Raw genomic sequence first — 72,089 nt, forward strand, 5'->3', positions numbered from 1 at the left:
TATTGGTGTACTTTAAAAATTAACGGATATTTTGAAGGTACGTACATATATAGGTATTAAATAAAAGTAAATTGAGTAATTTAAGATGTAATAATAATATTGTTGCGTATCCGAATGGTTAAAATAGAAACATAATAGTATCTTTATATGCTTTTTAGGTATAATGATGGACGACTCTGAAATAAAGGAGCTTATTATTCCAACTGGGAAATATGCCACAATTTAAAGCTGGGACAGAATGATATAATATATAGCTTCAGAACAATATTAAGAAAGGAATTATTAACCAACTGCGGGGCCTTCCAGAAATGGTAGAACTTCATACATGTAAGTACCTTTTTAAAAATGTTTATACTTATGCATCAACCATAATAGGTTTCTTGAATGTATCGTCTTCTATAAAAATATACAATACAACGCTATATCAAACATGGCGGGTGCAACGCTGAGGATTTTTTCTGTTAATTTATTTGAGATAAAGAAATCAGTTAGTCTAAAAGAAATATATGTTTATGGTTAAGAAATGTTATTGCCGAAAACCGTGAATTAGTTAATATGTATTAAATGACTTAGATGTAAACTAATAATACTTTCCCGTAATAAAATGTCTTAATGATTAGGTATGCTGTCTCTTTTAGATTATAAAAATTAAGAAAATTACATATTATTATGTCTGCTTCAATGTTTTACATTGGTTGTATTTTCCCTCTTGTTTTAGCTAAACAATGTTTATTGTGTGACTTAATATTATACAGATAAATAATTAATATTTCATTAACAAAAAGAAAAAAAATAAACAAAGATGTATAGGTTAAATAATGCCATGTTTGAACTAAATATGATTGATTATTATTAGTATTAATAGTTCTTATGTGGGGCCGTGTATTTGTTTTTTTTTGTATTTCCCAAATTTGTCAAAATAAATATCTATATCTTTATAAAAAAATTTGATTAAAGTAAGTTTACTCTTTCTACATAATGATTTTGTTTTAGTGAATTGCTGATATACAAAGTGCTATTAACAAAAGAAGGAAAATTTGAGGAAGTTGGATTTGCCTCTCCATCCCTTTATTGTTGTGTAGAAGTCAGTGGTTTAAGAGTGGAGAAAATATTTGTATGTAATAATAACGTTTTATATCTTGTTTTATTAATAAATAATGATTTTACCTTAACACAATGATTTATTTCGACGTATGTAATATCACTTTATTTTCAAGAAATATTAACTTAACTCTAAATATACGTTTATCTCTACGAAATATATTTCTTAACATTAAATAAATTAATTATTAATAGTAAAATAATAATATTCCTGACTAAGAAATATTATTGCTCAGAAAGAATAGTTTTCTAATGTGTAGAAAATATATTTTTATGACTAATAAAATTAATTAACAAGTGTAATTTCTTTCTGATAAATGGATTTGAAGTTTGCCAGAAAGTGATAGTTCAATCATGTTTAAGATATATTTCTTTGGCTGTAGTAGAATTTATTTGAAATATTTTAGAAAATTATATCTTACATACAAAGATATATTTCTTAGGCAATATGCCAAGTCGATCTTTCTTAAATATTAATAAAGTTTCTTTATGTCAAGAATTTTTTTCTCTCGGTGTGCTCTGTTCTCTTCCATTCACTACAATGTGCTTGTTTTACATAGATATCGACATCGACCGCGACCTCCACCTCCACCTCCACCGCGACCCACTTTGTTCTGTTCTTACCCTTAGGTAACACAGTGGACTGGAGAGAATTTTTCCGGAACACTAAAAAGATCTTGCTGAACTTCTGTAGTCACACCCAATCTAGCACTCTTTCTTTCTGCGTAAATTGACATAAACTCATTAAAACTTGGCTCCCCGTCATCATTTATCTCATGTTAAAGAAGTCGTGCTTCTTCTGTTTCATTTGAGCCAGCCTATGCTTCAAGACGATTTACGTGAACAACTTCTGGTTTACTTTTTGGCAACTTCTTAATTCGGTGTATTACATCATTTATCTTCGTTTTAACTTCATACGGGCCTTCTCACTGTCTTTGTGCTTTAGGAGACAAGCCTCGACGACGTTGTGGATTATAAAGCCAGACAAGATCACCTACTTCAAAGCTTTCATTCTTTCATCGAGAATCATATTGATATTTCACGTTCATTTATTTAACGTTATATAAATGTTAACAGTAGCTAATTAAAATAATTGAATTTTTCACAATAGTCCACTTGATAGTATTAAAGAAATGAAAAATTTGCGTTAAGATATTTTATATTCTTGCATACAAACGGCCCCTCATACGGAAAATAGGCAAGAAAGATTTTTTATTACAAATTGAACGAGGAATTTAAGAATTTTCTTATTTGAAATATTTCAGTTGCGTACCATTTTTTTCTTTAAAAAACTTCAGACCATTACCCTTACGACCATTATATGAAATTCTTAATTCTATGTAAAACATGCGCAATCACTACCTCTTCAAATCCACCAAATTTAATTTACATATCTCAGCCGGTTTGAGCGCCATAAACAAATCGTCAGTTTGGAAGAAAAATTTCAATACATTTATCTAGCAAACTGTCATTATTTTTTCATGTAGCATCACCATATGAAGTTTGTCGCCCTTATTTACTAACACCCTGTATAAAAATTGGAATGTGAATAATCGTGAACCAGTAAAATGAAGCATTTACCATTGTATGTTGCAATAAAAGTTAACCTTGTTTTACATTCGGAAAACTGACGTACAGTGGAACCCCGATAAGTCGGCCCCCGATAACCTGGAAGTCCGCTAACCCGGACCGATTTTCATCAGATAAACATTTTGATTTTCAATATTTTGTATTTTTTAATTTAATTGTGGCTTATTTCCCATCAAAATAGTTAATTATCAGACAAACCTTTCAACAATAAAAATGTATGTAATATAATATTTGAGAGATAATGTGTATGTGTGTAATTTGAACTATACGATATTAAAAATGACTCATAGCACACGCCGCAGAAACAACAGCCACCTGTCTGTAGTACCTATTCCTTTTTATTTCAAACTGTCTTAGCATTGTTTAGGAAAGACTATTTAAAAAATTCTTTTATAAACAATGGTCTTTAGTTTTCACTGTTCTTAAATAACATTACATCGTTGTGACTGTATTGTGTGTCTTGTATTGTTCGCTTCCGTTTGCTTACGTTTGTGTTTGTTGTTTTTTTTTTAGTAATTTTAATGAGTAGGTACTGTGGAGATTTATAAATATATTTCATGTTATTTCAATTCTAACGGAGTTTATCTGTAAGTATACCGTATTTTATTAATTTCTACCATATTCTCCGGCTATCTCGGATTTTCGATAACCCGGATCGGCCGCGGTCCCGATTAATCCGAGTTATCGAGGTTCCACTGTATTTGAAAATTTTGTGATATTTTGAACGTTAAAATCAGGAAATCAGAATGGGGAGAGAAATCAGGATTTTAAAGATTATTATGCTTCAGCTGTGGATGCTAGAAATATTCTAGTCCTCAATAAATATTCTGTGCAAATATCTTCTTCTTCTACGACACTACAGCCCAAATTGAGCCTTGGCCTCCTTCATTTTTTGCCTCCACCCTTGCTTGTTTGTGGCTGCTCTTCTCCATACACGGACTCCTAAAAGGGCTTGTGCGTCGCTGTTTACTGTGTCTTCCCAGCACTTTCTTGGCTTTCCAACCGGTCTATCTCTAGCCTATCCTCTCCCATTCTTATCACATGTCCGGCCCATTGAAATCTTTGTATTCTAATGAAGTCTGACAGGGGTGCTTCCTTATAAAGTTGATAAAGTTCGTTGTTGTATCGACTTCTGAAGATTCCGTTTTCCCTCACAGGTCCTAGTATTCTCCTCAGTACTTTCCTTTCGAATGTGTCGAGTTTGTTTTTGGATGTTTCTTTCAGAACCCAGGCTTCACTGTCATAACATGTTATTGGTCGAATTAAAGTTTTATAGATTCTCATCTTTGTATTTCGTTGGACACTTTTAGACCGAAATATATGGGAGAGGGCAAAATAAGCTCTGTTTGCCTGCGTTATTTTCTTCCGTATTTCTCCAACTTCTGATCCGTCGGCATATTTTATACTCCCAGGTATGTAAACTTTCCAATCGTTTTAATGTCATCTTCATGTATAGTGTTTTGTGGGACTATATTTCTTCTCGTCTGAGTCAATATTTTTGTTTTTTCTCTGTTAATTTCCAGACCCAGAATTTTTGTTTGTGTTTTTAACTCTGCGTATGTTTCCTGTGCTCCTGTTGATGTTCTACATTCTACACACTTATAATTAGAGTCTGGATTTCTAAGCATAATGGTTATGGTAAATAATACAAGCAGGACTATTTTCTTTTTAAATATGAACGAAATATGCAAAAATAAGTCATTTTGATAGCCCTTTTTTATGCTTTTTTTGCTTTTTTTTAAATGATTATGCCTTTTTTGAATGTTTATGCTTATTTGGTGCTTTTTATATACTATTATCATTTTTTGCATTTGCGAACAGCAGAAATTTAATTTTGATCTATGTAGTGCAACTTTGGACTCTGATATCCCTTTAAATAAATTGCAAAATGAAAGTTTTAAATCATTTTTGGAAAAGTACCTATAGTGTAGGAAATAGAGGTTGAACCTTGCAAAATGGACACAAGTCGGGTTTTATTTTTTTTCTGGTAGATCAAGAGGTGCTTATTATAAGACTAACTTTTTCTGAAAAAATTTCGCCCCGGAACCCCCTTTTTCACCCCTTTAAAGGGGGTAATTTGTGGTTTTAGCGAAACGTAGCCCTTCCTGTACCTTTTACAAAAAATTTTTTTTTATAGAAATATGAAGAGGACTATATTTTCTATGATTTATTTCCCGACAGCATATGTCTATCATCCACCGTTTAGCGGGGGTGGCGCCCCAAATTTGACAAGTTTTTAAAAAAGATGTTTTTAAAAAAAATATATTTTTCCCTAACTTCAACGGAAATTAAGAAAAAGTCCTGCGACAATTTTTCACAAATAAGTGACTGATTTTTTGGTATAGGTTTCACTTAAGGGTAATTGCCCTATTTTTAATTACAGGGTGTTACATTTAAAAAAACCCCTTTTTATACCATCTTAACCGTTTATGCTAGAATAAAAAGACTTTCAGCGATTACCCATGTACTGGTGGTATTTACAAATTTATATAATACACCCCCATTTTTTCCCCGGAACCACCCCAAAAAAAAAGAAGAATTAATAAATAAAGTGATTCTCTTGGAATCCTTCACACACAATGCCCTTTATTAATATGCTTCATATATAATTTTGTGCACGTTATTATTACCCATGCATGGACACCAAAAGCGATTTCCTAGTGCAACCCCTGTAGCCAAAAATAAATAAATAAAATGGGGGTTGAAATTTTTTTTTTGTTTTTTGCTTTTTGATCCATATGAACATATGCTTCATCAATTCTGCTATTCAAAAATATATATGGTTATTGCAACATTCCTGCGTAAACCACCCCTATCCTTGAAAATATACTGCAGAAACTACCCCTATCCCTTGGCGAGCATGTTTTTACGATTTTCTCATTACCTATGCATTATTTTTAAACAAAACTTATACAAGGTTAAAGACCACTATTAACTCTAAAAATTAGGTCCTATTCATTTTTCTCGTATAAGCAACCGTTACGGCACAATGGCGCCGTAAACTTCGTGATATGCTTTGGCGGGCTCCAGTTTTTGTTTTTTATTTCGTCACTTGTTTGTTTTATTGATAAAGTACTTATGTAAAATAAAACAACACAGTGTAAGCTACAAATTATGACCTATACACATTTTACATTCTTTGCCCCCCAAAGCCACAGTGGTGGCCCAAAATCAATTTTTGCATATTTTCGCCACCTACACGCATTTTATTTCATTAATGCTACCTTAATAGCACAATATTCACCCTTAAGTGGTCGCTAAGCAGTGGGGGATCCAGGGAGGGGTGATGGGGGCGATCACCCCCCTCTCACACCAAAAGTGATATTATATTTAAAGATTATAAAAATATTCATTTATTTTTATAGAAATTTAGCCAATTGGCACGCCCCTTAACGATGCTGGATCCGCCACTGTCGCTAAAACATAAAAAGGACGCCATCATTATAAAAATAATAATATAAGTATTTCTATAAAAATAAATGAATATTTTTATAATCTTTAAATATAATACCACTTTTGGTTTGAGGGGGGGGGGGGGTGATCGCCACCATCACCCCTCCCTGGATTCGCCACTGCTTAGCGACCACTTAAGGGTGAATATTGTGCTATTAAGGTAGCATTAATGAAATAAAATGCGTGTATGTGGCGAAAATATGCAAAAATTGATTTTGGGCCACCACTGTAGTGTTGGGGGGCAAAGAATGTAAAATGTGTATAGGTCATAATTTGTAGCTTACACTGTGTTGTTTTATTTTACATAAGTACTTTATCAATAAAACAAACAAGTGACGAAATAAAAAACAAAAACTGGAGCCCGCCAAGCATATCACGAAGTTTACGGCGCCACTGTGCCGTAACGGTTGCTTATACGAAAAAAATGAATAGAACCTAATTTTTAGAGTAAATAGTGGTCTTTAACCTTGTATAAGTTTTGTTTAAAAATAATGCATAAGTAATGAGGAAATCGTAAAAACATGCTCGCCAAGGGATAGGGGTAGTTTCTGCAGTATATTTTCAAGGATAGGGGTGGTTTCCGCAGGAATGTTGCAATAACCATATATATTTTTGAAAAGCACTATTGATGAAGCATATGCCCGTATGGATCAAAAAGCAAAAAACAAAAAATAAGTTTCAACCCCCATTTTATTTATTTATTTTTGGCTACAGGGGTTGAACTAGGAAATCGCTTTTGGTGTCCATGCATGGGTAATAATAACGTGCACAAAATGATATATGAAGCATATTAATAAAGGGCATTGTGTGTGAAGGATTTCAAGAAAATCACTTTATTTATTAATTCTTCTTTTTTTTGGGTGGTTCCGAGGAAAAAATGGGGGTAAATTATACAAATTTGTAAATAGCACCAGTACGTGGGTAATTACTGAAAGTCTTTTTACTCTAGCATAAACGGTTCAGATGGTATAAAAAGGGGTTTTTTAAAATGTAACACCCTGTAATTAAAAATAGGCTAATTACCCTTAAGTAAAACCTATACCAAAAAATCAGTCACTTAGTTATGAATAATTGTCGCAGGATTTATTCCTAATTTCCGTTACAGTTAGGGAAAAATATATTTTTTTTAAAAACATCTTTTTTAAAAACTTGTCAACTTTGGGGCGCCACCCCTGCTAAACGGTGGATGATAGACATATGCTGTCGGGAAATAAATCATAGAAAATATAATCTTCTTCATATTTCTATAAAAAAAATTTTTTGTAAAAGGTACAGGAAGGGCTACGTTCCGCAAATACCACAAATTATCCCCTTTAAAGGGGTGAAAAAGGGGGTTCCGGGGCGAAATTTTTTCAGAAAAAGTTAGTCTTATAATAAGCACCCCTTGATCTACCAGAAAAAATATTAAACCGGACTTGTGTCCATTTTGCAAGGTTCAACCTCTGTTTCCTACACTACTACTATCGAAGACATGTGCCGGATGAAAATACTCTGCGAAAAAATGTGTTAATTGCATTTAAAATAAAACCAGAAAAAAAGTAAAAACACTAGTGGGAAACAATTATATCTGGTTTGCTATGGGCGAGGCTAGGTATCTTTGTGGAAGATACGTTGCTAATTACTTCATAGGCGTACTTTACGAAGAAATCTTGACGAAGGGTTATTTAGTCTGCTCAAAAGAACTAGAAGCAATAAATAACAATACAGTTCCAAGATTCGTAAATGACGCTTTAACAAATTTTTATCTTCCCGAGGCTGTGCCCACCAACAAAATAGTATTAATATGCTTTTCGACGCTGCAACATATTATGATCAGAACGGCATCAAATCTTAGTGTTTTATCCAAATCTAATTCACTGTACGTGTCTAGCACACGGCCTGAATCGCGTTGCTGAGACTATACGGCTGCAATTTCCACTTGTTAATGAGTTGATAAAAAAATAGAAAAAAATTCCAATAAAGCTCCTTTGAGGGTGCAACTTTTTAGAGACAGATTCCCTAACATTCCATTACCACTGGAACCAGTGTTAACTCGGTGGAGTAGATGGTTAGGTGCAGCTTTATACTACGCCGAATATATCGAAAATTTTAAAAACTTCGTATTAGAACTTGAAGAGACTGCTAGCAAATCGATAAAATAGCAACTTCTGTTCTGTGAGTGAAACAATAAAATATTTGGGGAAACAGCAAATTACATTAGTTGAGTCGATCCAAAAAATAAACAGTTTAAAAAAAAAGATGGAAGGTATCCCTGGAAACATTGGTCAGATAGTATTAACAAAATTCAAAGATGCATTAACAAAAACCGAAGGATTTCAAAAGATGAAGAAAATATTTTCAGTTTTAAATTGAGAACACGTTGAAGATATAAATATGGATCCGGCACTAGTGGCAAAGTATAAGTATGCACAGATAACCAATGTGGACGTTGAAAGAAGCTTTTAGATATACAAAAATGTTTTGAGTGATAGGTGCCGAAACTTTACGATGGAACATTTAAGTGAGTAATTAGTTATTTCATGCTTTAAACAAAAATGATATATTTTCCTTCATCTAAAGCGTGTCGATAAAAATTAGGTTAATCATTTTTGTTTCAGTTATCTATTTTTTTGTTTATTCTATTTTATTATTAAATTTCTAATAGGTCTTTACTAGTTCTTAAGCTAAGCCTAGATATAATTATATATATTTTCTTAAAAAATTGGTTTGTCAAAATTTATATGCTTATTTTCATGCTTTTTTTTTATAATAAAATGCTTTTTTCGTAAAATTGTTATGCTTTTTAAGCGCTTTTTTTGCGTTTCTTTATGCTTTTAAATCCGAACTCTACTTATAATATTAATATCCTCGGTATAAGCGGCCAGTTGAACCCATTCGGTTGGTCAGTGTGCCAATATAGTAATTTATTTTTCTCCAAATATTTATTACTTGTGGGTAAATGTTTGTTTCTAGAAGAGTTTTCTTGCATTTCTTTATTTTGCACAAATCCTTCAGGTATTTTCAGATTGCGATCGGTACACCACCCAATATAATAGAGCTATACTTATGCACAGGTAGACCGTACATTATAGTAGTAATAAATACAAGAATAAAAAACCGCTAAACGCCGTAAAAATGAGTGGCGCATAAAATATTCCAGCTACAAAAGATCTGATATGAAAGTTACGTGGCGCGAAAATGGATTTTCATTTGAGGCAAAACAAAATTCTAGTTTTATTTTAAAGATTTTTCCATAATATTTGCTTAATTTGAAGTAAACGCGCCACAAAGGAGTAACTTTGATACAGTTTGAATTTTGAAACTCTTTTGTGGCGCGTATACTTCAAATTTAGCAAATATTATGGAAAAATCATTTAAAATAAAACTAGAATTTTGTTTTGCATCAAAATGAAAATACATTTTCGCGCCACGTAATTTTCATATCAGATCTTTTGTAGCTGGAATATTTTAGGCGCCACTCATTTTTACGGCGTTTAGCGGTTTTTTATTCTTGTATCAGGAGTTTTTCAAAGTTATTTATAAATTAAATGTATGAAGTTGAATGCAATGTTCCCCTATTACACGTCAAGCTTTATAAATGGTCACCTTTGTTGCATTATATCCCAAATGATCTAGTTTCCATCGAATGTACACTAGACTTTTTTCTATTCGAAATATATTGAAACAAAAATATTGAGATGGCCGGTAAATGAAGTCGGATTGCCCGTTGCCAGATCAAATTTAGCGTCGTAACCACTACAACTACATAAACCATTTCGGGAATAATCGTTAATTGGATTATACTTTTGTAGCTTAATAACTTCTAAACGGCTTAACCGATTTTGATCAGTAAACATGAGTTTGAAACGCATTGACCAGTAGTATCTGATGGATCTAAGGTCAAGTATGATAACTGAAGCTATTACAGGAATTATTGAGCTTGAGAAACCGTTTTTCCCAGGAAATAGATTTTATCATACTTATGAAGCCTATAACCTAAAAATTCGAACTTTACCGGATATAAGGTATACACCGTTAGATTCTTCTTGAGTCCTTCTACAAACGCTAAGATATTGGCGCAACTCGTAGGTTAAAATGTTGAGTAATTGTCGAAAAACCAAAATTTTCAAAGTTTAGTTTTTCAGTTTTTCGGCTATACTGAGCCGTGTGTATGTCTGATCCTGACGGCTTAAACCACCATTTGAAAGCTTAAGTCAACACTATTGATTTAATGTATTTGCGGTTCTCCTGCCTCTTCTTGATTCGAATATATATACCCCCAAAAAATATGCCGTTTTGTACCTACCAAGTCCTATAGCTGGCTTATGGGTGGTCAAAAGTCACAAACTACACCGGTTCTAAATCGGCCCTGATCCCCTCTTCAAACACAGAGAAAAAATATCAAATCGGTTTAACTTTCAAACACACATACATACATCATATCCACAAACATTTTCCCCTTTTTAAATAAAAATTGAGTCACATTTCTAAGCTCTATAACTTTTGAATGGTATAACCGATTTTTAAAATTAGACATGCGTTGGAAATGTAATGATCAGTTCTATTAGAAGCCGCAAAGGTTGGACTTAATTTTTAAAGTTTTTGGGAGTTTTGGGGACGAGAACGAAAAACAGATTCTAAATAGGAAGGGCCGTAAAATCTACACCCTTGGACCAAAATCGATGGTTGACATATAAATCGGTGAGTCTTTTTCTGAACTTTAAGATAAGAGTTGGCCCAATTTTCAATTCAGTCAGATTTAGAAAATCGAAAATTTCGTGTATATATAGTGTCGCGTGTAGGTGGGTGTGGGTGTGCGCCACTGGCGAGAACTGCCGTTCTCTGGTAATGCTCAAAATTAGACATGCTTTGGAAAGGTAATGATCAGTACTGTTAGAAGCCGCAAAGGTCGGACTTAAATTTTCGAAGTTTTTGGGAGTTTTGGGGACCAGAACGAAAAACAGACCCTAAATAGGAAGGGCCGTAAAATCGATACCTTTGGACTAAAGTGGATGGTTGGCATATGAATGGGTGAGTCTTTTTCTGAACTTGAAGATGGGAGTTGGCACAATTTTCAATTCAGTCAGATTTAGAAAATTGAAAATTTCGTGTATATAATAGTGTCGCGTGTAGGGGGTGTATTTCTGCGCCACTGGCGAGAACTGCCGTTCTCTGGTAATTTTTTCGATATAAAACTAACAGCTTCGATAACCACTAAATCGAAAACTATTAATTTTATCAAAAAAATGTATAGTGAACATTTTTTGCTTATAATTAATGTTTTTACCAGCATTTGCGGTCAAAATATAATAAAAAATTTCCACCCTCGAGATAAGGTGGCAACCACCCCATGGTAAAAGCGTCTTTCTGCATTATATAGATTTTGATCCTTGGACTATCCACTACTTATTGTCAAATCTATCCATTCAAGCAAATCTATCCATTCTGTAAAAATTGTGAAGTGAAAAATTTCAGTTCCTGGACTAATTATACATTTGGAGCTCTATAACTTCTGAACCGCTTACCTGATGTTAATCACTAGACATGAATTTGAAACGTATTGACAAGTAGTATCTGATGCATCCAACATCGAGTATGATAACTGAACGTATTACAGGAATTATTGAGCTTGAAAAACCGTTTTTCCCATAAGAAATAGATTTGATCATATTTATGAAGCCTATAACTTAAAAATTCGAATTTTCTCAGATATGAGGTATACACCGTTAGACGCGTCCTGAGTCCTTCTACAAAGGCTTAGTTATTGGCGCAATTCGTAGGATGAAATTTTGAGTAATTGTCGAAAAACCAAAATTTTCTAAGTTTAATTTTTCAGTTTTTTGGCTATGGTGAGCAGTGTGTATATCTCAGCTTGATCGCTTAGGCGCTATTTGAAAGCTTAACTCAACCCTATTGATTTGGTGTATTTGCGGTTTTCCTGTATTTCCTTGAACCTAAGATATATACGCCCAAAAAATATGCTATTTTGTATCTACCTAGCCCTCTAGCTGGCTTAAGGGTAGTCAGAAGTCAAAAATGAGACCGGTTCTGAATCGGCCCTCACACCCTCTTGAAGCACAGAAAAAAATTCAGATCGATGTAACTTTTCCACACACATACATACATACATACATACATACATACATACATACATACATACATACATACATACATACATACATACATACATACATACATACATACATACATACATACATACATACATACACACATACATACATACATACATACATATCCACAAACATTTTCCATTTTTTAAATAAAAATTTAGTCATATTTCTGAGCTCGTTAACTTTTGAATGGTATAACCGATTTTCAAAATTAAACATGCGTTGGAAAGGCAATTATCTGTGCTATCAGAAACCGCAAAGGTCGGGCTTAAATTTTTAAAATTTTTGGGAGTTTTGGGGACGAGAACGAAAAACAGGCTTTAAATGGGAAGGGCCGTAAAATCCACACCCTTGGACCAAAATTGATGGTTGACATATGAGTGGACGAGTTTTTTCCTAAACTTTAAGATGGGATTTGGCCCAATTTTCGATTCAGTCAGGTTTAGAAAATCGAAAATTTCGTGTATATATAGTGTCGCATGTAGGGGTGAGAACTGCCGTTCTCTGTGGATGATGCATTCTAATGAAAAAACATGTTTAAGAGATTTGATTTGATATTCGTTGTTATAATATTAGGAATAGATACGGGTCAAGGTTAAAATCTTCAAATAATAAACCAAAATCTACTGATTTTGTATACGGGTAATTCCATCATAGTAACACCTACTACTTTTAATATTTTACTAGAAAAAATGAATATGTATATACATTTAAAATTACCAACTTTTTTGTTATAAACTAGATATATAAAGCATTGCAGATATTGTTAAGGCAGATATTCAACAAGTCGCTTCAAACTTGGTACCAGATACAACGTACAAGTCAAAATGAAATCCTTTATTGTTTTATCTTGTGTTTTAGTGGCAGCTATGGTAAGATATATTTATATTATTATTTAAAATTTGTTTTAAACCATCATTCTTTTATTGGTTGTTTTGTTCATAATATTTATTTGAATTTTACTGTTTTCTTGGCTTTGTCAGTGCCATTATCTTAAAAAACTGTTTTCTGCTTTAATTTTTAAGAGTAAAGGCGCAAATATTTTAAGGCTCTCCCTACTTTTTCTGTCTTTACACGGCAAAATACGTGTAGTAAAATTCTAACGGGTATGGATATGTAAACATTACTTGACAATGTCATGATTAACTTTAAAGATATGGCTTTTGAATATTCTTGGATAACTGTTACTTGCTTAAATTATTAATTCAGTTAATTTATATGATAATTGTTCCACTAACTATGTATTCAGTGATTGTAATAATTTATATACTGTACAACAAAAACTAATACTCAATCGAGAAAGGAAGAAAAGTGATAAAGTGATTTTTTAATACATTGTTACTATGGAACGCTTACAATTTTGAACATATTTAACAACAAAATACTTGCATCACAGAATATATCCTGGTGTATTCTCTGCTTGGAAATTTCATAAATAATAAACAATAAATAACTTTTTATTAAGTTCACGTCTTAAATCAATCATTTATCAAATACACTATCGATATTATTTAATCAACAATTCAAAAAATTCCCGATGCCATATCAAATGCCATGTCAAATATTTAAAATTGTCACTGTCTTGTCACCATATTCTATTCGACTTAGTGCGTTGTATGACAAAGATAGCGAATGTTCGATTTGTAAAATATCACCACTGACATGGTGTCCATTTTTTCGAATCCTGAAAAACTAATAAATATTTTTAAAAAATTTAAACGCAAAATGTAAGACTAGATTATTATCGAGGGCCGAAAGTCCCTTGGAATAAATAAAAAGTTTCTTTTGAATGAGATATTTGAAATTTAAAATCACACTACATTTTCTCTTAGTTTTTCACCCCTGTAACTTATTAAAATAAACAGATAAACATATTATATGCTTTTTCTCATGAGGATCTTTCAGTGCGTCACAGTTTTTCGATTTCTTTCTAACGCATTAAATTGTATGTTACAGAAAAAACGTACGTCGGTGATTACATTTCGTCGGTGACATTTATAACATTTATTCTAGTTGTCAATAGATGGCGCTATAATGGGAAATAAAATAATTTGCGAATTATATAATATATCTACGAATATAATATGAACAATTTATAGCACTATTATACAAATCAAAGAAAATACCATTTTATAAATGCAATAAACATAATTGATTTGTTTTTATGCCAAATTGCAAATAAAATGTGACAACTGTCAGATTTAACTAAAATGTCATGTCGCTAAAATGTATAAATATTATCACGGACTTACCTTTTTTTCTATCATTTGTGACGCACTGAAAAATGCTCATGAAAAGAAGCATAGAAGATTTCAGGGCTTTCGGCCCTCGGTAAAAACGTAATTTTCATTCTGCACTTAAATTTATCAAAAATACTTCTAGTTTCTCAGGACTCGAAAAAAAAATTAATCGCATTTAAATAGCATTGGAGCCGAAACTATGTACCGATTCCCTAAATACTAATTTTTATACTTTTTTCTAACGAATATTAAAACGTAATTTAAGTGATTTAATTTTTTTATTAACCGTTCTTGACATTAAAATTGTAAATTGTTTTCTTCAAATGCAATCTTACTTTATTCATTCACTACGATTTTTCATCTAAACATTATTTTGGATTTATATTTAAATTTACATTTTGCATTTACGTTGGTGCCTACATCGTCAATTCTTATTTTTGTATATCCGTAATTGTTGAACCGGTTGTTACTTTTTTGCTTATCAGCATCCATTTGTTTTCTTGAAGTTGAGGCTCAGGACGTAGTCTTCACTGATATTATGAACCCTTTCCATTAACTGTTGTAATTTATCTATGCTACTGGCAAGGATAACTGTGTCACTGGCTTATCTTGTTTATTTTTTTGTTCTCTGTTGTATTTTCCAAACATTCTTTATTTCCCCAGAGCAAATATTTGAACCCAGTATAGATTGGCCACAATCCAAATACCTTTCTCGTCAAATGTCTTTCGTGAAATCTATTAGATGTTTATGATATACATTATCATTGCTTTTCTAAAATGTACCAAAATACAGATCTTTATTAACATCCCTACACCGCTTTATAAGTACCAGTGGAACGAAAACTGCTACTCTACTTTGAAGTACTTTCCAAAAGCCAAACTGCAATCTATAAATTAAAATTGATAGATCCACTTTAATTACATCACCCCTCAGGCGCCTTAATAAACCGAGTAAAGTACTAAATTATTGGAGTTCCTTCACATTGTTAAGTGCTAATGAGTCATTTAAACTTTAAATTAAAAAATATTGAATGGGTTGCATATGTTAGTCCATATTAAATGTAGTAATGAAACACAGACTTACTCACAATCATTTAATTATACTTTGACGACCGGTTTCGATCTCTACATTATACAGATCATCTTCAGGTCGGCGTTACAAGTAGTTAAATGCTACAATAAAGAAAACCAGAGTTAGAACATTATCTGGTTGCACAAGTGTTAACAGAAAGCCAAATTCGAAAATTTTTTTTTTTTTGCAATAAAGGTTTTCAACTGTTGAAATTTCAGAATATTGATACCTACAAATGCACACCTATGAGTTAAAATGCTCATAAGCATATATGAGCAAATGGGTGCATGTAGTTTGTGAGTATGTGTTGAAATTTAAATTATTAACAATTAAAAACAAATTAAACCATTAAGCAAACTTAAATATGCATCCAAACTCAAAATAGTAATAACAAATAGATAGTAATATTGTTCAAACCTACTTACATGCCGTTACAAGGGATGCGTTGCCACTTAGTTGTTATCATATTAATTCGTCCAACTTATGCTGATTGGTTTGCTGGTAGGGCTATACGGCAAACAGACATGTTACGCAGGTCAAAACAAAGTAAATTTTTGAATTTGACAAATTCAAAAATTTACTTTGTTTTGACCTGCGTAACATGTCTGTTTGCCGTATAACCCTACCAGCAAACCAATCAGCATAAGTTGGACGAATTAATATGATAACAACTAAGTGGCAACGCATCCCTTGTAACGGCATGTAAGTAGGTTTGAACAATATTACTATCTATTTGTTATTACTATTTTGAGTTTGGATGCATATTTAAGTTTGCTTAATGGTTTAATTTGTTTTTAATTGTTAATAATTTAAATTTCAACACATACTCACAAACTACATGCACCCATTTGCTCATATATGCTTATGAGCATTTTAACTCATAGGTGTGCATTTGTAGGTATCAATATTCTAAAATTTCAACAGCTTTATTGCAAAAAAAAAAATTTCGAATTTGGCTTTCTCTTAACACTTGTGCAACCAGATAATGTTCTAACTCTGGTTTTCTTTATTGTAGCATTTAACTACTTGTAACGCCGACCTGAAGATGATCTGTATAATGTAGAGATCGAAACCGGTCGTCAAAGTATAATTACATGATTGTGAGTAAGTCTGTGTTTCATTACTACATTTAAATTAACAAATCTCCGTCAGATTCCACAAGAGTAGGTGCAGATGATCATTTAAAAGCGTGTCTTGTGTATAAATGTGCATTCTCAAGCTTGAGATAACTTGCGCCCGTATGTGAAATTTTATAGAATTTATTCTTCACCACCACTTTTCAATTTCCATTTCCCTTAGATTGCACCAGATTTTAATAAACTTTGACCACATTTTGACACAATTTTTGATATTTTATAAGGGTAGACAACGTCTCCCACTTTCCTAATTATTTCTTGATATTGTATTTTTTTTGGCAAAATTTTTAAAAACCCTGGTATTTCTGGCGATTTATAAACAAAAAATACCAAAAATAGTATTATCCACAGGACAAAATGCAGATTTTGGCGCTCTCATGATTACATCCCTCTGCTACACATCGGAACGTAACTTTCATGTATCGCGCTAAAATCTGTTATTTTCAAATTTTATAATTAATAAGTTTAAATAATATTGTCCTTTTTTTTCGTTTCAGGCTAGTCATTTACCAAACCTGCCTGAAAGTGACAGAATTAAACTAGCTAAAGTACATGCCGATTGTCAAGCTGATCCAAAAACCTATGTAGATGAAGACAAATTAAGAAACCTTCAAAACAACATCAATGACCATCAAGTAGGTGTTCATATGTTCTGCATGGGTGTAAAAGCAGGATTATTGAAGAGAAACGGAGACCTTGATATTCCTGCTATTACCAGCAAAGTTTCCTTGGTGGTTAAAGATCAGTCTAAGGTTGATGGACTCGTCCAAAAATGCGCCAAAAAATCAGACAACTCAGGAAAAACCGCCAACTTGTTGTTCGTGTGCTTCGTCCAAAACGATATTCAATATTACCATAATTTGTAAATTAGATAATATACTTAATTGAGACTGTGGGTAATTAAATTATACTAAATAAAAAAATATGTGAACGCTAAATTTTTAAAAAATTATATATTATATAATATATACGAGCCCCTTTCAAATTCATTTGGCCCAAGCTATACTTTAGAAAATCCAATTTTAGAGAACAAAAACAAATAGTCAGAGATCCCGGGCCTATTTTCACCATTTACTACCAACAAGCTAATTTTTCGTAAGTAGCTTCATTTTGACAAGACGCCCAACTTTTTTTCTTACAACAATTTCCGTATGTGGTAGTTAACAAAGATAGCAGAGATAGTCCAGTCGGGTTAGATGAATAACAGGCCTAACCTTGCATGCCGAGCTGCCCCAAATTTTATTTTTCTAATCTTTAGGGAGGGTCAATAGTATAGTGGAGTAACTGAAGGTTTTCACCTCCGAATTCGTTGAACCTTCATCGATTTTCATGAAAAGTGGTGAGTAGTTAGAAGATACTTCAAGAAAAAAAGGTGACATGATGCCAACTTGCGCTTTTACCCTGGGGGTGGATGCCACCCCTTCTCGGAGGTGAATTTTTTTTATTAAAAATAATACCAGAAATCGATAGAGGGGCAACTCCTAAGCAAAATTTGATATATAAAGTTATTAACACAAATCAATACTTTTTGAGTTATTAAATATCAAAATTTTATTTTTTCTTAAAAAAAATGTACGTTTTAAAGCTGTTTTTCACGTATTACTCAAAAACTATAACCTTTTGTAAAAAAACTATTATTACAAAAATTTAAGATAATAAAAAATTTAATACACTCCCCACTTAAAGAACTAAACTAATGTTATTTCAAAGTCAGTTATGGGTAATTGAATGTATATTTTTTTCGACGAGTACTCAAATCTAAGTATTCAAGCTTACATAACGGGAAAACAATGAATTTTATATAATATACTTGTTAAGCACTTGTCAAAGTACTTCAGAATACCTATCAAATGAGCTCTAGTAGAAGTTAATAGCATCAAAATTAAGCAAGTTATGATGAAAATAAGAGAACCCTTTCGATTTTTTTAGGAAAAAGTGAAAAATAAAACAAACGTCATTTCCCCAAAAATTAAAATTTGTAGCAATCCTCAGAAGAATTCCTTTAGGTTAACATAGTTAATGATTTTAACAATTTTGACCGGTTTAGAATGCATATTTAAAAAAAAGATATAATTTAAAAAAATCAGAATTTTTAAAGTTATCGTACTTTTCATTTTCTTTTGATAATAACTGCAAAAATACTCAATATACCTAAAAAATCATATATAACTAAATTTTAGTGTTTTCTGTTCCAAATACTTTATCAATTTTACTATTTCCGTAGAGTAAAAAATAACCGAGATAGAAACGTTTAATATTTCAATTTTGTTGCGAGAACCATGTCACCAGGGCCATTTAACCTTTTATCTTTAAAAAAGTAAGAGGTTTAAAAGACTGATTTTGACGTTTTTTAATAGCTCTTGGAATCAGCTTTTAATTAGTTTCTAGGTGAACCTTATACCTTAAAAATTAACGGAGTTATTTACAAAAAAACAATAACATTTTTTGGAAAAATTTTTAAAAGATACATTTTGAAACATTTTTGACTTGTTCGAGGGCTTATTTGATAGATATTTCTATGACATTGACAAATATTTGATAAGTTTATGTTATAAAATGCACCATTTTCCCGGTATTTAAGCTTGAATACTTAGCTTTGGGTACTCGACGAAATAAATATACATTCAATTACCTATAACTCAGTTTTATTTAACATTGAAAGGTTTTTCTAGTAAGGAGTTTATTTAGTTTTTTATTAGCCTCAATTTTGATAATAATAACTTTTTTGCAAAAACTTATAGTTTTTGAGTTATTTCTGAATAATCGGTTAAAAACATACATTTTTCTCACGAAAAAATAAAATCTTTGACCTCTAATAACTCAAAAAGTTTTGATTTATTTTAATAAATTATTATAACAAAATTTGCTTATAATTTGTTCCTCTATCGAATTGTGGGGTTATTTTTAATAAAATAATTTTCACCCCCGAGGAGGGGTGGCATCCACCCCCAGGGTAAAAGCGCAAGTTCGCACCATGTCACCTTTGTTTCTTGAGATATCCTGTAACCACCCACCAATTTTCATGCAAATCGATGGAGGTTCAACGAAATAGGAGGTAATAGCTCATATCCACCTTCAGTGACTGCACTAGTAGTGTAAATTTAAAATCTGGACTAAATTTCGCGGTTGCGTTAGCCGTCATTTTGATTTTAAACGGGAACCGTTTCTGCTCAATTTATTTTTATTTATCGTATGGCAATTACAACACATTTAGAACAAAATTACAAACACTAGTAATATAGGTATATGACAAACTTTAAATAGTTACAAACAAACATCAAGTGTATTAATATAATCAATTGACTCTGAAGCTGCAAACAGGAAGTCTTCAGGGCTCCCATTGTAGGAACTTGAGGGACACTCTTCAATAATGTGGTCAATGGTTTGGTTCTCTCCACAGTCACATTAAAGAGACGGGTTCTTTCCCCATTTATGTAGCATGTTTGTACATCTGCCATGCCTGGTTCGGATCCTATTTAGAGTGTTCCGTGTTTTACGTGGAAGATCAAAACCTGGTGGCTTGTGGGTAATGCAGGGAATGTTATTTTGCCATGCGTTCCATTCTTGGGGCCATGCGTTCGTGATGTTGAACTCCTCATGTATCATTCTTGCTGTTTTTATTGGTGGTTTTCTAGAGCGGAGACGGGTATTTCGTGCATCCTCGGTATCTTGGTGGATCGGCAGATTTATATTGTTCATGATCTTTTTGTATTCACGTGTAAGTGCGTCAACTCGTCGTAAATGTGGAGGTGGGATGTGACTTAATACTGGAAGCCATTGGGTGGGAGTTGATTTAATTGTACCAGCTATCATCCTCATAGTGCTGTGCAGCTGAGTGTCGAACTTTTTTACGTGTGGGCTGTGTAGCCAAACTGGAGCACAATATTCAGCTTCAAAACAAGGGCTAAGTCAGTAGAGTCAGTAGAGAGTGGAAGCCGATGCTCCCCAGGTGGTACCGCAGAGCTTCTGTATGATGTTTTTAAATTTCTTGTACTCAACTTTTGGGCAGTTTTGTTAGATGTTCTTTAAATGATAGCGTTCTCTCTAGTGTTACGCCCAGGTACTTAGGTGTTTTGTTGTGGGTAAGTGTGGTATTTTCAAACCGTAGATTGAGTTCCTTTCCAGCAAGTTTATTGTTCAGGTGAAAGCAACTAACTTCTGTTTTGGATGCATTTGGTTGAAGTAAACATTTGCGAAAATATTTGCCCAATATATATATATATATATATATATATATATATATATATATATATATATATATAAGTCTGCCGTCAGAACTTCTTCAGACGTTTCTAGTGTTCTGCATCGTGTAGTGAGTGCCCAGTCATCGGCGTATCCAAACTTTCTTGATTGTGTTTCCGGCATATCTGCTAAGTATAAACTAAATAGTAGTGGAGACAGCACTGACCCCTGTGGTAGGCCATTCTTGAGTTTCTTTGGTGGGCTGATATCTGTGCCCATCACTACTTGAAACATTCGGTCGTTGAGCATGCTATCTATTAGGCGTGCTATTGGTTTACAGGGGATTGCACGGATAATTTTGTATATGAGGCCCTCTCTCCATACTGTATCGTAAGCTGCCGAGAGATCAATAAATATCCGCTGAAGTTTTAAGTCTTCTTTGGAAACCCGCTTCGATGTAGATGGTGAGTGACATTACCTGGTCCGTGCAGCTTCGTTCTGGTCAAAAACCTGCTTGTTCGACTGGGATCACCTGAAACAATTCTGTGCTGATTGTAGTATATATAAGCCTCTCTAATAGTTTATACATAGCAGAGAGAAGCGCAATTGGTCTGTAGTTTTTTAGGTTGTCGGCGGGTTTGCCGGTCTTCCGTATGGCTATTATCTTAGAGCGCTTTAGTTCTTGTGGAATATTTCCAGTTTCCATGATGTCTGTGAAGAATCGAGCCAGCCAAACTTTTGTATACTTGCCACAATTTATTAGGAATTCAGGGTGAATATTATCAAATTTTACTTGGGTCATGAAATTAGAATTGGCAGAGATAACCAAACATTCGAAATAAAAAGAATATTAACTCTTGCTTGGGCAGCCTACGGAGCTCTGAGAGACATATTTAGGAGCAATATACCGATCGGTTTAAAAAGACAAGTGTTTGATCAATGTGTGCTGCCGGTAATGATATATGGAGCAGAGACACTGACTCTAACCAAGGCAACAGCGTCGAAAATGCGGGTTGCTCAAAGGCGTATGGAAAGATCCATGCTGGGTGTAACCCTACGGGATAAAATAAGAAATGAAGATCTCAGACAAAGAACCGGTATCGCAGATGTTATAGAACGTATCACCAGGCTTAAATGGAACTGGGCAGGACAGGTCGCCAGGCTGAAAGATTCAAGATGGACACGAAACCTGATGGAATGGAGACCAAGAGAAGATAAACGCAGTAGAGGAAGGCCGCCTACACGATGGACAGATGATATCAGGCAGATTAGTAAAAACTGGAAAAAATCAGCACAAAACCGTGAAGTGTGGAAACAATTGGGGAGACCTATGTCCAGCAGTGGACGTGAATTGGTTGGATGATGATGATGATGATTATCAAATCTTGGTGCTTTTGCTTGCTTAACGTCTTTAAGAGCCTATGATATGTATTCGCTGGTGAAGGGGAAGGAATGCTCCGTTTCTGTGGCTACATGTTTTAAAGTTTTAAGTTAGCCTCTTGGTATGTTTTTTTGGCTGAACTTAGCACGGCACCAACAAATCTGTGGTAGTTTTTGATATTAGGTGTAATCCACCCTAGGCATTTATCCAGATCCGCAGAGAAGTCAATCCAGTTGGCCTTTTTAAAATTCCATCTTGGACGTGGGATAGAACTAATTAAAGGGATTTGCGTCCCTACTTCTATTATTACTGGTCGATGTTGGCTGTGTGGGAAATTAGTTAGCCTACGGCTCCACGGGCGAGAAATTGACGCTAGCAGTAGCCGTAAAACGAACTTAAGGTTCCGCGGAACGGAATGGGAATAGCCGAACTGAACCGACTACGCACAAGTCCTGTAGTCGATACAGTTCGGCTATTCCTATTCCGTTCCGCGGAACCTTAAGTTCGTTTTACGGCTACTGCTAGCGTCAATTTCTCGCCCGTGGAGCCGTAGCCTTAGAACTCTTCGTGAAGCCCCTAGAGGTAAGTCTTTGTTGTCGGTCGAAACAAAGCATAGGTCGGGGTTGTATTCCCGCTTCCATGCCGCGGATCTGAAGGTTGGTCGATCTTTGGCACCAAACAAAAGGTACAGGCGTTCGTATTCTGCCCATTTTATTAAAGCATTCCCATTCGCATCACTATTTTTGTACTTCCACTGTTCATGATGGCTATTGTAATCTCCAACGTATACAGCAGGGTGAGGATGTACTTCAATCGCTTGGGCTGGCCAAGACGTAGCAGGTGGCTTGTAAATGTTGGACACGATAATGCTTGCGATTTTTGTGACCACATTATAAATACAGTCATTAGTGGAAGTAGAGATTAGCGAAGCATTTTCAATATCTTCTTTGACATATGTGGCTGTGCCGTATGTTCGGTGGTAAGTTGCGCCTAATAGTTCATAGCCCGGTATTTTGCCCCTTTTTTGTACTTACTCCTCCGTTTCGCAGTAGGTTTTCTGTATAGCAAATAAGTCAATGTTGTCCTCTTTTAATAGTTTTGATAGAAACTGGCTTTTAGCATAGCTTATGCCTTCTATGTTTATATGGCAAATTCGAACTATATGTCCGATTGGTCTGGTTGTGCGGTCCTCGCAAGGGCCGTTTATTTTGTTTATCATCTTTCGTTGGAAGTGTTGTTTGGTCAGGAGATCCTAAGGATTATCTGACTGCCAGTATGTGCTAGTTTATTTAGCATTACCCAGGGTGCACTTGGAGTATTCTACTACGGTCGCGAACTAGCTCTACACCCCAACATTCGCCCCAACTGCTCAATATCTCCGCCATTTTTAACTTTTCGACAAAAAGTATAAGAACTAAATTTAATCAAAATGTGATTTTATATAATTTCTTTCATTACACTTTTTTTTTTGCGCAATCGATAGTTTCAGAGCTGTGGGAGAAAATAATAACTGTCAATATTTTCCCCCACAACTCTGAAAATACAGACCGCACCAAAAAAATTGTAATAAAAGAAATTATAGAAAATCACATTATCAACAATTTTAGTTCTCATACTTTTTGTTGAGAAGTTGAAAATGGCGGAGATATTGAGCAAACACGCTTCTCGTTTAAAATCAAAATGGCAGCCAACGCAACGGCGGAATTCGATCGAGATTTTAAATTTACACTACTATTGACCCTCCCTAAAGATTAAAAAAATAAAATTTGAGGCAGCTCGGCATGCAAGGTTAGGCATGTTATTCGTCTAACCCGACTGGACTATCACTGCTATCTTTGTTATCTACCACACACGGAAATTGTTGTGAGGAAAAAAGTTGGGCGTCTCGTCAAAATGAAGCTACTTGTTAGTAGTAAATAGTGAAAATAGGCCTGGGATCCCTGACTAAAAGTCCAGTATAAACTTCTTTAAATTATCGTAAATTTTTGGATTTCTATAAGCATAGAAAATATTTTTTAAATTATAATATTATTATTAAACAGAATACGAACAAATTAAAAAATGCATAGGCTATGTGAGGGGTGGCCAAGCACCTTGATAGTCCGAGCCATTTTTCAAAATTTGAAATTTTTCGCGAGCCGCAATTAAACGATTACCTAAAAAGTGTAAAAAATGTATTAAATTTTTCTCTCACTGTTTCTATTTCACGAATTTTAAAGTGAAATAAAATGGTTCACATCGTTGTTTCAAATATGCAAATAATTCTACAAGCAGCTTTTACTAATTTAAGATACTTTGATCCTTCATCATCATTCCATCTTTTTCTGGGACGGAGTATTGATCTTCTATCGTCTCTCAAAAAATAAGGTGTTTAACACTCTGTCTTCCTATGATCTACCACATGATCTGCCCTTATCTTATCTTAGCTTTTATATGTCTGACGAATGTTTTCAGTACCACTCTCCTGTTAATTCTTCTCTTTGAGGACCAAGTATCATTCTGAGAACTTTACTTTCAAATACCAGCAGCTTATTTATTGCCCAGCAGCTTGTTTATTTAATTTGTGACAACACAGTCTCATAGTCAATCTTCAACAACTTGCCACTATAATCGGAGAATACAGTAAGCCAATGAGATTAGAGATTAATACCAAAAAGAAATTCATGATCATCTCCAGAAACTTGGATGCACTTGAAAATTTCACCATAACACTGAATGCCAAGTCCATTGAAAGAGTGAGCAAATTTAAATACCTGGGAACGTGGCTTTTTGAAGACTGGGCATCGGACATGGAAGTACGATTCAGGAAAGTACTGACCTGTTCAGAATTCGATCTTCAACGGAGACTAAGGTTTACTAAGTGCTACGTACAGTCGGTGCTGCTATATGGCGTAGAGGGATGGAGGCTGGACACTCAAAAAGAGGGATATAAACAGATTAGAAGCTTTAGAAATGTGGCTTTATCGCCGTATGCTAAAGATGCCATGTACAGCGAAAGCCACAAATGTAAATGTCCTTAAGAGAATCAACCAAGAACGCCAACTGTACGAAACCATCAAGAAAAGGAAAACGGCGTATCTAGGTCACATCATGCGAAATGAAGAATACCAGTTTCTCCAACTTATAATCGAGGGTAAAATTTAAGGCAAGAGAGGAATGGGACGCAAGAAAGTGTCCTGGCTCCGAAACATAAGGCACTGGACAGGGATTAACGACATACAATCTTTGATATACATTGCAAGAAACCGAGAGTTAATGAAAAATGTGATCGCTAACATCCATTAGTGGATTTGCATCTGAAGAAGAAGATTTATTTCCCACTGATATAGGATCCATGTTTAAGGGAATGGGTACGAACTTTCGGCTTCAATGCTATTTAAATGGGATTCATTTTTTTCGAATCCTGAGAAAACTAATAAGTATTTTTGAAAAATTTAAACGCAGAATGAAAGATTACGTTATTACCGAGGGCCGAAAGTCCCTGAAAACTTCTATAATGTTTATTTTAATAAGTTACAGGGGTCAAAAACTAAGAGAAAATTTTGTGTGATTTTTAATTTCAAATATCTCATTCAACAGAAACTTTTTATTCATTCTAAGGGACTTTCGGCCCTCGGTAATAAAGTAATCTTTCATTCTGCGTTTAAATTTTTCAAAAATACTTATTAGTTTTCTTAGGATTCGAAAAAAATGATTACATTTAAAATACATTGAAAATTTTGACAGGCGTCAAAATGTTCCTTTCCTCTTCACTTCCATATGTAACAATTGGGCGAATAATTAGCTGTACAGTCTTAATTTAAATTGTCTTATATAATGATAGGGAGTATAATGCTCGATTCCATGCAGCTATCCTTGCTGAGATCTCTTTTTGTTATGTGGTTGTCATCTGTGATTATCGCCCCTAGATATTTAAACTCTTTTACTACTTCTAAGTTGTGGTCATTAATAGTTATGTTCTGCCTAACTCTTGGTCTTGGATTTTTTGTTACTAGCATGTATTTCGGCTTCTCTTCATTTACTCGAAGGTCCAGACCACCTGTTTCTTCCTCGAGTTGTGAAAACAACTCTCTCACGTCTCTTGTAGAATGAGCGACTGCACCTATATCATCAGCAAAGGCCAACAATAGTTTTGATCCTCGAGTCGCAAATCCTCCTGTCAGCTCAGATGATATTTTACTTATTACATATTCTAAGACCAAATTGAATAGCAAAGTGATAAGGGGTCTCCTTGTCCAAGTTCTGAATGTTACATTACATTCGTCTTTTACATTTTTTGTCAGTAATTTAAGACATTTTAAAATACAAAAATTAAAAGCAATTCAGGAACATTTATTGAGAGCCACAAATAATCCTTCAAAGGGCCACATGTGGCTCGCGAGGCACAGTTTGGCCACCCCTGGGCTATGTAATATTAAAAAAAAGGTGACATCCTCTTTATTTTGACTACATCCAAAAATTTCAAGGCATAGTTTTTACAAAGTTCTGGCAAAATTTTTGTGTAAATGGGTCACATTATTTCTTGCAATCTTTGCTTTAGTTGCTTGGCGGACCGAGCAGGATGTTTCCTTAATCCTTTTTTTAATTTACGACAAAAATTGTCTATCGGGGACAAATCGTGACGTTAGAATCCCATTCCAAAAGTGGTATATCACGGTTTGAATTCAGTTTAAACTATTTTTTGGGGTGTGGCAACCTGCGCCGTACTGTTGGAAGACAAAACCTTCCACTGATTTTGACTTATTTGAAATGACTTTGTTCCAACATCTTTATAAAAACTCTCTAAGAGCTTCAAATATTTGTCCATATTTAAAATCTCATCGATAAGGTGCAACGTTTCCACACCTCTAGACGACATGCTGCCCCAGACCATGATAGACGCAAGTAATTTGACTTTTCTCTTGACATAGTCGGTAGGATAAACTTAAGATTTTTTCTGCGAATACCGCGATTCCCACTGTCACAAACACACACTCCAAATCTGGACTCATCACGCCATTGTAATGCATTTCATCGCGAATGTGTCCAATCTTAATGTTCTTGTGATCATTTTAACTTATTTTTTTTTCTTTTGTTTTAATGAATAGTGGCATTTTGTTACTCTGAGATAAAAATAATTTAAAAAAAACGATTCCTACTGATTTTTTCAATTATGGAATTTATTTTTAAGTAGTAAATCCTAACTGTTCTAAGCAAAATGTTATTAAATGTTAAAATTTTTTGTTAATAAATTGAAGCGCAATAGTAAATTAAATATATATTTACAAAACCACACATTTTCCTTTGGTTTTTGAGTTATGGAAAATTTTATGCGAACCCGTGACAGGGGACTGTTGTAGCCATCCAGGTGATTGTTTTATGGACAAAAACAATTATTTGTTTAAGTTTAATTTGACAGCGTTTTTAAGACTCTTATTTTATGACACTAAATTCAGTAATAATAGAATAAAAAAAAAAAAACAAAAAAAACATTACTTCTGCCAATTAATTATTATCGCAACTGACATTTTGGGTTAACATAATACTTTAAAATGCTGGTATTTTTGAAACAACTAAAGTAATTAATATTAGCTATACGATGCCTTACAAAAAAATCAGTGTTAATATTGTACTTCAGGAAAAAGCTTTATATTAACTTATTTTTCCAAAAACCGCCCTAATAATACCAAACATTTCATGCATGTTCCTAGAATGTACACACAGGGCATTGAAAACATTCCTGGAATGTCCTCAAAAGCACAAGAACGTCCCCTAAATGTCCCAGGAAAGTCCTCTGTCAGCATTTTAAACATTCCCTGAATGTCTCATTGGAACATTCCATGAATGTCTACGAATGTTCTTTGGACATTCACAGTACATTTTTTAGACATTCCCTGGATATAATCGCTGATATGATATAATACCTCCGATTTGTTTTTTCATGAGTTTTGTAAGAGAGACTAAAAACTTTTTTTACAGTCACCTCATGTTTTTATATGATATTTTTTGACATATTTTGCAGTAAATTTAACTATCTATTTACTACAAAACATGTCAAAATTTACATGTGAAAACAGGAGATGACCCTAAAAATGGTTTTTCGTCTCGTACAAAATTCATGAAAAAGCAAATAGGAGGTATTGTCATATCACCGACGATATACCAAAAATATATGTGGCTATACCAAATTTAATAATACATCCTTGATAAATATAAACATTTTTATTGCACATCTTGTCATATATTTTTTTCCAAAATCATCACTACGATGATGATTCATTGTATTGAATTGTACATTACAATTACAATCTGGTCATAACTGAGCAATGAGCAATTTTAATTTAACCTAAATTACTATGGTTCCTTAAAATGAAGAGCTTACCCCATAGCGTCTCTTATCTAATCTAACCAGATCGTGCAACATTCTAACATATACACTTATACAGGCACACAAGCACTATGCTCTGCTTTTCACTATCAACTATCACTCAAACTAGTTCAAAAGGCTTTGTCCTCTTCAATCTTCTAGTTTGCCCAGTGCCCAGTAGTAACGAGGAGCTGGATTTTCTCAATATTCTCGTATTTATGAAGTTGTTGCTCGTGACTTCCTGCCATCTTCTTGATGATTATATCCAGGTTCTATTCCCCGTGACCCGTCAAAATAGCCCGGTCAAAACAGCCCCGTCAAAAAAGCCCCGTCAAAATAGCCCGAACACAAAATAGCCTCGACAAAATAGCCCGCAAACAAAATAGCCCCGACAAAATAGATCGCACACAAAATAGCCCCGGTCAAAACAGCCCCGGATAAAATAGCCCCGGCTAAAACAGCCTCTTATAAACAATTACATAATTATTTATACAAGGTGTCCAAAAACTTTTTTTTTCATTTAAATTATTTGACAAAAAGGAAGAATGTATTTAATACATTTAATTTAAAATGCATTTTAGTGTTTCCCGAAAACAGAAAAAAATGTTTATATCATAAATAAACATTGATTTTCGTTTAACTTAAATGTTCAACCTTCCAAGAGGCAGGGAAGACAGAACTCGAGTTCTCTGAAAAGACCATTTTTATTTAATGTGGTTAAGATAACCATCTGAATTGAGGATAATTACCATTTCCGAAAAAATGTATTTTTAAGGAATGATTTCATGATGAATTCTGAAGGGAGCTTTTTTGTCGGGGCTATTTTGTCGGGGCTATTTTGTCGGGGCTATTTTGTCGGCAGGCTATTATTCCGCGGCTATTTTGTCTGCAGGCTATTTTGTCGGAGCTATTTTGTGTGCGGGATATTATGTCGGGGCTATTTTGTCGGAGCTTTTTTGACGGGGCTATTTTGACGGGGTACCTCTATTCCCAGGTCCTTATGGAGATCACTGTTTGTTACATACCAAGGAGCATCTACAATATTTCTCAGTATTTTGTTCTGGAGTCTTTGCATAATTTTTATATTACTTGGTCCATACAGGTCTTAATATTTGTTTATAAAGTAAACTTATTATGCATCGACAATGTGGAGTTTCTTCCAACTAGCCAATACACTTTTTATATCTTTCTTTTGGTTATATTTGGTTTTTTTGTAGACCACTTTCAGCTGATTCTAAAAACAAAATTAAAATGAATGGTAATTTTTCTATTCTTTACAATTAAAAATCAAAAGAAATAGGTACTATTTAGAGGTAATAATATGCATAAATAATTCGTTTCATAAAGAATAAAGAAAATTTCTCTCAGTATTTTGTTCTGGAATCTTTGCATAATTTTTATATTACTTGGTCCATACAGGTCTTAATATTTGTTTATAAAGTAAACTTATTATGCATCGACAATATCGAGTTTCTTCCAACTAGGGAATACAATTTTTATATCTTTCTTTTGATTATATTTGATTTTTTTGTGGACCACGTTCAGCTGATTCTAATAAAATTAAAATGATTGGTAATTTTTTTATTCTTTACAATTAAAAATCAAAAGAAATAGGTACTATTTACAGGTAATAATATGCATAAATAATTCGTTTCATAAAGAATAAAGAAAATTGAAAGATTTTAAATACTTATATTATAATTGTTTAAACAAAAGAGATTCAGCCAGAGCAGAGCAAAACTAACAGACAGAACAGCAAAAAAAGCCACTAATTTTCATTTTCCAGAAGTTTTTAGGTTATCATGAAATGTGATGACCACGCGACCCTACACAGATACACGCGCGGCAAATTTGAAAATAAACGCAAATTGAATAGTAAATCGCCTCTCTTAAAATATAGGACATTGGTAGGATATTCATAGAATGACTTGTGGTAACATTCCACCAATAATTTAATCAGACGATCACCGAATGTTTCTTGAACGTCCAGGGCATTCAAACATTAATAGAACTTTGATAGAACGTTCCTGGAATGTTTTGTGTTGTTAGGGCGGTACCTACAGATATAGGAAAATAATAACATAATCTTGTCCATTTTACGCATAAATGTGGATCTGGTACCTTCTGCAATATTTGGTCAAAACTGACATCACAAATTTTTTGTGGAACTAAGCGGGCAACTGTTATTGTTTAGTGCTACTATAGACTGCGTCTGTTGGTGAACCACACGTCTCAGTTGTTAGTGAAAACAGTCCCCAACGTATGTTTAGAAGATTAATGGCTTCTTTATAAAAAAGGATACACTTGTGTATTCGTCAAAACGCAGGGCATTTTGAACACTTACTCCAATTATTATACGCTGTCCGTATTTATACTACAGTATGGAAGCGTGTAGGTACACTGAAGAAAATTGACGTGAGGAGACTGGAGGTATTCGAGATGTGGATGTACCGAAAAAAACCGAATATCTCATTAGGTAGATAGAATAATCAACGTAGAGGTAATAAGACGTATGCAAAAGTAAACAGAAGTACTTCTAACAATTAAGAGAAGAAAACTGAGATGTGGGACATGTGATGACAGGAAATAAATATCTAATATTCCAGGTCTTTATCCAGGAAATAAATATCTAACATTCCAGGTCATTATAAAAGGAAAAATCCAGGGAAAAAGATCCTTAGGAAGGAGACCTAATTCATGGCTGAAGAACCTTAGGGAATGGTTTGCATGTAGAAACATCGAATTATTTAGAGCCGCGGTCTCAAAAGTAAAAATCGCTCTGATGATTGCCAACCTTAGAAGCGGAGACGGTACCTAGGGAATAAGACTCCAATTAAATTTTATTTTATGTTCTTAGTCTTTATTTTAATTTTCTTCTTAGTCTTTACTGATCGGTTATTGCTTCATAATTTTCAAATCAAAATATTCCAAAAACGGTAAGTACAAAGTATCTGGTTTTACCAACAATCTCTTTCGTGTAAAATTGTGTGACGTTTATTAAGCTCATTTGGAATTTTGATTAATTAGTCTACCCTTAAAAAAGTAGGTACCTATTGTTGAAAAATACTTGGCACGGTACGAACTTTGGGACATCTTGGATTTTAAAGCACCCTATGTAACGCACAGTCGGCACAGCTCAATGTGGCTGAATTTGTATGTTTGAGCATCACAGTGTTGCCATGCTGTTTTCTATATATTTCTTTCATAATTTCAATCAATGTTAAATGTACCTACAAGAATAATAGAATAATAACATTTACTTCTTCGTCATTATACTAGGTATAATAACAAATGAGGTGTCAAATTAAAGCTTATAATCCAAGGATAGTACTAAAGGTAAGAAATTAGACCTAGGTTGTCTGTCCGTCTGTCTGTCTGACCGCGAATATAACTCCTCCGTTACTATACCAGGTAGAATGACAAATGAGGTGTCAAATGAAAGCTTATAATCCAAGGATGGTACTGGAGGTGAGAAATTTGACATAGGCTGTCTGTCCGCCTGTCCGTCCAACCACGAATATAACTCATCCGTCACTATAGCAGGTAGAATGACAAATGAGGTGTCAAATGAAAGCTTATAATACAAGGATCGTACTAAAGGTGAGAAATTTGACATAGGCTGTCTGTCCGTCTGTCCGTCCGACCGCGAGTATAACTCATCCGTCACTATACCAGGTAGAATGACAAATGAGGTGTCAACTGAAAGTTTATAATCCAAGGATAGTAGTAAAGGTAAGAAATTAGACCTAGGTTGTCTGTCCGTCTGTCTGTCTGTCCGCGAATATAACTCCTCCGTCACTATACTAGGTCGGACGGACAGACAGCCTATGTCAAACTTCTCATATTTAGTACCATCCTTGGATTATAAGCTTTTATTTGACACCTCATTTGTCATTCTATCTGGTACAGTGACGAAGGAATCATATACGCGGTCGGACAGACAGACGGACAGACAGTCTAGGTGAAATTTCTCACCTTTAGTACCATCCTTGGATAAGCTTTCATTTGACACCTTATTTGTCATTCTACCTGGTATAATGACGGAGGAGTTGAGTTTGCAAACAGACAGACAAGACGTACGGACGTACAGACGGACGTGGACAATTCAATGTTTTCACATTTTTTTAAAAGTGCTGAAAACAACAACATAATAAACTTTATTTAATTGGTGTTTCAAAACTACTTACTTTGAACACATTAGGTACACAATATTACAAGGTTTCTAGCAAGTTAAACGTCACAATGATTTAAAATAATCAAGTAAAAACCTATATATACATAATATATTAGAACATACCTAAAATATACAAAAATGATATATTTCACACACAAATATATCACAAAAAATTGTAACGTGATAGTATGAAAAAATAGAGGATACGGCAACGGTGTTACATGTGACGGTCGGACCGGGTCGGATTCATTGCCAATATCTCAGAGATATGTAAAGAAAATAGATCTGGCTAGTCATATGCTACTCAATGCATCGGGGTGTAACGCCGATATCAAGTACGGTGGTTTAGCTATCTTTGTCTGTCGTGCGAGTGTGAGTGTATCTACCAAGAGGTGGGAGTAACGGAACGGCAGTGACACACAGGCGGCGGCCATCATATGCTAGAGAGAGAAAGTTAAGCGCCGGTAGAGAGAGATGGATAGACCACCGACCAGAACTGCTCCGCGTTACGCTATTTTTCCGAGTTGGCCAAATCTATGAGTACAAGATGAGTACAAAGATAGTACGAGTACTATCTTTGCAATGGGTGCGTTCGGACGACCATAGCGGCTGGCTGTCAGCAGAAATCGGCTGAGTGGTTGTATCCAGCCGTGATAGAGAAAGCTTAGTAAATCTCTCAGCGGCTGACTTCCAGCGGTGACGTCTGACAGCTACTGCTGGCTCAGCTGTCCAGCCGCTGTGGTCGTCCGAACGCACCCATATCTACACAGACATATTAGGGGGCTTTAATATCCAAGATGTCCGAACTTTGTAACTAGCGCCCTCTATGAGAGCTGGATATAAAAACAAATGCATGTGATGTTACGTACGTATCAGCTTCCAAAACATATTCGCATAACATTTCATTACAATGTTGCCCGTAGTTTTCGGCTAACAAAGCACAATTATTTTTCAGTTTTTAACCTGTCCTAGAGACGGTGTTACCTTTTTTTTTAAAACACCCTGTATAAATATGCAAAAACTAATACTTTCCAATAATACAAAGTGAAATCAGTAAATCCTACTGTTTACTAGCATACAGGAACTCAATAATTATCACATTTAATATAAATACGGTCCTTTAATCATCTACCTAAATATTTTCAGTTAGAAAATGCTCAAATTTCTTCGGCCAAACTTTAAATTAGAGTTTAATTACTGAAATGTAACAAAAAGGAAACAAATGATAAAATGAATTCGTAATTGAGACGAGTATTTCGTAGTCTGAAGATAATTAACAGAAAATTTTGTTTGAGAAGTTGTTTCGATTCAAAGTTATCGGCAGTGGCACATCCCATCTTTCAACAAAGTAATTCGAGACTATTGTTTGTAGCAAAGTTAACTTTTTACACTTTACTTATATAAGATTTACGGACCTACCCAGTTCTCCTCAGTAGCTCGTTACAAACAGTCAAAGTAGTAATAGAGAGAAGGATACCGGTAGAATAAATAACAGGTAACTTTAAAGAGATCTCATTTTTTTTAAATTCTTTATACACTCTGGATCTTGTTGTTGCTTAAAATTACACAAGTTTGGTTTGAACTATCGATGTTTTCACGGTTAGATATATTTAAACGGTAATATTTAGACGTTTAGAAGAAAGATAAGATAGTGAGATTATTAAGTCAAATGTTAAAAAAAAATCTAAAAAAGAAATATTGATGTAAATGTAAAATATTTAACTCTTGTTATTGGATTAAGTGAAATGAAAGCATTTTTAACAAAAAAATTTGAAACACATATTTTTAAGAAACCCTTTTCTTTAGTTACGAGTGAGTAAAATTAAACATATTATAAAAAAATCAACTAAAAAGCAAAAATTAAAAAAAACTTAAAAAAATCTAACACATTCGTCAAAGAAAAGCGTGGCGCGTCTTCATCGAATAAACGGTTTTCGCACCACGCTTTTCTTTAACGAATGTGTTAGATTTTTTAAATTTTTTTTATTTTTTGCTTTTTAGTTGATTTTTTTATAATATGTTAATTTTAGTCACTCGTAACTAAAGAAAAGCGTTTCTTAAAAATATTTTTTTCATATTTTTTTACTTTTTACTTTTTAGTCTTACCCTTTTCAAACAATAAAATATATCGTCATGTTTATTAAAATATGTATAAAACATATGATGTACAAACATGAAAAGTAGTCGGGATCGGCAAAAAATTTGAAATTTTGTTATTTATTTATGAAGCATAACGTAAACAATTAACGTAAAAAGCGAAATTATGTATAGTTCATATAATTATCTACAATCTATAAAAGTTTCAATTTTCTTCATGGTAAAAAATAAAAAAATTTAAGTATTTTCCGTTAAAATGGCTTTTTTTATTTAAACAATTAACAAACAAAAAAAAATTATTGACTATTCGTGTATTGTTCCCGCGAATGCATATGTCTGCAAATTTTTAGCCATCTGAATTGAAGAAAAGGCAGTCAGATTAACGTTGAAAAATTTGACCCAACCGATTGAACTAAAAAAAAGCGTTTAATTAATTAATACGACAAAACGAATTCTAATGTTAATTGTAGCACAAAACGTCTCTACCGGTGGTTTTTATAAGACTACAATAAAAACACGAATTTTTTGAATTCGAGTTTTGGTTGAAGTTTTGTTTCGTATCCTATTGAAATTTGACACGGATAAACGCCGATTTATATATAAACAAATATATGAGCGTTCAAAATTTGAAACTTTATTGTTTATTTTTGAATGAAGCATAACGTAAACAATTAACTTAAAAAGTGAAATTATGTATAGTTCATATCGTTAGCTATAATCCGTAAAAGTTTCAAGTTTCTACATTGTAAAAAACAAGAGAATTTAAGCATTTTCCCTTCAAATGGTTTTTTTTATTTAAACAATTAATAAATATAAAAAAAAATAAAGCACTCATGGGAGTGCCGACAGAAGTGAAAACTTCTTAAAGTATATAAATTACGAGCTCAATGCTTTTTCCCCATCCAAAAAGAAGTGCTATAGCTATATTATATACGATTTTTCCCCATCTAAAAAGTGCACAACGTCCCTTAAGAAGTTTTCACTTCAAAAATTTATTTCATCGAAGCAATGACGGTCGTGATGACGGTCGCTAATTCAATACTTCTTCCCCATCCAAAAAGTGCACAACGTCCCTAAAGAAGTTTTCACCTCAATAATATTACTATTATTATACGTACATTATAATAATATACGTACAAAATTTATTTCGCTGAAGAGATGACGGTCGCGATGACGGTCGCGAAATAAATCTTTTTTCCCCAATCCAAAAATAGGTTTTATATTTATTTTAAATTTAAATACGTCTATACAATTTATGTATACATACACATAATATAGATACGTACAAAATTTATTTCGTCGAAGAGATGACGGTCGCGATGACGGTCGCGAAATAAATCCTTTTTCCCCATCTTAAAATAGGTTTTACATTTATTTTAAATTTAAATAATTCTATACAATTTATATATACATACACATTATATATCTAGGTATATATGTACAAAGTGTATTTCGCCGAAGCGATGACGGTCGTGATGATGGTCGCGAAATCAATCTTTTTTCCCCATCCTAAAATAGGTTTAACATTTATTTTAAATTTAAATACCTCTACACAATTTATACATACACATAATATATAGCATAAGCGATGACGGTCGCAATGACGGTCGCGAATTCAATGCCTTTTCCCCTATACAAAAATCGCACAACGTCCCTAAAGAAGTTTTCACTTCAAAAATTATTGACTATTCGTGTATTGTTCCCGCGAATGCATATGTCTGCAAATTTTCATTAAAAAAAAAGTCAGTCAAATTAATGTCTAAAGATTTGATGCAAACTATTGAAGTAAAGAAAAGCGTTTAAAAATTATACATGCAGGAATAATTCAGAAAGTGTTAAGCGGATATGAATAATAGACAGTTTGGATTTCGTAATGGCTTCGGAACAGTAGAAGCTCTATATGGTTTCACAACTCTTGCCCAACAATGTCGAGACCAACAAAAAGATCTTTTCGTCGCATTTCTAGACTATGAGAAAGCTTTCGACAAAGTTAATCATAACATTCTCATGAAATGTCTAAACCGAAAAGGACTCGACACAAAGTATACATATTAACATAGAGAAATCTTTATTGGAACCAACATACTGTTGTAACATTAAATGGAAATAGCACGGATGCGTAACAGATAAGTAGAGAAGTGAGACAGGGCTGTGTGTGTTCAACATTACTCTTTAATATTGTAACGCTATAAACGTCACATCTTTGCTATTTTATGTTTAAATAATTATTTTACTTTATTTTCTTTAGTATTTCATTAATCATTATCTTCTGTATTCGTTTTGGCAAAACTTGTTTGGCGCCAAAAACTTGTTTGGCGCCCGTTCTATAGGCAACTCTCTTTTCATCTAAGTCATACTGAACGTACTTCATATATCCTTACTCTGTAGATGTTTGCCTTAATACGGAACATGCCTGCCATCAACAGTGACACGTTGCACTGTCATGACAGTGACACTTCGTCTCTCAATTCTCAAAATGCTGGTGGAAAATTAATTTCGGTATAAAAGCCAAAGAAGCTTTAAAAATAGCTATTTATTTCCAGACTTTGATATTCTCTTGGGGTGAGTTTTTATTCTAGGCCTGTACTAATTTTTTTATAGTCATTTTTTCCTATTGGGACCGTGCAAGTTCGGCAAAGCGACCTCTATTTCTACGCTCTGTACTTTTATTCGCGCTTTTAATTATATTGGCCAATTATATTAGTCCTGGTTGCTGGATAATTGTCAAGACCATAGTCCAAAAAAATAATAAGAAGAAAAAATAAGATGCAGGTTATGTTTAGCAAACGTAAACAATTGTATGTAATAAATAAAATCAGTTATTAAAATGCAGTACTGCAAGCAAAATACAATTAATTAAATTTACCTTTATATAATAATTGCATATCATATCAATATTGTGGAGCAATATATAATTTTTCTGCGTCAATGACAGAAGGTATGAAATATACGTCAATTTGACAATTTCAATTGACAATATGAATTATTTAAGATAGTTGCAATATTTCTACGCGACTCGCGCACGGTCGTTTCTCGTTTCCCTTTCCAAGTACTTGCACACCGCGAATACCTAACCTTCCATGTCGAAAAGCACATGTTTCATATTTCATTTCATCTATTGATATGCTTTTAGCAATCAAATTTTAACTAGTAGTATCAATCTTAATTCCATTTAATTTATTCTTGTCATCTGCTACTCTTTCTGATGATTATTTCTTAAAAGAATGGAAGACTTGGCACACTTTGGGTTCCTTCTTGATGTTTGATATGTGTCTTATTTTCTAGTTTTTGGGAACAAATCACTTTTCTCCCTTCGGGAGCTTCAAGCCTCATCACCGGTGATGCTAAGGAAAGGCAGGACTTCATGGATGCATCGCAACTAGACTGCACTCTAGTAAACTAGAGCTGCACTGACCTGAGGCCTACCATCGAGCCCAGGTCAAGAGAAGTCAACAGCTGTACCATTCGACATCAAGCAGTTACCATCGAACCAGATACCACAAGCCATGCATAAGTATAATATACAAATTGTTAGTTTTTGGCAAGAATTTTAATATATATGTTAATGCATTTATTAATAAGTCACATTTTTATTATATCTTTATTGAACAATAAACATGATTGGTTAAAATATTGGAGAAAAACGGCATATTTAGGGCACCTACTTATAAATGACAAGTATGAGTTATTACAGCGGATTATGAAGTTGGTAGACGAAAAATATCCTGGCTGAAAAACATTCGCGATTGGACCGGTTTAAATACACAGACGTTTTCAAGAAAAGCAGAAGATAGAGACGAATTTGCAATGGTTATAGCTAGACTTAGGCACATATGCAAACAAAAAGGTATGAAATATGCGCATAAATATGCAGTATTTTACCCAAAAATATGCACGTTTATCTAGAAAATATGCATGTAATTAAAAAAAAAATATTTACAGTATTTTTTTATTTACAAACATATTTACAATATCTCCACATGGTGTATTAATTAACATGTATATATTTTGCAAACTAAGCTAATTAATTAAATATTTAAGTATTTAAGTATTTTAACAAATAAATAATTGATATTATTATTTCGAATTGTGGTAACAATAAATAATTATCAAATGCTGTTCAAAATTTTCTAACAAATACTTATGGCTTCTATCTGATTACATAGAAAAACTTCTTTCGAGATTAACTGATGTAATTGGGGCATTGTTCAAATTTACGATAATAGTTGGTTCTAAATTAAGTGATTCGAAAAATGTCCCAGCTAGTACTTGAACCACTTAAGAAAAAATCTGGTAATAACCACTGTTTTTTTTTCATGGTTACTTTAAACTTTTAAAAAATTTTCTATCCTATATGTATTACTTTTAACGTTTTGAAACACTGATTCAAATTCTTTTATTTAAAATGTACTGTCTAACAATGATAATTATTTGGAGGATTCTAATTGAGTAATAGTTTTCTGAACAAAACTATAGTTTGATTTTATGAATGACACCACGACACTGAACTGTTTATTTTCGGCATTTTCAAAGTATGTACAATAATTATTCACAATTACGAAGACACGTGTTCACGTCTTATTTTACAACAAAAGCGAAATGGTCCGTCAAAATAAAAATTTTTACCTAGAGATATAAACTGGCTAATTTTGGAACCTTTGTAACCAAAACGTGACAAAACTGTGTAAATATAATAAGCCGCTCTTTTATTAGTTACTACATTCAGGTACCCAAAATTTGAATATGTACCAAGAGATTATAAAACAAAATTAAATATTGAGATTTCAAAGCTACTTGTTACAGTGATATAAAAATATATGTATAGTTACAACCAAAATTTAAAATTATATGCACTTTATGCACACTTACATAAAAATATGCAAAATTGTAAATTTTTACATTTTTTATGCATTATATGCAAAATATGCAACTTGCATATTTGCCTAAGTCTAGTTATAGCCAACCTTCATTAGTGGAGTCGGCACTAGAAGAAGAAGACAATGATTATGTTAACCCTTAAAATGGATAAAAGACAGAGATAGATGGAAAGAGCTGAGGGAGAACTATGTCCAGCAGTGGACGCACACAGAGTAATGATGAGGATGATGATGATGTTGCGAAGTACTCCACAAATGCCTACATAATAATTAATAAATTATAGCTCATATACAGCCACCAATATTGAGATTGTACCATGCCTCACAGGCTCAACAGCTAGCCAAACTATCAGCCAGCTCCAAAATACAGGCAGAGAGCTCCTCACAAACTTTACTACTGTAACAGTACTATAGTTCAGGGACGTGCGGTTCAGGGAAGCAAGGGAAGCATTGCTTCCCTTGGTTTCCGTAGGTAATACCGTACCAACTGAGTAACTGAGATTATTTAAGAAAAAAATGAACAAACACATAAGCAGGATTTTAAGTTGCATGCGAGAATATTTAATTATGTAATACAAGCAGTAACTAATAAGAAAAGACAAACGTATTTTACTCTATTTTTGTCATACAGTAAATAACAAAGTAATGAAATACTCGAAGCAGCGCTGCATGCTGCATATCTAGTTTTCGTTCCGTACGCGGATCCATATGCCATGATCGTATTTCTACGTTAGTATTCGGAGTCATGTCGACAGATAATCTGATTTCAAATTTGCTTCTCCTCAGCCTATGTAAAAATCACCGGGGTTACACGCAGAGTAGCGAGTTCAAATTTCAACTGCATACAAGGAGCTGTTTTCCTGAATTTAAAAGGTACCTTAAGCTAGCATGGCCACATGAGCAAAACCCAATTTAACCTAAGCCATAATTTCTCACCAATTTTTCACTAATTTATTACCACCCTAATAATTTTTCACCCCTTAACCCCACTTCAGGAGAGATGTCACGCTAGCTTAATATTCAAGCTAGCAAAATTCTCGATAAAACGGCATTGCATGAGCGGAATCCAATTTAACCTATGCAATAATTTTTCACCTATGTTTAACTAATTTATTACCGCCCTTATAATTTTTCACCCCTTAACCCCGCTTCAGGAGAGATGTCACGCTAGCTTAACATTCAAGCTAGCAAAATTCTCAATAAAACGGCATTGCATGAGCGGAATCAAATTTAACCTATGCAATAATTTTTCACCCATGTTAAACTAATTTATTACCACCCTAATAATTTTTCACCCCTTAACCTCGCTTCAGGAGAGATGTCACGCTAGCTTAATATTCAAGCTAGCAAAATTCTCGATAAAACGGCATTGCATGAGCGGAATCCAATTTAACCTATGCAATAATTTTTTACCCATGTGAAACTAATTTATTACCGCCCTAATCATTTTTCACCCCTTAACCCCGCTTCAGAAGAGATGTCAGGCTAGCTTAACATTCAAGCTAGCAAAATTCTCGATAAAACGGCATTGCATGAGCGGAATTAAATTTAACCTATGCAATAATTTTTCACCCATGTTAACCTAATTTATTACCACCCTAATAATTTTTCACCCCTTAACCCCGCTTCAGGAGAGATGTCACGCTAGCTTAACATTCAAGCTAGGATAATTCTCTATAAAACGGTATTGCATGAGCGGAATCAAATTTAACCTATGCAATAATTTTTCACCCATGTTAAACTAATTTACTACCACCCTAATAATTTTTCACCCCTTAACCCCGCTTCAGGAGAGATGTCACGCTAGCTTAACATTCAAGCTAGCAAAATTCTCGATAAAACGGTATTGCATGAGCGGAATCAAATTTAACCTATGCAATAATTTTTCACCCATGTTAAACTAATCTATTACCGCTCTAATAATTTTTGCACCCCTTAACCCCGCTGCAGGAGAGATGTCACGCTAGCTTAACATTCAAGCTAGCAAAATTCTCGATAAAACGGCATTGCATGAGCGGAATCAAATTTAACCTATGCAATAATTTTTCACCCATGTTACACTAATTTATTACCACCCTAATAATTTTTCACCCCTTAACCTCGCTTCAGGAGAGATGTCACGCTAGCTTAATATTCAAGCTAGCAAAATTCTCGATAAAACGGCATTGCATGAGCGGAATCAAATTTAACCTATGCAATAATTTTTCACCCATGTTAAACTAATTTATTACCACCCTAATAATTTTTCACCCCTTAACCCCGCTTCAGGAGAGATGTCACGCTAGCTTAACATTCAAGCTAGCAAAATTCTCGATAAAACGGCATTGCATGAGCGGAATCAAATTTAACCTATGCAATAATTTTTCACCCATGTTAAACTAATTTATTACCACCCTAATAATTTTTCACCCCTTAACCCCGCTTCAGGAGAGATGTCACGCTAGTTTAATATTCAAGCTAGCAAAATTCTCGATAAAACGGCAGTGCATGAGCGGAATCAAATTTAACCTATGCAATAATTTTTCACCCATGTTAAACTAATTTATTACCACCCTAATAATTTTTCACCCCTTAACCCCGCTTCAGGAGAGATGTCACGCTAGCTTAATATTCAAGCTAGCAAAATTCTCGATAAAACGGCATTGCATGAACGGAATCAAATTTAACCTATGCAATAATTTTTCACTCATGTTAAACTAATTTATTACCACCCTAATAATTTTTCAACCCTTAACCCCACTTCAGGAGAGATGTCACGCTAGCTTAATATTCAAGCTAGCAAAATTCTCGATAAAACGGCATTGCATGAGCGGAATCAAATTTAACTTATGCAATAATTTTTCACCCATGTTAAACTAATTTATTACCACCCTAATAATTTTTCACCCCTTAACCCCGCTTCAGGAGAGATGTCACGCTAGCTTAACATTCAAGCTAGCAAAATTCTCGATAAAACGGCATTGCATGAGCGGAATCAAATTTAACCTATGCAATAATTTTTTACCCATGTTAAACTAATTTATTACCACCCTAATAATTTTTCACCCCTTAACCCCGCTTCAGGAGAGATGTCACGCTAGTTTAATATTCAAGCTAGCAAAATTCTCGATAAAACGGCAGTGCATGAGCGGAATCAAATTTAACCTATGCAATAATTTTTCACCCATGTTAAACTAATTTATTGCCACCCTAATAATTTTTCACCCCTTAACCCCGCTTCAGGAGAGATCTCACGCTAGCTTAATATTCAAGCTAGCAAAATTCTCGATAAAACGGCATTGCATGAGCGGAATCAAATTTAACCTATGCAATAATTTTTCACCCATGTTAAACTAATTTATTACCACCCTAATAATTTTTCACCCCTTAACCCGACTTCAGGATAGATGTCACGCTAGCTTAATATTCAAGCTAGCAAAGTTCTCGATAAAACGGCATTGCATGAGCGGAATCAAATTTAACCTATGCAATAATTTTTCACCCATGTTAAACTAATTTATTACCACCCTAATAATTTTTCACCCCTTAACCCCGCTTCAGGAGAGATGTCACGCTAGCTTAATATTCAAGCTAGCAAAATTCTCGATAAAACGGCAATAAGCGGAATCCAATTTAACCTATGCAATAATTTTTCACCCATGTTAAACTAATTTATTACCATCCTAATAATTTTTCACCCCCTAACCTAACTTCAGGAGAGATGTCACGCTAGATTAATATTCAAGCTAGCAACATTCTCGATAAAACGGCATTGCATAAGCGGAATCCAATTTAACCTATGCAATAATTTTTCACCCATGTTAAAATAATTTATTACCACCCTAATAATTTTTCACCCCCTAACCCTACTTCAGGAGAGATGTCACGCTAGCTTAATATTCAAGCTAGCAAAATTCTCGATAAGACGGCATTGCATGAGCGGAATCCAGTTTAACCTATGTAATAATTTTTCACCCATGTTAAAATAATTTATTACCACCCTAATAATTTTTCAATTTTAATACTGTTTTAGGAGAGATGTCACGCTAGCTTAATATTCAAGCTAGCAAAATTCTCGATAAAACAGCATTGCATGAGCGGTATCCAGTTTAACCTATGCCATAATTTTTCACCTATGTTAAGCTAATTTAGGCAGAATTTGGTGCACTATGAACTGGTCTATAACACCTTGTCGATATCGACTTGGTGTTATTTTTATTTATCATAATGACTTGTTATAACTTTTTATAAATTCAGCAATTAAGTACTTATCGCCACTGAAACTTGATTTATATCGGAGCTTGGTAAAGGAGTTAAGATTTAAGGACAAAAAAAATCATTTTTTATAATTTTACTTTACTCTGTACTTTAATATTATTCTGAAGCTGTTTCTTTGTGGAATCTTTTTGGAAAAAATTTACTATTTTATTGGGAAATATATACTATAGTTTAAGCCAGATTAAATTAAATTTTTAGAAGAATTTTTTTACTAAGCAACACAAACAAACTATTTTTAATTTATTAATATTTTGTATTTCAATGACGACTTCCGAAGTGGAAGTCGAAACATCAATAAAATTTCAATTTTAACTTGAATTGTGGCTTATTTACAAATAAAATAGTACATTTCTTTATACCTACTATATTTATAAGTAAAATAAGAATCAATAATTACAATAATTTGTAAATTTCATATTAGAGTTTTCAAAAAGCGCATACAGGGTGAAATTTTTTCTAAGACCAAAACGAACAAATTTTTTAAATCGGATTATGATTTTTTTCTAGTTTGAATAAATCAGTTGATTGGGTGGTAACATAAATTAAATATTTGTTTAAAAAAAATTAATTTTTGTAATAAAAGTTAATTTTTTTAAATCTATGGTTCACTTTACCAAACTTTTAATTCATAGTCAAATTTGATTTTTTATAAAAAATTAAGTAATCGTGTGGGGAAAAAATAAATATGCCATAATTGCCTACTTGTCTAATTTGTAAAATTCATATTAGAGTTTTCAAAAAGCGTATACAGAGTGAAATTTTTTCTAAGAACCAAACGAACTAATTTTTTAAAGCCGGACCTGATTTTTTTCTATTCTGAATAAATCAGTTGATTAGGTGGTAATAGTGTAACGATTGACTAAAATAAGAGACACATCGATCTTACCGTTGAAAAATTATGACGAATACAAATTTCTGACAAAATGCGGATTTATATGCGATCAATTTTGATGAAATATGCGCATATAGGCAAAAAAATCCAAAAATGCGCATTTCGAGAAACCACAAATTTTCTGTTCTATTCTATTCTAGGGGGTTCTTTTAGAGGGGGGTGGCAATCTTATTTATTATCTTTCAAATAAAATCCTTTTTTTATATATGCAATTTATTCACGGTTTTTACAAAAACTGCTACCAATAGTTACCTATTTAAAATAAAACAACAATACACTATAAATTATCTTCGATTATAATAATTCACTACAATGTGTTTTTCCAAATTCTTTACGAGGAAACATATTCTTTGATCAGATCAAATATTTTATATTATTATTCTTGATATTATTATTTTATTATATTATTATATTATTATTTCAAATCAGTAGAAGTAAATTGGGGCGTATTTAAAATAACTTGTTAATTTCCGTTAGAAAATCGTAAAACTATGGGCAAAGGTGTAAATTCTCTTAACAATAGAGGATTTAAAAGAATTACCAGAATTATAGGTACCTACTAAATATAATAAAAGTAAATAAAATTCGGATTTCCGGGTAAACCATCCTTCATCACTACAACCAAAGAATACTAACACATGCTACAACCGACAATCATTTTATAATGGCGTACTATAAGCACTAGTAATAGACCAAGGCGAATCTGTAAAAATATTAGTACATTTGGACGTTGAGAGGTGACTCAAATTTTTTTACAGAAATTGCTTGAAAATAACTCAAATAATAATATTTGAGTTATCCTCCCTCTCAAAAAGGTCCGGAACCTTGTTTAAATAATCAAAATGTCAAAAAATGAAGGAAAAATTCGATTTTTTTCTTGGTTTTTTGATTATAACTTTAAAAGTATTCATTTCCGAGACAAGTTGTACTGACATAAAAGTTGCATAATTAAATATTCCACAATATAGAATTGGTTATAAGTTTAAATAATAGTCACCCTTGTTGCAAAATAGCAATAATTGCGAAAAAACTATACAAAAACAAGTATTCGCATTTTACGTTTTTTTAACCGTTTATGCTACACTTAGGACCTTCATATTTCACTCAGAAAAACTTTATGATACAGTAAAATAATACTCTAAATTTCATTAAGATCGGTTCAATAGATTTTGCAAAATATATTTTGCAATCCAGCTTTCGCAAAAAAAAATCCTTTTTACAAAATGTTACAGGACTGAAAATAAAGCAAATAGCAAGTTGAATTTTTTTTGGGTATAGAAGTGTACGGTACCTTTAATTTGCAATTTGCAAAATCAAAAATCGATTAACTGTCACGGCGTCAGGAATTTTTTTAAATAAACATTAATTATTGGTGCTACGCGCAGGACAGCGGATAGTTTGCTCTGATTGGGCAATTCAATGACCTTTAATAGTGATTGATACATTTTAATTTTTATTACATTTCGATATAAATAAATAAATTTGTTTATTGCAAAATAAAAACATATACTTTATCGTTTAAAATAACACTTTTTTTAGCAAAAACTTTCTTTGTTCATATATTTTAACTTAGAGAATAAAAGTTTAGTATTTTTAAACATATGCAATTGTTTAAACAATATTTCACAAACAATAATAAAATTCGTTTGATTTTTGTGGAATTAAAATATTAAAATACAACAAAATATAGAGTAAGAAAATAGTATATTAGATAAAGATTAGAAGAAATTTTGGTGGAAATCAACTTGTGTGAATCGAACACCGCTGTCCTGCGCGTAGCACCAAAAATTAATGTTTATTTAAAAATTTCCTGACGCCGTGGTAATTATTCGATTTTAATTTTGCAAATTGATTATGAAAGGTACAGTACACTTCTATAAGCAAAAAAAAAAAATTCAACTTACTCTCTGCTGTATTTTCAGTCCTGCAACATTTTTAAAAAATGAATTTTTTTGCGAAAGCTGGATTGCAAAATTTATTTTGCAAAATCTATTAAACTGATCTTAATGAAATTCAAAGTGTTGTTTTACTATATCATAAAGTTTTTCTGGGTAAAATATGAAGGTCCTAAGTGTAGCATAAATGGTTGAAAAACGTAAAATTCGAATACTTGTTTTTGTATGGCTTTTTTCGCAAGTATTGCTATTTTGCAACAAGGGTGACTATTTTTTAAATTTTTAACCAATTCTATATTGTAGGAAATTTAATTACGCAACTTTTATGTTAGTAAAACTTTTCTCAGAAATGAACAGTTTTAAAGTTATAATAAAAAAACCAATAAAAAATCGAATTTTTCCTTCATATTTTGACATTTTGATTATTTAAATAATGTTCCGGACCATTTTGAGTGGGAGGATAACTCACATATCATTTGAGTTATTTTCAAGCAATTTTTGCAAAAAAATTTGAGTCACCTCTCAACGTCCATTTCAAAACAGATGAGCCCTGGACTATAAGTACTTTGTGTAAAGATCGGGTATTTTCTAAGAAAAAATAAAAGGCAGTGAATGAGCCGTCTCTCTTCAGGTAGTTCTCGAATTAGAGCTTAATGTGAAACAATGACAAGCCTCAAAAAGGTAAAAGTGAGATATTTGACTTTGAATGTTAAAAATAATATTAAAAAATCCAGTAAAAAACAATTTTTATTGTTTTAGTTTAGAAATTTCGATGCATCATGCCCTATGAGATCATAGTTGACAACAATATTAATAAAATTACTTTAAACTCGAGAAAAAACAGCATTTATTAAAAAAAATGTGGCGTGTTACATTATTCCATTAATAATAAATACCCAAATTTTAGATATAATGTAGATTCAGAAATTTCTATTATTGACTGAGTTCATCGTGGTTTTAACCCTTATACGTGTTAAACAGTGTTTATTTCTTTGTCTCCATCAACTTGTTGGAATTTTTGACGGGTGTGTTTGGTTTTGTCCTTTTTATTGACGGACCTTGTTCATTATCCTACAACCAAATGCAATAATATAACAAGCCACGTCATAAGCCACTACATTAATCTTGATATGGTAATAATGTCACAAGCCACATTTAGGAAAAAATTACATATCGCTGTATTTTCATTACTTGAGTCACTTCTAGATTGTACCGGGTGTTCCAATAAGAATGGCGCTCAGCCATATCTCAGGAACCGTTTATAGTACAGCTTTGGGAAAAAAAAAATTTATAACAAAAGTTGCCTCGAGAATAGCCTGGAAATTATTTTCATAATTGTAAGTCCACCCCTAGAGGGCGTAATTGAATATCAAAAATTAAAAAATCGAAATTTTACAAAATTTGCCTAATGAAAGGGCACTGGAAATCCGATTATCGTATTCTTCATAAAATTATGCGCATATTTTATTTCACAAGTTTAAGCCTACCTGTGCAAATAAGAGTGTTATGAAGAAATCGATGTAAGTCCGGTTCTGCTTAATCGATTTTTGCAAACTTGGTCTTGTTGAAAATAGCTCTTTTTTGTCAATGTAATAGTTATAATTTGGAAACAGCCTATTACGTAATATGCCGGCTAGGAGGCGCTATTTATTTTCTTTTTAGAAATCTAGGTTTCTTTGGAAAATATCAAATACAAGTATGTATTTTTTTCCTGTAATACAAAATTAGACCAAATTAGCAACAGAATACCGAAAACCGCCTGTCGATACCTTTTTTTCTATCTCGAGATATCTTAAGAAACGTGTACATTTTAAACATAACTGTTGCTGTCATATAAGTGGAAATATATAGAAGCAAGTAGTGTGCTATGGAAAAAAACAAAGAAACATTTTCCAGATGTCACCGTATATATTAAATCAAAACAAAATATGAAAAACTCTACTACTGGGGTGACGTCTTTGGGGATATTTCATTGCATATATTCTAGCCGCAACAGTTGCATTCCTTATGCATTCAAAGAATGTGGCTATCATGTCAAATGCTTCTTAGTTTGTAAGAATCATCTTGAATTTCACTCTGTATAAATTTTATATAAAATTTAATAGAAACAAACCGCAACAAACCATCAATGAACAAATTTTTATGTTTTACTGATTTGAAACATAATTTGACACATGATGACTTTTTGAAGTTAATACTTCTAATAGTTCTATTTTTTTCCATAGACAATAACAGTTATGTATTCATCTTAATTGGGAATAGGATAATTGATATTAAATAAATAAATAAATAAATAGTTTATTTACGGCCAAAATACCATTTACAAAAATACCACATATCACAATAGATATAGGTAGTATCACAATCATAAATACATATTAAAATATAGAACAATATCACTATATAAAGACTGAAAAATCAAAAACATATACATATATATATATACATACATACATATATACACATATACACACATATATACACACATATATTAAATACAATTTAGCATTTTTTTTTTCAATTTTTTCTTAAAACTAGGCAATGAACAGTCAAAAAAGTCAATATCGATATTATTGGCCCCCTTAGACATTCTTCCAATTGCTTTGTTCTGTGCATAATTGGTGCAATGAAAGTCTACAAAAAATAGTTCTTTACTACGAGTATTACATTGAGGAACTCTATATTTTATCTTCTCAAGAAGTGTTGAGCAATCAACCAATCCATTAGCAATCTTATATAAGAAAACTAAATCAAGAAATGATCTTCTATTTTCCAGTGATGATAAATCTAATAAGTTGAGAATTTCACTATAATTGATGTTTTCAGATGGTATATTTAGTTTATATGCAATGAATCTTAGAAATTTTTTTTGGACTTTCTCTATATTATCGATGTGGCATCTGTAGTAGGGTGTCCATATGCAGCTTGAATATTCTAATATTGATCTAACTAATGCACAATAGACAGATTTAAGACAATTTATATTATTAAAATCAGAAAGACTACGTTTTACAAAACCAAGCATCTTCAAAGCTCTATTAACAACAAACTCAAAGTGCTTAGTAAAACTCAAAGATGAGTCAAAAATAATGCCTAAATCTTTAATGGATGTTAAAATTTCTAAGTTTCTGTTGTCAATCGAATAGTTAAAGAGTGTAGGTTGTAAGATTCTGTGATATCTCATTATTTTACATTTATCAATATTTAAATTCAGTTTATTGTCACAACACCACCTGAAAAAATTATTAAGATTCTCTTGTATTAGAAGACAGTCATTTATATCTTTAACTACCCTATATATCTTTAAATCATCAGCATACAGTAATATTTTACAATCGGAAAAACAGTTTAAAACATCGTTGACAAAACAATTAAAAAGCATTGGAGAGAGATGACTTCCTTGAGGAACTCCTGATAAGACTTTAATTTCTGATGATAAGCAATCATGAATTTTGACAAATTGTCTTCTATTTGTTAAGTAACTTTCAAGCCATGATAATAATGATCCATGAATTCCTAATGCAGATAATTTTTTAACTAATATATCCTTATTCACTCTGTCAAATGCCTTGGAGAAATCGGTGTAGATCACATCAACCTGCCACCGGCTCTCCAAGGCCTCTAAAATGAATTCCTCCAATACAAGTAGGTTTGTAGATGTAGATCTACCTGACATAAAACCATGTTGTTCATTTATTAGTATGGATTTTATTTTTGGATATAATTTTTCAGTTATTAACATTTCAAAGATTTTAGCAAAAATAGAGATTTTTGAAACTGCTCTGTAGTTCTCAATAGATTTCTTATCGTTATTTTTGTGTATCGGGGTAACATAACTATCTTTCCATTTATCAGGAAAAACACCTTGAGACAACGACAAATTAAAAACTTTACATAAAACCTGAGAAAGGATGAATCTACAATTATAAACAAATATGGGTGAAATATTATCAGGGCCGCATTTTAGATTAAGGTTTATTTTTTCTATGCTATTATATACATCTACTTCACTAATATCACAACTATTAATATCGACATAATTATTATATAGAAATGATTTTGCTGTATCTAAACTAGAATTCGAAATTGTATATGCAGAGGCAAAAAAACTTCCAAAATAGTTACAAATTTGTTGAGGATCATCCGTTGAAATATCTCCATAATTCATAGTACTAGGTAATTCATAATGATTCCGTTTACTATTTACAAATTTCCAAAATTCCTTTTTATTTGACACAATCCCTTCTAGATCCCTAACATATACATTATAGCTATTTACTGATTGAGTTTTACATTCTTTTCTAAGATTTGAAAAAATTTTATAATCTTCAGGTAATTTTGTTAACTTATATTTTTTGTGAGCTTGTTTTTTAGAAAAAATAAGTTCTTTCAATTCGGGTGAGTACCATTTTGGAAATTTGCGGTTTTTACATCTATGTTTTGGTATAAAAACGTCTATAGCATAATGTAATATTTCATATAACATGTGTATAGCTTGATTAATATTATTACTCATAAAAATATCATCCCAATTAAAAGAACCTAGAAATTCATTCACTTGGATATAATTAGCATTTCTAAAATCAGTATAAACATAGTCAAATTTTAGCAAAGATATCTTATCAAGATTTAGATCAAAAATTAAGGCTGGATGATGTCTGTCACATTTAACAATTGGTACGGTCTTGGCTCGTGTTTTTATATTTTCAACATTTGTGAAAATCAAATCAAGGTAGTTACCGAGATAATTAGGTATAGTATTTACTTGAAAAAAATTTAAGTAAGCAAAAAGGTCAGATATGCATTCAACTTTATCCGTTAACATACCAATAGCTCTAGAACCAAATTCATCACTTTCCCATCTTATCTTTGATAAATTAAAGTCACCAGATAAAAATACTGACGAAAAATTCTGACTTGCCAATATTTCTTCCACTGATCTTGCATAGTCTTCATAAATTTCCAATGACGCATCTGGAGGAATGTAGACACACCCAAAAAGAATTTTCTTAGTAGCACATATGATTTGTACAAAAACATTTTCTATATTTGATATAGTAGATTTTAAAACTGAAGATTGTAGTGTTTTCTTAACTGCAATTAGTGATCCACCCAATCGTTGAGCATTGCTTGTTTCTTTTGAACGATCACATCGATAAATAACGTAATCGTCAATGTTTAGTTCCTTATCATGGATTTCAGAATGTAAAGATGTTTCTGTTAGGAGTATAACATCAAGTTCATCTGATATTATTGATGATGAGAATTCTCTTAGTTTCGTGCGTATTCCACGTACATTTTGATAGTAAATGCTAAGGGAGTTTTTGTTATTTCTCTTATGTGGATTCAATTTTCTTGAGGACCTACCTCCAGTGATTGCGGTAGTGTCCTCTTTTTCGTTAAAAACTTCGATATTAGTGTTCCATTTGGCCAAATTTCTTTTCGCCAAGCCTTTTTGAAGTTTTCTTGCTTAATGGTTACCTTCATGGATGCGTATAAATGTGGGTGTTTTGATGGATGTATCTCACATTCTACTTCTGGGAAATTTGCTGCTAACATCTCTTTCAAATCTTCTGGTTTCGTGCGAGGATCTAATCTCGTAACATGTAATGAAATGTATTTAGGGACACCTTGAATATTCGTGTTGTTGTCATTTCGTCCTACTACAAAATTTCTTTTTCTTTTACTACGAACTTCTTCCCATTCATTTTTTGTATTATCTTTTGCGATATATTGTAATTCTTCCATTACACTGCTGGTTTGTGCATTTAGAATTGCAGCATTAACCAATTTTGGATCTATTATTTGTTTATTTTGGTTCATCTGATAGTTTGATGTTTGACTGCTGACAGTTGACTTAATCATTGACTTATTTTGGTTATTGGTGGCTGTACTAGCAGACGTATTACTGGTTGCAGCATTGATGTTTTTGTTAATTCGATTTAATGGTGCTGTGTTGCTATCTTCTCCAGTGTGACGTGGTTGAAGCACAGGTTGAAGGTTACTTTTTACTGTTGAAGTTGATGGTGTTGGGAGAGAGAGATGGGAGATGGAGATTCCATTTTTTGCTTCTTCAGCGACTTTTAATTTATCTTCTTGCATCTTTATTAATACTTTTTGTATATTTACTGTATATTCTAGATCTTCTAATAGCTTTTTAGTTAAACTATATTCCCGTTGTTGACATTCTATCTCTTTTTTAAGTAAATTCACTTCACTAATATCCAATGTTTTTAAGGTTATAGGACAGTCAATGCATTCGTCACAAACCCATAAAATATTAGGATTTTCGTTAATAATTTTACTCCAGGCATCTTTAACTGACACGCACATTAAGTGATACTTTAACCCGCATTTGTCGCACTTTATTGCTTTTGAATTCACAATAAAATTATCAGAGCACTTTAAACATGTACTCACACTTTCCGCCATCTTGGTACACTTGGTACACTATTAAAATATAATGAAATAAAAATTAAAAATTTGTGTAGAAAATCTGACGATTTTACATTTTCTACGATTCATCGAGAGAAAAGCAAATGCGCGGAGGCAACAATTCATAAAAATTTACATATTAACGCTATTTTTTGGTATTATTTTAAGTATTAAAATTAGTGTAATATTTAAATAAAAATAAAAATAAACTGTTTAAAATATATTTATTTCGTTAAAATCATAATAATAAAAGTATAACTTCTTACTCCCGTACAAAGTACACACACCCTTTTTTTGTTATATTTTATAGTGTTATTTGTCTTATTGTTGTTTTGATTCATTATATACGGTGACATCTGGACAATGTTCCTTTGTTTTTTCCATAGCACACTACGTGCTTCTATATATTTCCACTTATATGACAGCAACAGTTACGTTTAAAATTTACACGTTTCTTAAGATATCTCGAGATAGAAAAAAGTTATCGACAGGCGGTTTTCGGTATTCTGTTGCTAATTTGGTCTAATTTTGTATTACAGGAAAAAAATACATACTTGTATTTGATATTTTCCAAAGAAAACTAGATTTCTAAAAAAAATAGCGCCTTCTAGCCGGCGTATTACGTAATAGGCTGTTTCTAAATTATAACTATTACATTGACGAAAAAGAGCTGTTTTCAACAAGACCAAGTTTGTAAAAATCGATTAAGCAGAACCGGACTTACAGCGATTATTTCATAACAAGGTTTGTTACTCACCCCCATCTCTTATTTGCACAGGTAGACTTAAACTTGTGAAATAAAATATGCACAGAATTGTATGAAGAATACGATGATTGGATTTCTAGTGCCCTTTCATTAGGCAAATTTTGTAAAATTTCGTTTTTTTAATTTTTGATATTCAATTACGCCCTCTAGCGGTGGACTTACAATTATGAAAATAATTTCCAGGCTTTTCTCGGGACAACTTTTGTTATAAAAATTTTTTTCCTAAAGTTGTAGTATAAACGGTTCCTGAGATATGGCCGAGCGCCATTCTTATTGGGATACCCGGTACATAGTCAGGGTTACGGTCACTGTCATCGAATGTCAAGTCAACTTTACTATTTTTCTTGCTGGAATCATCAGAACTCAATAATTATCCGAATTGCTTCCGCCCATGTTCGCCATTTTGATGTGGCTTGTCATTATGTCAAGTAGATACTAGAGACAAACTAGACCTATGTAGATTTATCCGGCCATCTATTAACGAAGGGCTGAGATAATTTGTTAGTGGCTTGTTATACTATTACTTTAACCAAGAATAACACTAACTTGTTTTGAAATCATGTGTGGCTTGTCATTGTTTCACATTAAGCCCTTCATATACAGTGCGTCCATAAAGTAACGCATAAATTCGTTATTTCGTAAACCGGCGACTTTAAGGAAAAATCCCGAAAGCGGTCGATTTTTATTTTTAAATTACGATTTTTTGGCATATATATCATACTAGTGACGTCATCCATCTGGGCGTGATGAACTAATCGATAATTTTTTTAAATAAGAGTAGGGGTCATGTGATAGCTCATTTGAAAGGGTATTCAATTCTCTATCCAATAATATAAACATTAACATAATTATTTATACAGGGTGTTCAAAAAACATTTTTTAAATTAAAATAAGTGAGACAAAAAGAAGAATATATGTAATTTATTTAATTCAAAATACATTTTACTACTGTCAGTAAACAGAAAAAAATTTTATTTGACAAATAAACATTGATTTTCGTTTAAACGAAATGTTCAAACTGCCAAGAGACAGGTGGGTGGCAGCTTTAACATTGAATTTATTAAGCGAAAAACAATATTTATTTGTCAAATAAACATTTTTTTCCTGTTTTCTGACAACAGTAAAACGTATTTTGAATTAAATAAATTACATACATTCTTCTTTTTGTCTCAATTATTTTAATTAAAAAAATGTTTTTTTGAACACCTTGTATAAATAAATATGTTAATGTTTACATTATTGAATAGAGAATTGAATACCCTTTCAAATGAGCTATCACAAGATTCCTACTCTCATTTAAAAAAATTATCGATTACGTCATCATGCCCAGATGGATGACGTCACTAGTATGATATATATGCCAAAAAATTGTAATTTAAAAATAAAAATCGACCTGTTTCGGGATTTTTCCTTAATATCGCCGGTTTACGAAATAATGAATTTATGCGTTACTTTATGGACGCACTGTATACATACGACAGCCTGTGCGGGGTAATATTTTGTGTTGAATTAAAAAATTAAAAATTTTTTTTGGACTTAAGTGTTTTTAAATAGGCACAAAATAGAATGTTTCTTTAAAAATATGCAAAATTTAGTAAAGTTCTCAAATATGTGAAATATGCATGCAATATGCATTTAGCATAAAATCCGCTCCCTACTCATGACTCACCTTGTATAGGGTGGAAGGCACTTATGAAACAAAATTATTTCTGTCCTTGTTTTAAACAATTTTAAAAAACGCCGAGACCCGTCCATTTTTAAATATAAATATACGCTTTTTAAACCTAAATTTGATTGTACAGGGTGATTCACGCAAGTCCAGCATAGTCCATAAGCTTTATTTTTAATGAAACACCCTATATATTTTTATATTTTTAAAAGCTGCTTAACAACCTGATTTCATCGAACTACATCATGTATGGTATATTATGAATAATACAGGGTGAAATTTTTAAATTATAATGTGTGGAAACCACTTATGGAAAAAAATTGTTTGTGACCTTATTTTAAAAAATTATACCAAATTGTTCTATATGGTCCACATATTGTTCATTTTGAGCGTCCGGTTTGGGGGCGGGGAGAGATGGGGAAATGGGGGAGAAGTCGGTAAATTAGTAGTTTTTTACGTTTTTCGTCAATATTTCTAAATCTATGCTTTAGGATAAACAATGTTCTATATAAAAATATTCTACATAAAAAACAAAATTTCATAAAAAAGGTCCTATACATAATTGTTATAAAATCAACGGTTCCGGAGTTACGGAGGGTGAAAAGTGGAGGTGATGATGATTTTGGGTGGTGAGGTTGACGTTTTTCAAGGGCTTATCACTAACATACAATCGGCCACTAAAATAGCAAATTTTATTTACAAAACACAATGCTGTTAAAGACAATTTCTTTCATCAGTAGTAATACCTATTATAAACAATTCCGCTCACGAGGTGCCATTTTTTGGAATAGCTTGAATATTAAGCTAGCGTGACATCTCTCCTGAAGCGGGGTTAAGTGGTGAAAAATTATTAGGGTGGTAATAAATTAGTTTAACATGGGTGAACAATTATTGCATAGGTTAAATTGGATTCCACTCATGCAATGCCGTTTTATCGAGAATTTTGCTAGCTTGAATATTAAGCTAGCGTGACATCTCTCCTGAAGCGGGGTTAAGTGGTGAAAAATTATTAGGGTGGTAATAAATTAGTTTAACATGGATGAAAAATTATTGCATAGGTTAAATTGGATTCCGCTCATGCAATGCCGTTTTATCGAGAATTTTGCTAGCTTGAATATTAAGCTAGCGTGACATCTCTCCTGAAGCGGGGTTAAGGGGTGAAAAATTATTAGGGTGGTAATAAATTAGTTTAACATGGGTGAAAAATTATTGCATAGGTTAAATTTGATTCCGCACATGCAATGCCGTTTTTTTCGAGAATTTTGCTAGCTTGATTATTAAGCTAGAGTGACATCTCTCCTGAAGCGGGGTTAAGGGGTGAAAAATTATTAGGGTGGTAATAAATTAGTTTAACATGGGTGAAAAATTATTGCATAGGTTAAATTTGATTCCGCTTATGCAATGCCGTTTTATCGAGAATTTTGCTAGCTTGAATGTTAAGCTAGCGTGACATCTCTCCTGAAGCGGTGTTAAGGGGTGATAAATTATTAGGGTGGTAATAAATTAGTTTAACAGGGGTGAAAAATTATTGCATAGGTTAAATTGGATTCCGCTCATGCAATTCCGTTTTATCGAGAATTTTGCTAGCTTGAATATTAAGCTAGCGTGACATCTCTCCTGAAGCGGGGTTAAGGGGTGAAAAATTATTAGGGTGGTAATAAATTAGTTTAACATGGGTGAAAAATTATTGCATAGGTTAAATTTGATTCCGCACATGCAATGCCGTTTTTTCGAGAATTTTGCTAGCTTGAATATTAAGCGAGCGTGACATCTCTCCTGAAGCGGGGTTAAGGGGTGAAAAATTATTAGGGTGGTAATAAATTAGTTTAACATGGGTGAAAAATTATTGCATAGGTTAAATTGGATTCCGCTAATGCAATGCCGTTTTATCGAGAATTTTGCTAGCTTGAATATTAAGGTAGCGTGACATCTCTCCTGAAGTGGGGTTAAGGGGTGAAAAATTATTAGGGTGGTAATAAATTAGTGAAAAATTGGTGAAAAATTATGGCATAGGTTAAATTGTGTTTTGCTCATGTGGCCATGCTAGCTTGAGGTACCTGAATTTAAATGGGATTTACCAGCATTTGCCAATGACGGGCTTCGTTGACTGATTTTGTGGAATTATGAAGATTGATTTTATTTAATTATTATATAAATAAATATATATCGAATTACTTATATTATAAATACTAAATATTTATATAAATATATTATAAATATATATGTATTAGGGTTTTGGAGAATGGCGAAAATGTGAAAAGTGGGATACAGAAACCATAAATAGCTCGAGAGGATTTTTGCAGTTTTTTTAACTTTGCTTTTTTTAGAAATATTTACATTCTCAGATAATTTATTTTAATGTATTGCAATGTAAGATAAACGAGACTGGTTTCTGTGTAAAAAAAATAGCGAATTTAAATATGTTATTAACAAAAAGGGAGAGATGACTTTGAAAAATGCTGGAATAATATGATGGCAAGAAGTTTTGATCCTAAAAGGAAACGCATACGCACTGATAATGTTGGAGATGTCCAATCGTGCTACCGCCGACTATACTATCAGATTTTAGATCAAATATGCCAACGAATAGAAAATACGCTTAAGAATTTTGTTGACCGAGACTTTTGTTCAGGTAGAAGAATTAAATTACATTATAAATAGGTGTTTTTATATATTTTTTTAATAAATTGCTTCCCCTGTTTCAAATTTAACCGCACGCCCCTGCTGTAGTTTAATGAAAGGGTAACAAATCAATTGGATGTTCTGTCCGACAAAATACATGGGACGTTTTCGTAATCTGACGTTCCAAAATTTTAAACTGTTCCACAATTAAAACTTCCCCTGTTCCAGTGTTCCCGTACATCAACGTTTGTCCGACTAGACACCGTTAAGCTATTAACAAATTTTAAGCTTGCTATTAATCAACTTTTTTTTGGTACGCGGGATCCAGGCCTATACCTTTTCCTGGCAAATTTCTATTTTTCAGAAAGGTATAGTTTTTCAATCCTAATAGCGACATTAATAATATTGGAAAATATTAAAAATGTTACTAAAAGATTTTTAAATTGAAATGGACCAATAAGTTTTCAATTTAAAAATCTTTTAGTATCATTTTTAATATTTTCCAATATTATTAATATCGCTATTAGCATTGAAAAACTTTGCCTTTCAATTGCCAGATGACGCTAGTCACCTAATCCATTCACGTCAGTTGCGGTGTGGGGGATAAATTCTCGATGTTGGTCACTTAGACTATGGAGCAGCAGGCCTACGTCTCTCCGATGAGACTCCAATAAGAGTCGAAAATCGTCGATTCAGAGTGCTGGATTGCGCTCTGTATTCTTAGTGAAAAATAAGATTGTTTTGCCTTCGCATGGCAACTGAATAAAAATGGTATACATTTTTATTTCTATTTTTCAGTTCAGCTTCTTTCATTTCGCTTTCTCTTATTTGCGTTACTTTATTTAATGTTATTTCTGGCGTTTCAGAAGTTGTGTTGAATACCCATTTGTTTATGCCATTTATAGAATCATGTTTCATTTCTATAGAAAACTTTTCCCACTGTTTAGATTTCCTCTTTCTTACTAATGCACGTATCTTAATATGGACTGTCTTGTACTTTTCATATGCTTTTTGTGTTCTTTTCGAGGCATATTCCAAGTGAGCTTCCTTTTTTCGTGTCATTTTAATTTTATTTGTCGGAGAAATACAGTGTGTCTGTCCCCTTTGTTTAAATTTTCATTAATTTGTTTTTCCAAGAGCTTTTATTGATGCTGCTGTTTCTATATTGCTTTAATTTTTTCCAAACTAGGTACTGTTTTTATCTTCCTCCTGTGTGACTCGTTGTTATTTCATTTTTTGTTTTACTCTGGGCTGATATAAAGTTTTATTGAGTTGTCATAGTTGTTATAGATTGTATTATTGTTGATATTGCTTCTAAATCAGATTTTTTTTAAACTAAATTATGATCACTATCTATATTATCGCTTAAGGGGATGGGTACGAACTTTCGGCTTCAATGCTATTTAAATGAAATTCATTTTTTTCGAATCCTGAAAAAACTAATAAGTATTTTTGAAAAATTTAAGCGCAGAATGAAAGATTACGTTCTTACCGAGGGTCGAAAGTCCCTCAACACTTCTATAATGTATATTTTAATAAGTTACAGGGGTGAAAAACTAAGAGAAAATTTAGTGTGATTTTTAATTTCAAATATCTCATTCAAAGAAACTTTTTATTCATTCTAAGGGACTTTCGGCCCTTGGTAATAAAGTAATCCTTCATTCTTCGTTTAAATTTTTCAAAAATACTTATTAGTTTTCTCGGGATTCGAAAAAAAAATGATTACATTTAAAATACATTGAAAATTTTGACAGGCGTCAAAATGTTGCTTTCCTCTTAAGGCCATGAGTACATAATTCGCAAATATTTTACGGCTATCTCTACTTTTTCTGTCTTTACACGGCAAATTACGTGTAGTAAAATTCACACCGGTATAGATATGTAAACATTACTACAATGTCATTCTACTTGAAAATGTCATCATTAACTTAAAGAGATGGCTTTTGAATGTTCTTGGATAACTGATATTTATATAATTGCAAATTATTAATTTAGTTAATAGATGTGATAATTTTTTCACTAACTATGTATTCAGTGATTGTAATAATTTATATGTACAACAAAAACTAATACTCAATCGAGAAAAGAGGAAAAGTGTTAAAGTGATTTTTTAATAATATATTGTTACTATGGAACGCTTACAATTTTGAACATCTTTAACAACAAAATACTTGGATCACAGAATATATTATCCTGATGTATTCTCTGCTTGGATCTTCCACAAATATAACACAATAAATAACTTTTTATTAAGTTCACGTCTTAAATCAATTATTTATCAAATATACTATATATCAATATAATTGAATCAACAACTCAAAATATTCCCGATGCCATGTCAAATATTTAAAATTGTCACTGATTGTCAATGTCCGACTGAGAATATGCTGATAATATTCTATTCGACTGAGTGCGTTGTAAGACAAAGATAGATTTGGAAAATATTACCACGGACATGGTGTCATGCTGTTCATTTTTTTCGAATCCTGAAAAACTAATAAATACTTTTAAAAAATGTAAACGCAGCATGAAAGACTAAATTATTACCTAGGGCCGAAAGTCCCTTATAATAAATAAAAAGTTTATTTTGAATGAGGTATTTGAAATTAAAAACACACTAAATTTTCTCTTAGTTTTTCACTTCTGTAACTTATTAAAATAAATATTATAGAAGTTCTCAGGGACTTTCGGCCCTCACTAATAACGTAATCTTTCATTCTGCTTCTGCGATTAAATTTTTCAAAAATATTTATTAGTTTTCTCAGGATTCGAAAAAATGAATTCCCATTTGAATAGCATTGCAGCCGAAAATACGTACCCATCCTCTTAAGTTATATAGGTATCACCATGATGTACCCATCACATATTTATTTATAATTATATTTTTAAGTATTAATAGTAAGTATATTTATTAGTACATAATCATTGATCGATCTGATTGAATTTCAGTAATTTATGATCTAAAACAGAAATAAAATTGTTTTCTAGTCTTGTAAAAATAGTAAAACTGTAATTTAATGCTTCAGATAAAATACGATCTCCAATTTTACGGACTCCTTGTTATTTTCAGAGCATTCTGTAATAATGCCAGTTGACCGGTAGCGGCATATTGTAACATATGTTGGAGGGATGGTCAAAACCAGGTGGGGGTTTTACGATCGATTATTATTAGTCTGGAAAATCTAACAGTTGTTTCTTCATAATATTGATAAAAATATGAGAGACCAACAATAAATCGTATATAAACTTTTTAATATGCTATGTTTAAGGAAAATAATAAAGAAATGATTGGAAATTAACATGAATATGAATAGCTATTATATTCTACGTTTATTCTAAGTTTATGGAAGCTGAGTCTTAATAATATGCAGTACAATTAGTAAAACTCGTTAATACATTTTTCCCTTCTATCTTTATCTTGTCTTGTTAGTGTATCCGGTTTTCCATAGGTAATCTGTTGATTATACACATTAGTGATAAGACTGACAGATACTTATGGTTCAGTACTCTGCTGGAGAAAGACGGCTTTATAATCTTGTGTTACCACTCTCACCACCCTACAAAGACTTCTTCTTCTTGCAGTACCGTCTCATATCGGAGGTTGGCTACCATCACATCAATCTTAACTTTGTTGGCTGCAGCTCTGAACAACTGTATTGGACTGCTCCTATACCACTCCCTTAAATTTCGCAACCAGAAATTCCTCCTACGTCCCACATTTCTCTTTCCCGAGATTTTTCCTTGGATTATGAGTCTTAGCAGAGTGTACTTTTCTCCTCTCATTATGTGGCCTAGAAATTCCAGTTTTTTCGTTTGTATGGTTTTTATGACTTCGCATTCTTTCCCCATCTTCAGCAAAACATCTGGATTTGTTACTTTTTCTGTCCATGGTATTTTCCACATTCTACTGTAACACCACATCTCGAATGCCTCAATGTTTTTGATGTTTAATCTTTTTCAGTGTCCAAGCTTCCATGCCGTATAGCAGAACGGAGAAATTCTTGTTCTTAAGTTCTTAAGTTTATCTTGTTCTTAAGTTTATGTTTATGTCTCGGCTGCGTAGGAACTTTTTCATTTTGACAAACGATTGTCTCGCTATCTCTATTCGCCTCTTGATTTCTCTTGTCTGGGCATTAGTATCAGTGAAGCAAACCCCTAAATATTTGTAGGACGTAACTCTTTCAACGGGCTGATTATTTATGGTTAAATTCACATTGGTACATAGCTTCTTCGTTACAATCATGAATTTAGCCTTTTTTATGTTCAGTTTTATACCATACTTATTGGTATGAGTGTTTATGTTTTCCATCAAATACTGTAAATTTGCTAGGTTATCTGTTATTATTAGACACTATACCTACAAAGACAATTGCTTCTAAATATAACAGGAGCCTTGGATAGTACAGGAATGGCTTCATTAGAGGCATCACAGGTCTTCCTCCGCTGGAATTATCACCAGCGGATAATTATATGATGACACCAGAACTAATCTTCACTAAGATTAACACAATTAGACCATCTAGAGAACAAAAAGTCCCAAATATTAATAGGGACTTAACTTGGTTCACTGATGGATCTAAAACTGCTCATGGTAATGAATCAGGAGTCTTTGGGCAAACATGTAACTATAATAAATCTTACAGCTAGGTCAACATAAACTGTGTTCCAGGCTGAAGTTTCCGGTCAACTGCACATATAGCCGGTTGCGGAGAAAGCCCTTCCGGCCTCTGTGCTGGTCGGTTTTAAGGTCATCAAATAGTCACAGACCATTGACAAATGATCGCCTTGCACTCCTTTGGCCTCACAAACTGCCATTTCCTTTTCCAAAATCATTTCGTAATCTTCTTGAGAACCAAATTTTTTTTGTTATAAAAGTTTTCCTTTTTTTCGTTTCAATTCAATCTCAAGTTCTTGTTCCAAAGTAAAATTCACGGACTCCGGATTAGTTGGCCCATCTTCTTTCATTATGTCCTCTTACACTGGTTCACAGTTACTTGTTTATTTATACGAATCAACAAATTTTTCATCTTTTGTCGCATTACATTCTTTTTCGGCATGGGGAAATAACCAGGATTGTTTAGTCCTTCGTCATATTTTTTATTTTGTAAGTACACTAATGTACCTTTAATTTCAGAGAGATACTGTTCCAAGATTATGTTGCGTAGTGCTTCCGATAGATTGGCATTAAGGCTAGAGTCCTGACTATTTAGTTTGTCTAAGGAAAATGTCATGATTGTGTCAGCCGTTATCAAAGTGGACTCTCTTCGGCAAAGAGTTTCTACAGTCAGTTTTACCGGTTATAGGGTGGCCATCAACTCATTGATTATTGACCACTCGCCAGCAGAACATTTTATCGCAGATTCAATGTCTATCAACGCTTTATCGATGCAAACTTTTAGGCTGTAGAAACTTTCCAGCATACTGAACTACTCCTAGCGCGATATAATGGCTAGTTGACGACTCACGGCTTTGAATAAAGAGGCTAATGAAGACATTCAGTAACCTATTTTGAATTTGACACGTTTGCGGATCCGCGCTGCTGGATCCAGCCCGGTTTGGTGGATCCAGCATGTAAAAAAAAGCGCTGGATCCAGCTGGATTGCTGGATGCTGGATCCAGCAATTGCAATCTCTAATTCTGGCTATAAAGAACCCACTCATCAAATCAGAACTGGTGAGAAACTTCAAAGATCTCCTCAACAACCTGAAAGAAGACAATAAAGTGCCTTTATTATGGGTGTCGGTGCCGGGCCATGAAGGGGTGCGTGGGAACGAACGAGCAGATATGTTGGCGAAACAACGCTCCAGAGAAATTTTTAAAGGCCCAGAACCTTTCTGTGGCATCACTAAAGACGCTACGAAAAACGAGGTTCAGAAACGGCTGATAAAGAATCATCATAAGAAATGGAGAGCCACTCAAGGGAAAATCGAGACAAAAAATAATCAAAGAATATTGATAAAAAACTTTCTAACAGTTAGATGAACCTTGATAAACGAGAGATAAAAACGGTCGCTGAAATGGTGAATGGATATTGCAGTTTAAGAAACCACCTATAAAACTAGGTAAGGTGACTAAACCATAGTGCAGAAAGTGCGAAATGGAAGAAGGTACTGCCATACACATACTATGCAATTGCAGTCTGCTTAAGAACCCTAATGCATTCAAAATACGTTTCTAGAGAACGCAAACTCCGAATATATTACAAAAAACTAATTAGACCCACAGTAACATATGCCTGCGAGACATGGACTTTAAATAAGAATCCTAACAACACAAAACATTCCAGGAATGTACTATTAAAGTTCTATTAATGTTTGAATTTCCTGGACATTCAAGGAACATTCGGTGAACATCTGATTAAATTATTGGTGGAATGTTACCACAAGACATTCTGTGAACATACTGCCAATGTCCTATATTTTAAGAGAGGCCATTTACTATTCAATTTGCGTTCATTTTCAAATTTGCCGCGCGTGTATCAATATATTAGGCAATCCAAACCACGTGACTTCTGGTTCGGTTTGGCTGTTTGGCATACAAAAAGTTACAGAGGTTATGTTTGTAATATCTATTTTTCATTGTTTATCGTCGTATTTTGCCTATTTTGGGGTCATTTGGATTTCGTTTGCTGTATTTTATGAACTTTATAAACTTTACCACAATGAAAAGTGATTATTTTTAAGGAAATTATTATTGGAAGCTCCAGATGTTGGAGAAAGGTAGGAGAAACAATTTTTATTTACTGTTGATTTTTCCCTGATATTTATCAATATTGATGAAATTTGCAAGCAATAACGTGCTGTGGCAATAACCTTATTTGTTTTACTGTTTTAGATATTTATTGAAGCTGAAAATAATTGGAGATTTAGATCCATATACCTCTACAATTTAGTCGGAATTGGATTTTACAGTACAGTGCATTCCACCAAATTACTATTATAGATATTTTTATACATATCTGGTGGAGTCTCACAGTTACTACTCTAAGCAGCAGATGAAAGCATACAAAAGCCTTCAGGCACATAAATATTTTACAGCTGGATTTGTTTTTAAAGTTGAAGTAAAGTTATAAGTCAGGAGCAACAACTTCATAAGTACCTACAAGAATATTGAGGAAATCCAGCTCCTCGATACTACTGGGCAAACTAGAAGATTGAAGAGGACAAAACCTTTTGAACTAGTTTGAGTGATAGGTGATAGTGAAAAGCAGAGCATAGTGCTTGTGTGTCTGTGTATGTTAGAATAGTGCACGATCTTGTTAGATTAGATAAGAGACGCTATGGGGTAAGCTCTTCATTTTAAGGAACCATAGTAATTTAGGTTAAATTTAAATTGCTCATTGCTCAGTTATGACCAGATTGTAATTGTAATGTACAATTCAATACAATGAATCATCATCGAAGTGATGGTTATGGAACAAATATATGACAGGATTTTGTGCAATAAAAATGTTTATATTTATCAAGGATGTATTAGATCTGGATCCCGCGTATGAAAAAATAGTTGATTAATAGCAAGCTGAAAATTTGTTAATAGCTTAAGGGTGTCTAGTCGGATAAACTTTGATATATGGGAACGCTGTAACAGGGGCAGTTTTAATTGTGGAACAGATTAAAAATTTGGAACGGTCAGACCACGAAAACGGCACGTTTATTTTGTCCGACAGAACAGACTTAAACTCTCCGAACAGAGATTAAACTCTTATGCAAAAATCAGACTGCTATTTATCACCTGTCATAATTCCTGTCATTTGACATATTCTACATGTTCCACTCATTAAAACGCCCATTTGGTGATAAATAGCAGTCTGATTTTTGCATGAGAGTTTAATCTCTGTTCGGAGAGTTTAAGTCTGTTCTGTCGGACAAAATACATGTGCCGTTTTCGTGGTCTGACCGTTCCAATTTTTTAACCTGTTCCACAATTAAAACTTCCCCTGTTCCAGTGTTCCCATATATCAAAGTTTGTCCGACTAGACACCCTTAAGCTATTAAAAAATTTTCAGCTTGCTATTAATCAACTTTTTTTTTCATACGCGGGATCCAGACCTATATTATTTGGTATGGCCACATATACTTCTGGTATACCGTCGGTGATGTGACAATACCTCCTATCTGCTTTTTCATGAATTTTGTAGGAGACGAAAAACCATTTTTAGGGTCATCTCCTGTTTTCACATGTAAATTTTGACATGTGTTGTAGCAAATAGATAGTTGAATTTACTACAAAACATGTCAAAAAATATCATATGAAAATAGGAGGTGACTGTAAAAAAAGTTTTTAGTCTCTTACAAAACTCATGAAAAAACAAATCGGAGGTATTATGTCACATCAGCGACTATATCCAGGGAATGTATAAAAAATATACTGTGAATGTCCAAAGAACATTCGTAGACATTGATGGAATGTTCCAACAAGACATTCAAGGAATGTTTAAAATGCTGACACAGGACTTTCCTGGGACATTTAGGGGACATTCTTGTACTTTTGAGGACATTCCAGGAATGTTTTCAATATCCTGTGTGTACATTCTAGGAACATACATGGAATGTTTGGTGTTATTAGGGAAGGAAGAGGATACTCTGGAAAGATGGGAAATGAAAATATTGACACACGTATTTGGACGAAGGAAGACATAAAACGAGTGGGAGAGAAGAACCAACAACGAATTAATAGCGTTGTACAAAGAACCTGCCATCACCAAGTTCGTCAAGTCACAAAAGATCAGATGGTTGGGACATGCAGAAAAAATGGCAACGAACAGAATGCCCAAACTAACTATGACCAGAAAACTAATCGGTTCCAAAAGAAGAAAGACCCAGAACGAGGTGGATTAATAAAGTTGAGGAAGACCTTAAACACGTGAAGGTGAGGCAGTGAAAAAAAAAAACACAAAACAACAGTGAATTGAGAAATCTAATCATCATTCCGAGTAGCTAAGCATTTTGTATATACTTAAGTTTAAGTTTTGTTTAAACTAATTATTGCACATAGTTAGATAATCTTATAATTATGTTTTATAAAAATGCGTTTGGTCTTAATAGGCGAGCGGCAGCAACCCCAAAAATTACGTTATATCGACCACGAAAATCAACTTTAAGGTGAATGACCAATTTTGGTGATTCTTTATGTTTTTGAACTTGCTGAATCTGAATATGAACTTTATATTTATATGCTTGCTTCATAGATTTTAAAAAAGCTTTTGACAGAGTTTAACATGAAAAGCTTTTAAGTATTCTTAAGACCAAAAACATAGATAGTAGAGATCTACAAATTATAATACCGAATCTGTATCAAAATCAGAAAGCAAGAGTAAGAGTCGAAGGAGAACTGACAGAGAAAGTAAGTATACTTAGAGGAGTTCGACAAGGGCGCATACTTTCACCATTCTTATTCAACGTCTACAGTGAAGTGATATTTCAAGAATCTTTATTGGATATTGTGGAAGGTATTTTGGTCAACGGAAATAGCATTGATAATATTATATATGCGGACGATACGGTCATATTTGCAAGTGACATGAAAGATTTACAGTACATAATACAACATGTATACAATGCATGTGAAAGGTACGGACTGCAAATTAATCTCAAGAAATCGAAATCAATGATATTCTCAAAAAAACCACAAAATGTAGATAACCTGATCATCAATAATACAACGATCGAAAGAGTAACAACAAATAAATATTTAGGAACCTGGCTAACTGAAGATGGAGATAAAACAAAAGAAATCAGATCTAGAATAGAAATGGCAAGAAACACGTTCATAAAATTGAAGAACTTACTTTGCAACCGTAACCTTAATCTAGAGATCCGCAGAAGAATGCTACGTTGTTACGTTTTTTCTACTTTACTATACGTCATGGAAGCGTGGATAATAAAACAGTCTGAAATCAAAAAATTAAACTCCTTTGAGATGTGGTGCTACAGGAGAATCCACAGAATATCGTGGACTGAAAAAGTATCTAATATAGAGGTGTTACAAAGAATGAAGAAAGAATGTGAAGTCATAAAAACTGTTAAAATTAGAAAGATTCAATAGCTGGGTCATATAATGAGGGGCGAGAAGTACGTCATACTTAGGTTAATTATGCAAGGGAAGATACAAGAGAAGAGAAACCCAGGACGACGCAAAATATCCTGGCTAAGAAATTTGAGAGAGTGGTTCGGTTGCAGCTCATTAGAATTATTATTCAGAAGTGTGGCCAATAAAATTAAAACAGCGATGATGATTTCCAACCTCCGATAGGGGAAGGAACCTGAAGAAGAAGAAGAAGAGTTGGCGGAACACGTTCAAAAATCAAATTTTATGCAAAAATGCGAAAAATAAATTTTGATGATTTTTTAAATTTACCTCGCTGTAGCTTTGGTCACTGTAAATATTTTTTTCTGAAAAGTGTACTGTCTGATCGTTGAAGTATTTAGATAACAACGAGCTTTGTCCAAAATGTTTAAGCACATTAAAAGAGGAGTTGTTAATTTTTAAAAATTTTCTCCTCAGATTTCGTTAGTTTCATGTTTATTTAGAAAAGTTGACTGACAAACTTTTTAGTTTATAATTTTAACCAAAACAGCAATAAAACATAATTCATGAAGAAGTTTTCTGGAAAATTTTAAGTCAAAATATAAAACAGAAAAAAAGTTATGTGTCTTTATAGATGAACGGCACACCCCAAAAATGCTTATTTCTCGAGATACTGTGTGGTGTGATGACCACAGTGTGGTGAATAGTTAATTTTGGTCATACTGTACGTTTTTGATGGTGCTAAAAACGAACATTAGATTTATTTTGAATTTTACGTGGGGAAACTCAGGGCCGGCGATAACGGGCCTGCAAGGGATGCATTGCAGGCGGGCGCACCTGTTTGGGGGGCGCCAGAATGAGCTTTTTTTCTGCTGGTATTATGTCTTCTTCTTCTTCTTCTTCTTTTTATATAGACATTACTCTGTCTGTTTTTCAATGTGCCTCCAGTAAGTTGTCATTCCATCTTTTTCGTGGTCTTCCCACTGATCGTCTTCCTATTGGGGAACCGTCTCTCGCCGTCCTTACTACTCTATTTGTTGTCATTCGGCTTATGTGGTCGTTCCATTCTACTCTTCTGCTTTTCACCCAGTTATTAATGTTGTCCACCTTGCATCTCCTTCGTATATGTGCACTTCTAGCTCTATCCCACATCGTATTACCATCGATTTTTCGCAACGTTTTTATCTCTGCTGTTTGTAGCATTCTTTTTGTCCTTTCTGTATCAGGTCGTGTTTCTGCCGCGTATGTCAGTATTGGTCTGATGACTGTTTTGTAAATTCTGGCTTTCACTTCTTTTGCGATGTTTTTATTTCTCCATATTGTTTCATTCAGACAACCTGCGGCTCTGTTTGCTTTATTCACCTGATCTTCCACTTCTGTTTCGATCTTTCCGTAGCTGCATAGTGTGATGCCTAGATATTTAAACTCCATGACTTAATCTATTATTTGACCCTCCAGCTCTAATTTACACCTTATTAGATCTGCTGTTATAACCATGCATTTAGTCTTTTTTGGGGAAATTAACATGTTAAATTTTCTAGCGGTTATATTAAATACGTGCAGCGTACGTTGTAAATCATCTTCACTTTGAGAGATTAGTATTGCGTCGTCTGTATAGCAGATTATTTTAAGTTGTTTTTCTCCCATTTGGTATCTTTTTTTGTTCTTACTTTTTTATTATTTCGTCCATGATCAGGTTGAACAACAGAGGACTCAGGGAATCTCCCTGTCTTATCCCATTGCCAGCTTCAATTGGGTCAGTTAGTTCATCATCTACTTTTACTTTTATTGTGTTGTTCTGGTAGATATTTTCAATCGTTTTAATTATTCCTAGAGGTACCTCTCTTGCGTACAATAAATGGATAACGTCCTTTAATTTGACCCTGTCGAATGCCTTCTTAAGGTCCACGAAACATAAGTATGCCGGTTTGTTGTATTCTAACGATTTTTCTTGAATCTGCCTCATTATAAATATAGCGTCGGTGCATGATCTTCCCGACCTAAAACCTTGTTGTTCTTCTGTTAATGTCATAATTTTATTCAGTTTGTTTGTTATCACTTTGGTCGTTAATTTTAGTGTTATATTTAATAAATTAATTCCTCTGTAATTCTCCGGGTCCGATTTTTCTCCCTTTTTGAAGGTAGGTATTAGGATGCTTGATCTCCATTCTTGTCGTACTCTGTTTTGTTCTATTATTTTTTGGATTAGTTTTAATAATTGTTTGGTCAGGTCTTGTCCTCCATACTTTAGGAGTGCATTCGATATTCTGTCCTCTCCTGGTGATTTTCTATTTTTTAATTTCTTTAATGCTTCCGTTACCTCTGCTTCTTCAATATTTGTTTCTTCGTTTGTTGTCACTTCAGGTGTTGGTGGTTCGTTATCGTTATCTTTAGCAAACAGAGATCGAAAATAGTCTGCCCAAGTTTCCTTCTGAATGTGTTTCGTTTTTATTAGTTCGTTCATCTCTTTTCTTTGTCCTCTGATCATTCTCCATATTTCATTTTGTGTTCCATAGAAGTCGTGTTCCATCTGTTTTGAGAAACTCTCCCAGTGTTCTCTTTTTATTTGTCTGACTAGAGTGTTTGTTTCGTTTCTAATTCTTTTATAGTGGTTGTATGCCTTTTGTGTTTGTTGTGTTCTGTATTGTAAAAAGGCTTTCTTCTTTTCTTCACATTTTATCTTCACTTCCTCTCGAAACCATGGGGTTTTCTTTTTTGATATATTGGTATTCGTTACTTTCCTCCCTCCAAGTGATTCTGTTGCTGCGTTAATTATGTTACTTTTGAGTTTTCCCAGCTTTCCTCGATGTTATCGTTTTCTAGTATTTCATTATCAGCAATCTTCTCTGATATTCTTTTTCTATATAAGTACTCCGTGGATTCCGTACTTAGTCCTTCGACTTTGATTTTTGTTTGTGTTGGTGCCACTCTCTTAGGTTTGAAGCATTTCATGGCGATTCTAATTTTACATAATACTAGACTGTGGTCACTACCTACATCTGCTGAGTTGAGGCATCTTACGTCAATTATTTTTTTTGGTATTTTGTAAAATACTAAAATAAAAAAATTAATTTTTTTAAAATGTGGTTTAAATTCGTCATAATACCATAATCTGTGTTTGTTAATTTTGCATATCACATAATATACAAAAATATGCAATGCCGCATAGAATTCTTACCATGTAGTAATATAATTTATTGGTCAAAGATATCATATTTCAACCAAACAATGTTGCTCTTAATGAGAATGCTTTGTTTATGTTGTTCAAATTTCTTGCAAGTTGTTAGTTTTGTATCAGCAGTTTGAGAGGAAATGAATAATTTCTAGTAAAATAAACAAGATGGTGATACTGTTTTCTTGACGCCCGCGCCTGTCTAATTTAAGTATTATGTAAATACCTATTAATAGGTATCGGTATCAAGTTAAATATTAATATCATAAAAACATAATATTTAAAATAAACATTTTAAATTTAGTTTAGAACTCTTATTTCGATTATAATACAGAATAGTTTGTAAGTTGTACTCTGCAGTTAAAGAATCTAGCATTCAATTAATATAAAATTATATTTTTGTTAAGCACTCAGTACTATTATTAATCTACGGTTAAGTTATTATTTTTATTTAGTTAAATAAAAATGTATTAAAAAATATCTGGGGCCCAAATCGAAAAAGAAAAAATGACACAAAAAAATAATCTTAGTTCTGAAAGTGAAGTTGTTTTGTCAGATGATGGGTCCAATAAAACTGTAACCGAACTTTATTTACC

At 33.0% G+C, this 72,089-nt stretch overlaps 1 protein-coding gene across 1 annotated transcript; it reads left to right on the forward strand.

The window, feature by feature from the left end:
- Positions 1-12,958: 12,958 nt before the first annotated feature.
- LOC114343937 (uncharacterized) lies at positions 12,959-17,640 on the forward strand. The gene is made up of 2 exons (XM_028294779.2): positions 12,959-13,126; positions 17,200-17,640. The coding sequence occupies exons 1-2, from the start codon at positions 13,082-13,084 to the stop codon at positions 17,566-17,568; spliced, it is 414 nt and encodes a 137-aa protein (XP_028150580.1). The 5' UTR covers positions 12,959-13,081; the 3' UTR covers positions 17,569-17,640.
- The last annotated feature ends 54,449 nt before the right edge of the window (positions 17,641-72,089 follow it).

The sequence above is a fragment of the Diabrotica virgifera genome, chromosome 5 (assembly GCF_917563875.1).
Source record: "Diabrotica virgifera virgifera chromosome 5, PGI_DIABVI_V3a".
NCBI lineage: Eukaryota > Metazoa > Arthropoda > Insecta > Coleoptera > Chrysomelidae > Diabrotica > Diabrotica virgifera.

Coding starts and splice junctions, on each gene's coding strand:
- LOC114343937 (XM_028294779.2), top strand. CDS start 13,082: ATGAAATCCTTTATTGTTTTATCTTGTGTTTTAGTGGCAGCTATG. Junction 13,127..17,199: donor GTGTTTTAGTGGCAGCTATG/GTAAGATATATT, acceptor TTTTCGTTTCAG/GCTAGTCATTTACCAAACCT.